Source organism: Trifolium pratense, linkage group LG6, assembly GCF_020283565.1.
Source record: "Trifolium pratense cultivar HEN17-A07 linkage group LG6, ARS_RC_1.1, whole genome shotgun sequence".
NCBI lineage: Eukaryota > Viridiplantae > Streptophyta > Magnoliopsida > Fabales > Fabaceae > Trifolium > Trifolium pratense.
Window position 1 is genome coordinate 15,365,711 of NC_060064.1, and position 72,089 is coordinate 15,437,799.

A 72,089-nucleotide genomic window follows, 5' to 3' on the forward strand; every position below is an offset into this window, starting at 1 on the left:
GGATGTTTCAACATCTTTCATGACAACCTCTTCAGTTACCTCATGGGTTGATTTTTCAGCCACCATCTCAGCAATAGTTGGTGATTTATCAGCAATATTAGGCTCAACCTCTGTAGGAGTGTCTTCCATCTCAGTATCAACAGGCATATCATTCAGATCTCTCTTTTCAGCATCAGATCCCAAATTTTCTTGACTAGGGTTACCAGCAATTGAAATAAGTGTTTCAACAACTTCAGACACAGATTTAGGGTTCTGAGATTCTATTTCAGTTGCTTTCTCAGATGTGTTAACATTTGGTTCAAAAACCAAATCAGACATATTCAGAGGAATCCTAGACTTGTAATCTCTTCTCTTCTTTTTAGAACTTCCTTTACTAGATTTAACAGTAGAAAGAGAGATATCATCACTTACTTTTGGAGTTTCCTTTTTCTCAACAGATTTTCCTTTCCCTTTCTTCTCAGCGACATTTGATTGAACTTTTGGTTTGGAAGCACGAACAGTTGTAACCGGTACAGCATCCTTGATGATTTTTGAGGGTTCGATCTTTGCTTTTGATCGAGTAGAACGACCGGACTTTGTAGTTTGGGAAGATTCAGACATGTTTGGATGATGATTTTTGAGGTTTAGGAAGTTGAATGGATGAAAGTTGAAGTTGGAAGTGGAAGAATAGGGTTCACGATAAAAAATTAGGATTTGAGTGGAAGTGTATTGATAGCGTGTACAGACACATTTAAGGGAAGTTTGTAATGATTTCCCTAAATTAGCGTGCATTGATTGATGGGAGAGAAAACGGTTTCCTTTTGCACGCCTCAACTGCTGTAACTGCTATGCTTCTTCATGCAGGCAAATTCCCAATTTGCCCCTTAAAAATTCAAACTGATTAGCATCAAGCGCCTTTGTAAAAATGTCAGCTAGCTGTTCACTTGTACCAATGTGCTTGAGTTCCACACAATTTTCTTCAACAAGGTCTCTGATGAAATGATGCCTGATGTCTATGTGTTTGGTTCTTGAGTGTTGAACTGGATTCTTTGATATATTGATTGCACTCAAGTTGTCACAATATAATGTCATGACATCTTGGTCGACATTATATTCTTACAGCATCTGTTTCATCCACATCAACTGTGAACAACTGCTACCTGCAGCAATGTATTCAGCCTCTGCAGTAGATAGAGACACACAATTCTGCTTCTTGCTGAACCATGAGATTAAATTATCACCCAAAAAGAAACAACCTCCTGAAGTGCTTTTTCTATCATCAGCACTTCCAGCCCAATCTGCATCACAATACCCTAACAAAGTTGAGTTCTTGGTCTGGGAATACAGAATCCCATAATCACTGGTGCCCTTTATATACTTCAGAATCCTTTTGACTTGCACAAGATGGCTCATCTTTGGCTTGGCTTGGTATCTTGCACAAACACCAACAGCAAAGGTGATGTCTGGTCTACTAGCTGTAAGATACAAGAGACTGCCAATCATGCTCCTGTATAGACTTTGGTCAACATCAATGCCATTCTCATCTTTGGTTAGCTTCAGATGAGTAGCAGCTGGAGTTCTCTTGTGTGCTGCAGTGTTCATTCCAAACTTTTTGACCATATTCTTCGCATACTTGCTTTGAGAAACAAATATGGTGTCTTCCATTTGTTTGACTTGCAGACCAAGAAAGTATGTTAGCTCACCTACCAAACTCATTTCAAACTCTGATTGCATTTGTTGTACAAAATGTTGCACCATCTTTTCAGACATACCTCCAAATACTATGTCATCAACATATATTTGGGCAATCATCAGCTTCTCTTCCTGTTCTTTAACAAACAAGGTTTTGTCATGGCCTCCTTTTCTGTATCCTTGACTAACAAGAAAATTTGTCAGCCTTTCATACCAAGCCCTTGGAGCTTGTTTCAGTCCATAAAGAGCTTTCTTTAACTTGTACACATGATCAGGATTGGTAGGATCTACAAAACCTTTTGGCTGCTCCACATAGACTTCTTCATGTAAGTACCCATTTAGAAAGGCACTCTTGACATCCATTTGGTACAGCTTAAATTTAAAGATACATGCTATACCAAGAAGTAGCCTAATAGATTCCAGTCTTGCAACTGGCGCAAATGTTTCATCAAAGTCAAGTCCTTCAACCTGAGTGTACCCTTGAGCCACTAGCCTTGCCTTGTTTCTTGTTACAACACCATTTTCATCTGACTTGTTCTTGAACACCCATTTTGTGCCTATGACATTAACACCATTGGGTCTAGGAACAAGATCCCACACATCACTTCTTCTAAACTGAGTTAATTCATCTTGCATGGCTTCTATCCAAAACTCATCAGTGAGAGCCTCTTTTACATTTTTAGGCTCAACTTTTGAAACAAAACATGAGTTAGTAACCACTTCATTTGTCCTTCTTGTAGCAATTCCCTGGTTAGGATTTCCTATGATGAGATCCTTGGGATGATTCTTCTGTATTCTTATTGAAGGAACTTTACTCACAGGACGAGGTGTAGGAATGGTTGATTCATCATCTGAATCTGATTCCTTTTCTGCTACAGCTTCATCAGATGTTGGCAAAGTTGTTGCAACATCATCATCAGTGTCAGATGTTTTAGCAGATGTCAAATCATCTATCACAACATTGATAGATTCTACTATTACCTTGGTTCTCTGATTGTAAACTCTATAGGCCCTGCTGTTTGTTGAATATCCAAGAAACAACCCTTCTTCACTTTTAGGATCCATTTTTCTTCTGTGCTCTCTATCAGATAGGATATAGCACTTACTTCCAAACACATGAAAGTGTTTGACAGTTGGTTTTCTGCCTTTCCACAATTCATATAGTGTAGTAGAAGTTCCAGTTCTGAGTGTGACACGATTGTGAATATAACAAGCAGTATGCATAGCCTCAGCCCAGAATTGATATGGAAGATGTTTTGCATGCAACATCACTCTGGCTGACTCTTGTATTGTCCTGTTCTTCCTCTCAACAACACCATTTTGTTGAGGTGTGATTGGAGCTGAGAATTCATGCTTGATTCCTTCAGAGATGCAGAATTCAAGAAAGCTTGCATTCTCAAACTCTTTACCATGATCACTTCGTATCCTAACAATAGCAGAGTTCTTTTCTCTTTGGAGTTGAAGACAAAGTTCTTTGAATGCATCAAAACTTTCAGATTTGTCTTTTAGAAATTCAATCCATGTGAACCTTGAAAAATCATCTACCATGACAAACGCGTACCTTTTTCCTCCAAGGCTCTCCACTTGCATTGGCCCCATCAGATCTATGTGCAGTAATTCTAGAACCCTTGTTGTGGTAAGATGTTGCAACTTTGGATGCGACATCTTTGTCTGCTTCCCTATTTGACATTCTCCACATATACTTCCTTCCTCAATTTTGAGTTTTGGAAGACCTCTGATTGCCTCTTTAGCTATTGCCTTCTTCATGCCTTTGAGGTGCAGGTGGCCAAGTTTTTGGTGCCACAACTTTACCTCATCTTCTTTACTAATAAGACATGTTGGTACCTCTTCTTCTTTAGGGATCCAGAGATAGCAGTTGTCTCTTGACCTTACTCCTTTCATCAACAGCTCTCCTTGCTCGTTTGTAACTAGGCATTCAGCTTTTGTGAAGTTAACTTTCATGCCTTGATCACAAAGTTGGCTTATGCTGATTAGATTAGCTTTAAGCCCTTTTACAAGCAGCACATTATCTAGCTTTGGTAATCCATGGTTTGCAAGTTTACCAACTCCCTTGATCTCTCCTTTGGCTCCATCTCCAAAGGTTACAAAACTGGTAGCATATGACTTCAAGTCTTCAAGATAGTGTTCAACACCTGTCATGTGTCTAGAACAGCCACTATCAAAGTACCAGGTTTCTCTTGAAGAAGCTCTCAAGGATGTATGAGCTATTAGACCTGTGATCTTCTTCTTTTCTCTCCATTCCTGTCTTGTTGTAACATTAGGAAAGACAGGAGTATAGAATTCTTGATGAACTCTCCTTGGATATCCGTGCAGCCTATAGCAAAAAGGCCTAATGTGTCCTTTCCTGCCACAATGATGACATGTCCAGTTATAGAACCTGGGCATAGGATGTCCCATCAGATGTTGCGACAATCCTCCTGACACAAACGTGCTGCTGATTGGAGTATGTATAGTAGCATTGTTGAACTTCATCTGCTGCTTTACTCTTTCATGTTCAAAACCAATGGGCTTAGGTTTCCCATAGTTTTGTCTCTGTAACATTTCCTCAAAGGCATCAGTACCTTTGGTCATCATTTTAGCCACTTTTGTGACTTGATCCAAATCAACATTTAATTTGGTTACTTCTTCATTTTGTTCAGCAACTTTACACAGGAGGTTAGATTTCTCCATTTTCAACTGTTGAATTTGACTACTCTGATCTTCAACCTTAATGTTGAGATTATCAATGTTCATGAGTAAGTCATTTTTCTCAGCTTGTAGTTTACCATTGATCTTCTTTTGTTTCTCTAATGCTTTGCAAACTTCTATACTTCTATTATGAAGATCTTTATAAGTAGCAGCTAGTTCTTCATAAGTTACCTCCTCATCACATGATTCTGAGTCAGATACACAAACCCCAGTTAAAGCATTAACAAATTTGGCAGATTCTTCCTCCTCTGAATCTATATCAGACCATGAAACCACAAGACTTTTCTTTTGCCTTTTTAGAAAGGTTGGACATTCAGGTCTGATATGGCCAAAACCTTCACATTCATGACATCTAACTCCTCTTTCATCTTCATTTGCCTTTTTCTGAGAACTGGACTGTTTGTTGTTGTTGAATCGACCATTTGGCTTGGACCTTTGATCTACTTTCTTCATCAACTTGTTGAATTGTCTCCCTAGCATAGCCATAGACTCAGCTAAGCTTTCTTCTCCTTCAGATTCAACTTGTAAGTCAGCAGCATTGCTTTTTGAGGAAAAAGCTAGATTCTTATCTTTCTTTTCATTCCTCCTGTTCAAGCCAATTTCATAGGTCTGAAGTGATCCTATGAGTTCATCTAGGTTTAGGCTGGAGAGATCATGGGCCTCCTCAATGGCTGTCACCTTCATATCAAATCTTTTAGGCAAAGATCTGAGTATTTTTCCAACTAACTCCTCATCTGAGATAGGTTTTCCAAGCGCATCAAATGAATTTGCGAAATCAAGCACATTCATTTGAAAGTCATGAATGGTTTCTTCCTCCTTCATTCTGAGATTCTCAAAATTCGTTTTGAGCATCTGAAGCTTAGATAGCTTTACTTTTGATGTTCCTTCATGAGCCTTTCTCAGAATTTCCCAGGCATGCTTAGCAGTAATACATCTCTTTACAAGCCTGAACATGTTAGCATCCACACCATTGAAAATAGCATACAAGGCTTTGGAGTTGCCAAGTGCCAGATCATCCTCATCTTTTGTCCATTCATCATGTGGCTTTTTAACATCAGTTTTATTGCCATCTTTGTCAAGAACCATTGGTGGTTCCCATCCTCGTAACACAGCCTTCCATGTCCTGCTGTCAATTGATTTTATGAAAGCCTCCATACGAGATTTCCAATAATCATAGTTCTCAGGACCTGTCAGTAAAGGGGGTTTAGACACTGACCCTCCTTCTTTATCCATTGTACCAGAAAGTACTCTCCCTGAAGCTCACCCAAAATAACAGAACAGGGTGCCTGCTCTGATACCAATTGAAATTCTGGTATCACTAGAATGATGTTGCCTAAGATGTCCCAACAACTACTTTATGATTAACGTTGTTTCTATTGTTGGCACATCTTGTATAACATATAAAACTGACAGAAAATAAATAAATGACACAAGTAATTGTTAACCCAGTTCAGCCAACTGCCTACTCTGGGGGATACCAATCCAGGAAGGAAATCCACTAATAGCTCTAGTTACTAAGACCTCCAGCAAACCCTAGGATTTACGCCTTACACTAAGACCTCCAGCAAACCCCTGGTTTACGCCTTATAACCTCGACACTACTCATGCAACTTCTGCCTAGGAACTCCTAGACATGAGATCCCATCTCACTTCCACTCACACAACACAACCTGTGTTGATTATACAATGTTAGGAATGATGTGGCGACAACTTGCCAAGACAACACTTCACTTTTGCTTAAAAGCTTCAAGTGAATCACACACAGTAAACTCCGTACTTCAAAGCTTAGGAGTCACCTTAAAATAATAAACTTACTTCTTAACTTGTGTTATAGAATCCACAAGCAAGAATTACAATCAAACAATAAAAGACTCAACAAAGACTCAATATGTGTAACTAATATTTTTTCAATGAGATGCTTAGTCTTGAGCTTGGTCTTCGTATATATAATGATTAGGCACGCTCCTCTTTCTTCACAAATGCTCAGACGCTCCTTGAGAATCATAAAGGATGATCTGATACTTTTTCAATCTTCATTAAGGATATATCAAGACTTTCCAAAAGTGTTTAAAGGACTTTATATGATAGGATAAGTCATCCAGCTATTCCATTAAGTTTGTCTTATCCTTAAAGCTCCTGATCAGATCAAATCTCCATTGAGCGTGCTCTTTAAGTGGATTTCCATAAATAGCAGATGCTCTCATAAATGCGCGAGATTTCCTTCAGCAAATATGATGTTGTAACATGTTTTCCAACATCTTGTTAGTATATTTGTTTTAGCAAAATTAAGCCAATTCAAATATCCAACAGATTCAAACTCAGACTCATGTAAAATGCGATGTTTCTATCAACTTAGTTAAACTCATGGGATAAATTATATTACTGCATGTATATTGTTTTTATTCGATGGTACTGGCTGCTTTCTCCTCCAAATTAGAAATGGAGAATAAGCCACGCATGCCAGCATGTGCATATAATGAATGAATGTGTCGGAAATATTTGTTGTAGGCAGCCAAAACTGCATAGTAGTAAAAGTTGTTTACACTTATATGGCATTGCTTATATAAAGATAAGAAAATAGTGAAAACGTAAATTTAGAGATTTTCACAATGTTTCCTCTAATTTGCACATGTCATGCCAATGATTCGTGCTGTTGACATCACACTCAGTACCAAAAAAGATTAAAAGCAAAAAATCTAACACCAACAAACTTTGCTTTAAGCAACAAGATAAATTATAATAGGCCATGGTTAGTACATTGAACTTGAAAGATTATAGAATAACTATGAATTAGAAAATAATTAACTATTAATTTAATAATAGTAAAAAAATTACAATGATTAGGATTTAAATCATATATCGTATAAGAAAAAGAAAAACACTAAATCCTTTAGAATCAGGTTTCAGAGAAGATCCTTGATACTCAAAGGTGGGTTAATATGGATAAGAAGCTCATCATTAGAAGAAGCGCTTAATTTAACCAAATAATCTGCACAATTGTTGTCTTTCCGAAGTGTATGAGAAAGATGGAATAACCAATCTTTGTTAATTAAATATATCATTTATCTCTTGAATCAACGTTTGCATACTTATAGAACTTAGAAGTTGGCTCATGAAGGATCTTAGCACAGAGAAGTGAATTTGAATAGCAAATCACATCACTAAAGTTTATAGAAACCGAGTCCATGAAACAAAGCAGTTAATTCAGCATAAAGAATTTTCGAAGAGTGGGGAATAAAGCCAGAGTAACCTCTAATCCAATTTCCCGCTGAAGATCGAAGAAGACCACCAAATCCAACTCTAATAGGAGAACCCATTCCATCAGTTTCACCATGATAACCATTAGTTTTTTTTATCGAGTAATCTAGTGATTAAAAATTTCACTTTAAAGCTGAATAAATAGAGCGTTTGAGGTTCGAATCTCAACTCTACATAATATATGTAATGTTGTTATACCAACTGAATTAAGCTCACAGCTACCGGCACTCGGCTTTATAATAACCATTAATTTATCCCATTTAGCAATTTGAAATGCATAAAAGGCAAATGGGTCCCATTGAAGAAAAAAAGGATGAGTAAATAAAGTCACAAAAATAAATTAATGACCTTGCACATTGAATCATGGGGTACAATACAAGTAGTTTTATTTTGATGCAACGTACATTTAAGTTGGTTGAACCAAGACATTTTTTTTATCTTATAGACAATGACTCCTTTGGCATTTACAATGATAAGACTATGTCCCTCAATATCCTTGTCATTGTCTATACAAAAAAAAAAAAAAAAAAACCTCTTTCATCCATCTTCTTAAATCCTTTTCTATATAATTCCCACAAAATTCTTCTTCTCTCCTTTCTCTCATCACTCATATAATAAAAACACACATTTTTGACATATTGATCTCATGGTTCTTAATTAATTATTCAATGTGGTTTCTTCAACAATGATGATGGTAAAAAACAAGGTGGCTACAAAAGAGAAGATTAGTAGTGGTGGATGTATGATTAAATACTCGGTTTTGATTTTGATTATTTTGGCTTTGTTCATTTTAATTCTACCTTTGGTGATGCCTCCTCTACCACCACCACCTTTGATGCTTCTCTTTGTTCCTGTTTTTATTATGTTGCTTCTTTTTTTTATTGCCTTTTCACCTTCTACTAAAGTTCCAAATATGTCTTCTAGATCTGTTGTTTCTTGATGTGTAATATTATTAAGCTATAGCTAGGTAGCTTTTTTAATTCTATATATGCATATGTAAGTTTTGAGGAAGAAGAATAAGTAGTACTATTGTGGAATAGTATGAGTTTTTTTTTTTTTTTTTGAATTACTAAGTACTAGTATTATGCACATATATATTACTATAATTATAAGAGTTTATAATATTCAATTTTGTTCATGTTATTGTTTTATATACTACTTGCTATTTGCAAATATATGTGCGTTAATTTCTATGATACTATGGTAATGACGGAAACAATGTGTGTTTTTTTATGCGAAAAAAGAATGGAGTCATTGAAATGATTTCATATATAAAATTGACAAATAGCTTGTATGTGAATATAAACAGAACAACATCATCCTCTGGAAATTTATTAAATAGTCTCTCCTAGAACATTAAGTTATAAATGAAAGGTAAGATTATAAGAGAGATTTTTATCTTTTATTTTTCTTATGTTGTTGTAATAAATTTGTCTTTTATTTTTTAAACTAGTTGTCATTTATCTTAATGAACGAGTACGAGTTAATTCTTTATCTTATTTTTTTTCACCCAGATCATTTATGTTTATAAACGTGCACGGATTAATCTTTTATCTTATTTATGGTTTAAAATATGGATACATGTAAAGGGTTTGAACTTTGAAACATTGCATAAAACTAGAAATAATGATGAACATTCATCTTGTTCATCTTCATCATGTTCAACATATTTTGCACTAATTTATAAAATACACTCAAATATTACTCAAAATTTTACGAATTTATATATTTTGTTTGCTTCAATATATATTCTTCTAAACTCCAAAATCAAAATTCTCAATTCTCATTAATTAACTTTAAATTTACAAAACATGAAAAAAAATTGAGGTTTAATATAATGTTTCAAACTCTTCACATTTGTCCATGTTTCAAAACCTTCATTATATTACAAATAAATAAGATAAAAGATTAACTCGTGCATATTTATAAAGATAAATAACCGAATTTGGGAGGGGAAAAAAGAAAAGAAAAGACAAATCCGTACAAATAAATAAGATAAAAGTCTTGGTGTAATTTTGTATAAATTAAATCAAGATGAAGACTGTTTGGTGGTTTCCAAATCTACTGAGATTTGCAGGTTTCTTTATATTTGGTTGGCCTCTTCCACGTCGGTGTTGACTGTTTGGTGGTGGACTGCGAGTTGTGACTTATCTGCCTAAGTTTTCATTCTATTGTTGCTCTATCAATTTTTGGCTTGCGGAGATGCTGTTTGGATTCTAATGGTCCGATCACTTTTGATTCGAGATCGGCAGTTAGAGTCTGATGGCATCTTTATGGGCTGGGTTGGTGGTCTTCTTCGGTGGTCTGGAGGCTGAGATGTGTCATTCTAAGAATGAGATTAGAAGCGAATATCTATTAGTTGGTGTTTGGTTTTGGCTTTATTCATTAGTGCTCCGCTTATATATGGTGCATTTGCTTTGTAGTTTCGCTTTTCCCAACCTTTATTCATCTTGTGCAGAGACCGGTTATTAATAATAATATATTTGCCGTTAAAAAAAAAATCAAGATGAAGACTATATACTACTATTTGATGGAATTTTTTTCATAAAGTAGTACGTACTTGGGGGAAAGAAATGTAGCTAGGATAGATTTTGTTGTGTGTGGGGGGATGTATTTTGACTATATATTTTATTTTGATCAAGTCTTTTGAATTTTGGTAGATTAGTTGAAGTCTTTGTAAATAAATCTGGGAACATGATTCTGAATTTTCGAGCATTTAGTCAAATATGAAAACATAATTATGCCCAAATGTCCGTTGTCTCCGTCAAAGCAATCAATTGTAGGCTTAGAGGTGACTCCAATTGTAAGCAATAAAATGTATGTTATGTTTGGAGTATGTTTTGGGTCTAGTACTCTAGTAGGTTATAAATTTATAAATGTAAATATTTTTATAAATATTTTTAAAATATTCTTTAAGAAATCTACGAAAAGAAATTTTGGTTCTTTAAGTAATATTCTAACGAGTCTCGGGCTCCTTAAGCAGACGATTAGAGGTACAATATTTTACTAGTCATGTGTCAAGAATACATGGGTAAGTTGTTGGTGGCAGCAACGACTTTAGCACATTTGTATAATTTGTTTAAAATCTACACTTGTTTGGTAAAAAAAATGAAAAACTACACTCTTTTGATAGTTTTATCCCGGAATGAGTGATCATGGTGCAGTTTAAATTGATTTTAAAGGAAAAAAGCATTTCATATAATGCTTAAAATCAAACGAGGTTTAATTTGAATGACTCTCAAAAAATCGCATTTAATTAAACTAACAAATATTCGTAAAATAAATAGATTAAGTTAAACTATTAAGTATTATTTTTAAAACAAAAACCGACATATATATTAACACAATATCTCATACTAATGAAAAAAATTAGGCAAATGCTAAATAGTGCCCCCGAGGCACTCTTTAAGCCCTTAAATAGTAAGCTTTTTATAGAATTTTTATCGAAATGCGTAAAGTCAACGCATTGGAAATTATAGTGTTTAACTTTTTGAATAAAAAATTTCTTTAAATGGAATGCTTAAATAGTTTAATTCATTTTTGAAAAAAATCCAGAAATTCAATCAAATCTGTGCGATTTTTATGAAAGGAAATCCAATAAGAGTTAATATAAGCATCTCGAGATTTTTTTTAATCAGCTGGCAATTTTGATTTGATTCGGTTAAGACATGAACATGTTAATAAATTACTATTTGACCTATCAAAAAAATTACTCGTTGTGTGTCCTATAATAATTGTCACATTTAAAGAAAAAAATTATAAATTGTTGTCACTTTTAGTTTTAAATGTAATTTTAATTATTATTTTTCAAATAGTACTATCTAGTTAGTAGTATAATATAATGTGCAACATTTTCAAGTTATTATTCTTTGCTGTTTATTGATGACAATAGGAATACATAAATGATTAATAAAATTAATTTGGTAAAATAATTATTGTATTTCTTTCATTTTTTTATCTTCTTAATTTATGTAAAATAATATAATATGACAATTTTTATCTTCTTAATGAATGAAATTCGAGATGCATCATCCATTGTGCACCAAAAATCACAAGAGTACGATAAATAAAAGAAAATCTTTCATTTGTACATATCTCTTGTAATGGAATCATGCATGTATCTTGTTTTGACTAAGACCATTATTTCCTCTCAAAATCAGAGAGCTAAGCATAGTGCATTGTATTTACATAATAAAACAATGATTGGTTGAAAGATCCATCTTACCATTCCATTCACAATTTTCATAAAGACACTCCATTAATTAATCCTATAGATAAAACGAAATGACCATTTTATTTTCAACATATAGTGTGTGTCCCATTGGTTGTCTTGGTAAGATACAAGCATAATCACACACCCACCACACCCTTAACCACTAAATATTTCTCCCAAACCATGCAGCATGAGGGGCTCCAACCAACATATTCATGGGCACCATCCCTATTCCACATCAACCACTTGCCTTGACTTCATCATTAAAAGTGGGAAACATAATTAAAGATATGCCCCTATCCCCACTTTTTTCATTCAATTACCATCCTTCATCTCATCTTCATCCTTAGTCAGCATATTCCTCATTCTTTTTCCAATCTCCTATGATGAATTTTGGTCGATGCATGATTGAAACGAATAAATTAATTTTTTGGTCATATATATATATATATATATATATATATATATATATATATATATATATATATATATATATATATATATATATCTGGGGGGATTCAGATCCATTGCTGTTATTTTTGACACAGTTTTCCACTGTTTTAGATCGCAGCCATTGATTTTAGATCGGACGATGCTGATCAATAGGGATGATAATTTGACACATATTCAGTGAGTACCCGCAAAAAATATTTACAATAGGTACGGTAAAAACCTGCACTTTGGGTACGGGCACGAGTATGAATAATTACTCACAAAAACAAGCGGGTGTGCGGAACCTTAGTACTCACCCTGCGCCATACCCACATAATATATATTTGGAGTTTAATTGTTGTACACAGTCAGTGTAAAGATTTTTTACACATACATCTAATGATGCGTTGTCATATCATTTAATGAATGTGACACATCATGTGTTTTTAAATATCATACATGATGTGTCGATATATTATTGGACGCATGTATAAAATAACTTTACACCGACGGTGCAATATATAAATTAAATTCATATAGTTATTATATTATTATATAATAATACATTGTGTATATCAATTTTACAAAATAAAATACTATTAAACTATTACACAATTTTAATAAATATATTTATTTATAACATAATGCAAACAAAATGGGAATATGTTAATAAAGATATGAACTTTAGCAAGAGATTATTAATAATTTTGTTTATAGTTTTCATGAGTTAACACTAAAATCGTTGAAAAAAATATAATTTTATTAAAATGATATATATAATATTGAATAACTGATCGATTTATTTTTAGCAAAATTGCGGGTACGGGAGTACTTAGGTACTCATATGGCATGAACACGGGTACAAAGCTTTTTTACCCACACGGGTATGGGTATAGGCACACATGTAATTTTTTTAATCGCAGGTATAGAAATGAGTATTGTATCATATCCTACTTATTGTCATCCCTAATGATCAATCTATTATCAATACATCTCATCCATTAATTTAAATCTGACGACTAATATCAATGAGTCAACGTATAGTTGCTGCACTCAATCCTTTCCCGTATGTTTGTATGAATGTGTCCTAGGATATGAGCCTCAATACAATGACACAAAACAACTTCGTAATGAGATGCGCAAAATAAATTATTCTTTGTTATTAAGATTAAATACACCGTTGAATTGTTCTCTAAACTATTCATGTGCATGAGACTTTTAGCTCTCAATACAATTGAAATATTCCTCAACAATAATGTTTGGATATTTTTTTCAAAAATATTGTTAAACGAAGAAAAAAAGAGTGGTACGTACCACTTTTGAAAGATAATAGGCCTTTACTTTAAATAAAGGTTAATCTCAAAATTAAATTTGGGGAATTTCAAATACCACAAAATTGTTACCGAGTATGCATATAGTTTGTTTTCATTGATTGATAGGTAAATACCTTCAAATTATCAAGAGGTAAATTAGAAAGAAAAAAAATCATCTCGAAATGGTCTTTATATGTTTAAAAAATTTACGCATTACTCCTTATTTATATTTTGCAAATTGGTCCTTAGGTAGCTATGTTTTTTAAATTTTGCAAATTATTGGTCCATATTAATTTTCAAAAATTGCAAAGCTACTCCCATAAATTTTTAAAATTTGCAAATTGGTCTTATTTTATTCAAAGGAATAGTTTAAATACTCTATCCAAACAAACATTTAAAATAAATTCAATTTAAGCATTTGAATTACAAGAATTCTAATTATCCAATCCAAAGACACTCTAAACTAATTAGTGTTATCTAATGAGTTCCTCTAGGACGAATCGTTCGAAAGAATTCGAATTTAACTTTTAGTAGAAACAATTTTTTATCAGATTTTACTTATCTCGTGACTAATTGAGGGCCCCTTCCCCTGAGAACTAGACAAAAAAATTGGTAGCTTGATGAATTTTATCAAATAGTTAATGTTCTGTCTGTACGTACTATCCATCTTTACATATATAGTTGTTGGTTTTCGTTTAATGTTATGTAAGAATATATAGCAATTCCTTCCTTTGGCCCATGGTTTTATGATTAAATACACTACATTTCATCAATCTATATATGGTTGTTAGTTATATTACATACATGCATGCATGTACTATTATTTTCACCTAAAACCAATTTGCTTCAATAATTATATTCACAAGTGGTCCAATTGAGGATTAATGTGATGTAAAACAACCATATTAGATCATGGTTGTTTGGTGTAATGTCAGAGCTTATTTGAAACTTAAGCAATTAATCACTATTCATCTTTGGAATATATTGCCACTGACCAGTGACCAGTGACCACACATCCATGCGCAAAGAAACACTAAAATTGGAATATCTATATGAATTCAATCTTTGCTAATTTTCATTTTTGATATGTCAAGTTGGATGAGAAAACAAGCTCATTCAATGGGAACCGTAATATATGGACAGAAATAAAGAGTGATCCATTGAATTGTGCTTGATATATATATGTAGTTATACAGCTAAGCTACCTTAGATAGGTATGATAGCTTTAGCAAGTTGCTCTCTGGAAAATGTACGGCCAATTTACCTTTAACTAAGCAACTTGTCTAACCATTCAATTGCTCAGTCTAATGTGCATAGAATAAGCCTAATTGTATATTATATATAGTTAAAGCAATTAGTGTAATGTGTTTATAAATGAGGTGCGATTTTCACATTTGATTTTGTAACGATATCAAAGTTCATACAACATTCATTTGGTCTCATGTGTTATGGGACCATTTGAAAGTCAAGTTTCAGATGTTCAGGATACGAATTCTGTGTTTGAAAAAATTATATATCATTTTATATGTATAGATCGATGCTTTAAAATTAATGAAATTAGAAAAGAATTTTAAAATTTAAGTGTTAAACAGAACAAATTTGATAACCATATATATATAGAACAATTAGTACAACATATCACCATTTTGAGTGGACTGCATTGATAACAACTAACAAGAGCTGCCACAACAAACTCTGATATTTGTGTAAATACTTCCCAATTTGGCATTATAGCTTCAGAGACATGCATGCATGTATTAGGTACGTTGTAGATACAAATGTATTTGTTCTAGTTAGATAGATACAAATGTATTTGTTCATGTGATCAGTTGCCATTAGGGGTGGACAACGTGCCGGTTTGGGTCGGTTTGGGCCCAAAACCTCAAACCGGCCCAATCCACGGGTGGTGATTACTAGCCCATATCAAACTGAATCTGGAAATCGGGTTAGACGGGTTCGGGTTTGACGGGTACCGGGTAAGGCGGATGGATTTTTGCGGGTTGAGCTAATTGTAGCCCAATTGATCTTTTTTTTTGTTTTTTGTTTTACTGGCCATTTTTTGTTTTTTTCTTCTTCTTATAACAGTCCAATTATTTTTTTTGCTCTTTTTTGGCCAGATGAGTCAAAATCGAGCCTTTTTATATCTTGGATAGATTTTTATTTATGATCTTTTTTGCTGTCATTTTTTCATTTGACACTTTTGGCCAATATTAATTATAAGTAAAATACAATATAAATAACAAGTAACATAAAATACTCAACAAACCACTTGTTGAGATAATAAACATATAACCCTGTTAAGTTTTGGTTACAACTAATTAGATAATAAACACCTACTAATAATTGTTTAATTTGACTCTACAACTAACTATATTATATAATATATTACAATAAATGGCTGCATGGTTTATGACTTCAGATCGGAGTCATTTTTAATAACACCTACTAATAGATATTACAAAGTCACAGATTCAAGAAGCAACATGCCAAGGGATTCATCTTCATCTTGCATTCAATCAACAAACTATGACATTAAATATTGCATTCAATCAGCAAATATAAAATAACATTCTCAATGAATAATTTAAGCATTTTAATCAAGGAATCAATAGTTATAATTTAGTCCCTAAACTATCTTAAAATTTCCTTCGTCTAAAATTAGATCATGGTCCATGCAGTTCACATCAGAGAAGAAACATGCCAAATAGCATACCATGCTTTGTAATCATTAAGAAATGATGCATTCTATTTTTAGGGGATACATATTTCTAAATAGCATACCATGCTAAGATGCTTTGTGCATGAACAAGGTTTGGGTTTCCTAAGTAGTCAAGTCCACCTTCTGAGAATATTTGTGATCCTGCTTTGAACGAAACTGGTTCTTTGAAGTCAACTCTCACCCATTTTTCAAGTACTTCTGGTGTGATGCATCCTAGTGCTCCTAGCATAGCCCATCTTCCATGAATCACCTTCAGTATTCAACATAGTTTAGTATCATTATTTATTGGTCTTATTAAACCTCATCATGAAGGAAAAACATTATTTTTTTAAAAGAGAAAATTGAAGTTTAAGCCTTAATTTTTTTTGTATTTGAGCATTTTTAAGTATGAAAATTAACCTCAAGAGCCCTGTTCTTGGCAAATGCCTCTGGGTCAGCAGATAATCCAGCAGTGTCCCATCCATAATCATTGATCTTTCTAAGCCAAATAAAAAAAATAAGGAACAAATAGAAAACAAATAGTAGTAAATTGCAATTAAAAAAGCAACAAACTCTAACTCTAAAACTCTAAAAACCGAGTGAAGAATGAGAATGGTGAAATAGAGAACATAACTCACCACTGTGTGGAAACATATTGAGTATATGGAGGCATTGGTGATAATTATCTACCCATTTCAAAAAGAGCAACTTTAATAACAACAAGACCTAAGAAATTGAATCCTTGGCAGCAACATGTTCTTCATTCATTCAATATTTTACAAAACATTTCATAGAGTCAAATAATAGTAGGTATTTCAAAAAGTTCCAAACAGATTGGAACGAGTCATGTATGACCCCAAAAAATTCAAAAAAGATGCACCTGAAAATGCAAAGCACAACACAGCCAATGGAAAAGAAGTCAGAACAGATCAAAATACAAGTATAAATAAAATACTACAAGTAGAAAAATAAAACAGCATACCTCTAATGTCATCAAGCACAACCATCTCCAGATGGCTGTGCACCCCCTGCAGATGCATTTGTGGTTCCTTCCCCAACAATTAATCTTTCAAATTCTGTGGAATATCAAAATACACAATTCATGAGAAATAAGTAAAACAATCACATTGTTGCTACAATCAATTAATAAAAGAAATTAAAGAGTGATTATATACCTGTTATAATTTCTTCAGAAAGCTCAACTTCTTCCACAAGATTAAGATCTTTATATGAGGTCATGGTAGGCTTCAACCATTGCTGTGCACAGATTAATGCCTCAGCCATTTGCGGCTTCAAAGAGCTCCTAAATGTTTCAATAACTCTACCTCCCGTGCTGAATGCACTTTCAGAAGCCACTGTTGACACCGGTATAGCAAGAATGTCTCTGGCCAAAATAGATAAGACCGGGTATGTGGCGGCATTAAGTTTCCACCAACTCAAAAGATCAAAGGTATCACTCTTTTTTTCACAGGGACTAGTAAGATACACTTGTAGCTCGTTCTTTTGAATAACTGCATTCTCCTCTTCCAAATGTTCGTCAAAAGCTTTTTCTTTTGCCATTATGTCAATTTGTCAAGCAAAATTAACAACGTTCTCTTACAATATATATATACCACTACTTTCATCTCAAATTATAAATTACCTTAATAATTTTATACAAATTAAAAAATATAGTTAATTTTGTATCGGAAAATTAAAATATGACTAATTTTATAAAATCATTTTTCACAATAGCATGAAAAATGTTAAAAGAATACCGGTACCGGTACGTAATAAATAGTGAAATTTATGAAGAAAAAAAATTATGATTTAAAAAAAAAATTCCTTGCAAACTCCGGTCCAATACCTCTCTCACCTTGTGTTTAATACAAGTTTTTTTTTTTTGAAGAAGCTAAAATGAGATATATATTAACTAAAAACAGTCTCCTCAGCACAAGGTGTGTCGAGATAGACTACCAGAGTTTACAAAGAGACAGAAAAGAAAATATAAAGATCAAAATCATACAAGACCCAAATTGTTTAATACAAGTTTAAATTGAATTTTTTTTCCCTAACTTTCGTAAACTTGAGATTTTTGTCTACTAACTTTCATAATAGCACTTTTGACCTCTAAATTTTAGTCTATCAACACACACATGAAAGTGACTCACATACTACACCAGCATATCTTGCCACATGAACATTGACGCACTCCTCATGTTAGCATATGTGGATTCAAACATAAGCTTAGAAACCTTTGGCTGCCTCAGCCCTCATGTATGCCTCGTGTTGAATCGAACTATACGAAACAACCTAGTTACCCTAGAGCAAGAAAGTCAATTATCTTCCTTAGCCCCTTGTTTTGTTGAACATCCAAACACCTAATTTAATTCCTTCTTGTTTTCCAAAAATATGTCTGTTACATACTCTGCACACGCATATCAACATCCACATTCACATGGTTTTTTATGTTGAGCTATATAGTTCAAAAATTTCTCCCCAAGTAGGATCTAAATTTTGAATGGGCTTTAGCAGCCCATTATTATGTTAATTGGAAGGAGCTTCTTTTCCCACCTCTCCCATTATTCTTTGATGGTTTCTCTCTACTCCCAAGTTTTTCTTTTCGAGCAAAATTAAGAAGTACCCCACTTGGGGGTGGAAAGAGATCGAAGTTTTTTGCACGAAAAGAGAAATTTGGGGTTGGAAAGAGAAATCATCTTATCCTTTCGAAATACTAAGAAGTACCCACTTGTGGAAAGAGAAATCATCTTATTCTTTCGAAATACTAAGAAGTACCCACTTGTTAAGAATTTAAATTTAAAAATATTTTCTTGAAATTTGTATAGTTAACACTTTAGAAGTTTAAATTTTAGTTTATTCAATGCATACTTTTTCTATTATTTCCCTTTTAATTTTTAACAAGTGCTCCGAAGGAACTTGTTAGCAAGACCCTTCCTTTTTTTTTACTCACTGTTTACACCGATTTTTGGTAAACAACCGCTAGTTTAAATTAATTACTTGAGAGATCAACTAGTAAATCTCGGGACAATTGTTCATGCATTTCGTTGAAGGAAATTTGGAAGTTTATCTTTAAAGACATCCTTATTTTACAAAAGAACCATATGTTTAATTTCTGAAACATATGTTAAATATAATTAAAGCAAGTTCACTCGAACGAGGGAACTAATGAAAAGCAGAATTTGTAAATGCTTTAGAAAGTAAAGACTTATGGAAAGTAAATTTGCATTTAGAATGTAAAAGTTACAAAGAAAATGTAAAGGTTCACCGATTCATACATCTTTCTCGAGTAACTCGTTTCTCGCCTTAACATGGATACTTTGAGTGTTTGAGATTTTGTGTAAATGAATTGTGACCCCTATTTCGACTATACATACTTCTATTTATAGAAAACTAAGTAACGTCTACCCTAACGTTAAACTACTAAACTTCAGCCACGCGTCCTTTTGCATTTGAAATGAACCAAGGCCTGTAAATCGTTGTAACCGTCGAAGTCGAGTCACACTTAAATGATAAAAATTGCTCTAAGTCCACAATTTCTGACTACTTCGATTCGTTGGCTTCTATCGAAATAATCTTCAGTCTTGAAATATGAAGTTTTCCATTAGAATTCTCTTGTTCTTAAAGACATTAAAGACTAAGGCTATTTAAAGCCATTTTAACAGGTTTCTATAGCAATAAATGTCTTTGGAACTGGAATTATAACATATTTTACCTTGAGCTAAAATATGGGATAACAAATTGCCCCCAAAAATGGCTATTTCGATTTGAATGATTCGAATGAAATAAGAGACGGGCATTTTTCAAAGTACCTCTATTCCCAAACGCCATCCCTTTATTTCGATTTGATGATGTCATGGCATTTAAGAAGATAACCGTTTCACTTCTTACAAAACTGTCACGTTCTGCGCCATTTCTGAGTAGTGGGACACGCGTCAATCTGAGAAGTTGAATCGGAATAGACAAAAAGCACTTTTTCAGCATTTATTCCTTTTTTAATTAAATTTTGTCTTAATCCAAGAATGCCTATAAATAGAGCTTTGCCACTTCAGTTGAAACTCTTCCAACTTCTTCCATAGCTTCTCACGCTCCAGAAATCTCTCAAAATCTTTCTCCCAATCTTGAAACAACAAAGATTCAAAACGATTCTCAACTCACCGGATCTTTGATTACTTTCTTCAGTTCGTATCTTTTCAAGATCTCAGATCTACCTCTTTTCATCCTTTTTCCCAAGAACTTTCATGGCGTCTTCATCCAACAAGATTCAAGTCCCTTTCGCTGGAAAATGGAGTGACTTCTCCATTGCTGATGATGGAACGAAGTACGTTCCAGAACCCAAAGGTAGCAAAGAACATCGAGAAATCTGGGAAAGTCAGGTAATGATTCCCTTTGCTATTAATAAAAATGTTTATGCTTTTGGTGGTCCGATTCCAGATGATATGAACTTGACTAGGGAAGTAGATGAGATATTTCCATGTCTCGAAACCTGCGAACCTAGAATCTTTGACAGCAAACCCTATAATTTTGAATATATGCTAACAAATTATAAACCCTTTCGATCCCATCCTTATTACGGAAATAACCTTTACCTTACTTGGCTTGATCGAATAGAACAATCCTTTGGCAAATTCTGGAAAGATTATGGAATTTTTGAGTTAATACAATTTTCTAGGATAGGGCCCAAATACCAACCTGAAATGCTCATTGCTGCGATGCATTTCTTTGAAAAATCTACCAACACTTTTCACTTCAAAAGTGGTATGATGACACCTACCCTGTTCGATGTGTCAGCTATCACAGGGTTAAGACCCACTGGCAAAACTTACAGCCCCAATGATGTTAGTGATAACATCACTTTGAACTACAAAGAGAACGCCTTTTCTGCCTATATCCTCAAACATTCAGGACCTGAGAATGAAGAAGTCTCAGATGAAGAACATGTGGCTTTTCTCACTTTATGGCTATCCCATTATGTATTTTGCTCTCGATCTCTTCAAATTGCTAGGAAATTTATCCCTATGGCTGTGCAAATACATGAAGGATGCCATTTTGCCTTAGGACGCCTTCTGCTGGCAACCTTGTATGAGTCTATTGGAGAAGTTTGTGATAACCTGAAAGGTTTAGTCCCTGCTAAGTCAAAATCGAAGAAAGCCGCCACAGATGGATGCTTTCAAGCTGCTGGGCCAATGTGGCTATTACAATTGTGGTTAAATGCCACCTTTGAAAAAGAGCTTGGTTTGTTCATTCCCACTGAACATCATGCTTCGATAGCTAAAAGGAAAGTCGAAGGCACCCGCTTGATAAGGCTCCAACCTAATCCCCTCGAACAAAACTCTCAACAGCTTTTCATGAAGTACATGAAAATTTTCTTAGCCATCGACTAATTCAAGCCTGAACACGCTCCATTTGTGAAGAGAACTATTGGTCCCTCTTGGTTCGTTAAAGAGATACCAGTGCTGAATCCAAATGCTGAGGAGGAAATAAATGAAACCTGGACAGCATATTTAGATCCTACCATCCTGTCTATTCGAATTGGTACCTTATCTTCTGAATATGCATTAATAGGGTATCAACCGAATTTGGTCTCTAGACAGTTTGGTTTCTCACAACTTCGACCAAAGAGCATGTATATAAGAAAGAAGAACATCGTGCTTGGGACTACTGTGACTTCCACTTTGTATGAAAGGTATATGAAGATTAGTCGTGAGAATGTTTATGGCTTCGAGCCATTTGACTTCAACCTCTCTTACTACTGTACACAAGAGTTTGCCAACTGGTGGAGGCGATATTTCGACAGCAAACACCTAGGAGATGCAGTGCTTATCTCGAGGTTGGAGAGTGGTTTTACTCAACCTCAGATAAAAAGAATCGAACAACAAGTCAAGACTACAGGTAACTTGTCTTTATATATGCACTTTCCTTTTGCCAAATATTCTCATACTGTTTCGATTTAACTTTTTGCTTATGTTTCCTAGTTACCAAGAAACAAGCTGCAGAAACTGTTAAGACAGTTAAAGAAAAACCAACACCAAAGGCAGTTGAATCTGGAGAGCCTTCTAAGGTACGTACCGAATCGAAACTTGATTTTCCTTTGAAAATAAGTTAAAGTTTTATTTTTCTAACCTACTTCTTTTAGGCACGTAAAAGACCAACCAACAACCTTTCTACTGAGACTGGCCCATCGAAGAAGCCAAAACCTAACACGATAGTCGTCAGTGACGAAGAAGAGGTATAAGTTTTTTCCTTCTAGTTTACTTTCAAAGTTCCTCCCAAATCAATTCCATTAATTCAAATGTCTCTTGCCTTGACTTCTATTCGCAGGAAGAAGAAGAAGAGAGTTTCCAGAGAAAGAGGAGACAACCTCTTGCGAGTGTCGAAACAAATATTCCAGAAACTACTTCTGATAGTCTTTCTACTGAAGAGAAGGAGAGGAAGATGAAAGAGAAGAAAGACAAGAAGGAAAGGAAAGAAAAGAGAAAAGAAGAAAAGAAGAAAGAAGGAAAGAAAAGTTCAGATGATCGAACCCGGGAGAAAAAGAATAAAAAGTCCAAGTCCTCGAGCGATCCCTCTGCAACCAACCTTAAAACTCCTTCGATTTCGAGTGAACAACAAGAGTCTACCCCTGAAGCTGAAGTTCAAGAAGATGTTGCTATGCCTGATGCTACACTCAATGAATCGGATAACATGCCCCAGCAAAACATCAATCCAGAGGTACTTGTACTACTTCACTTGCATTCTCATTTAAAAATAAGTTATTTTCCCTCACATTCGATTCTGCTTTTTAGGACATCATATCGAACAAGTCTAGTGGTGATACTCTCAAAGATAGTGAGACCACTATTTCTGAAAAGATCATACCAGAGCCTAGTCAAGATCAACAAGAGCATCCTAAATCTGCAGAGACTGATAACAAGTCCTCTCCTTTCAAGGAATGGAACGAGACTGCAGCAGTCGAAGTCGATGCTAATGAGACTTCCTCAGAAGAAGATTTTGATTCTGAAGCCATGAAGGAAGCAGAAGCTGGTGGATCAGAATTGCTGCCTGAAACTTCGACATCGAAACTGTCAGCCAGTCTAGGGCTTGCTGAAGAAGAATTCATTTCCTTGCAAATTCATGATCCTGAGGCTGCTCTAAAACTTCTGATTTCTAAAACGACTACTGATCCTTTAAGTTCGAGTGGACCCAGTAATTCAACTGCTTCAGACTCAGAAATCAATTCTTCTGTTCGACAAGACTCTCTGATTTCAAAGTTGTATACTGATTTCATCAATGGAGACATCTTGGCATCAGTTGAGGAGCACCCTGCTAATGCTTTTAAGCATAAATCTTTTTTGAACAAGTTGCACAATCCTCAAACTGATCTCGAAACCTTGGGGAAAGTCATCCAGCTCGAATCGATCTTGGACCAGTTTGCTACTACGGTGCAAAACCTGAAACGCAACTCTCAGAAACTTGTTGGTCAGCAGGCTGCTTATGATGCATTATTCGAGAAGGCCATGGCTGCTCAATCGAAAGTTGACCAAATGAAGGCACAAGTTCAGCAACCAGGCCTTGGGATTCAAGAATGTACCAACAATATTTCTAAATGGGAGGCAGAGATAAATTCTCTTCGAGCCGAGATTGCTGATCGAGAGAAGAAGATCCTCGAAGAGAAAGCAAAGCGTTCGAAGATTGAAGAAGCTGTTGCTGCTACCACTCAGGAATCTATCCGCGAAGCTGCGAAGGAAGGTATTTCTCACTTCAGTGCTGCCACTGTGATCAAAGAAGAGATTAAATCTCTCGAAGATGCAATCAAGATCCAGACTGTCGAAGTTGGCCTTATTAAGGACCATTATGCTGATTTCAAATCCAAGTGTTTATCTTAGACTTTCTTTTGATGTTTTTTTTTATTCTCGAACAATTATCTGGTTTTATTTCTATTTGGTTTGTAACCTTGACAATTGCCTTTTATGGCACTTTTACTTTGTTTATGCCATTTCAATTTCGTTTCGAATATTTATTTTGTGCTAACATTAACTTCTAAAAGCGTTGGTTTATATTTTTTCAAATACTTACCATTTATATTCAATGTTCGCTTTTCTGAAGTCAATTCTTCTATTTCATATGCACCATTCGAAAATACTTGTATTATTTTAAAAGGTCCTTCCCAATTTGGAGACCATTTGCCTAAAACTCTATCTTTTTTGTCCATAGGCAAAATAACTTTCCAAGCTAAATTCCCCACTTCAAAGGTTTTTGATTTAACCTTCCTATTATAGGCCTTTGCTACTCTTTCTTTTTGTCTACTTAAAGTATCAAGCGCTCTTAGCCTTTCTTCGTCTAAATCAACCAATTCATCAAACATCATACTCCAATAGTGATCAGTTGGTATCTCCATTTGCCTTTGAATTCTGATAGATTGCAAATAAATTTCCACTTGTAACACGGCATCATGACCATATGTTAATCGAAATGGAGTAGAATTTGTTGATTCTTTAGGGGAATTTCTACATGCCCACAAGACCTGATTTAAAGTCTTGTTCCAATTTCTTGGCTTTTGAGCAATATGCTTTCTGATTAATCCAATAATAATTTTATTGGCAGCTTCTACTTGACCATTTGCTTGTGCATAATAAGGTGTCGAAGTCAAAAGTTTAAACCCTGTTTGCCTGGCGAATTCTTGCATCTTTCGACCAGTAAACACTGAACCTTGATCAGTTGTGATGGTTTCAGGAATTCCAAACCTATAAATAATGTGGTTTTGGATAAAGTTTATAACTTCTTCTTGATCAACATTGGGCAGGGGTATAGCTTCGATCCATTTGGTAAAATAATCAACACCAACTATTATGTATTTTTGATTTTTTGATGATGCTGGTTTTATTTCACCAATTAAATCCAATGCCCAACCTCTAAATGGCCAAGGTTTTATTATCGAATGTAATTCACTTGCAGGTACATGTTGGATTCCTGCATGTTTTTGACATTCTTGACAACCTTTAGCAAAGTCTATGCAATCTTTTAACATAGATGGCCAGTACATGCCTTGTCGAACTAAAAGCCATTTCATCTTATGGCCTGATTGGTGAGAACCGCAAGCCCCACTATGAACATCAGATATTGCTATGTAGGCCTCATTCTCACTAAGGCATTTCAACAGTACTCCTTCGAGGGTCTTTTTAAACAATTCATTACCAATGATCACATAATTTGATGCCCTGTATTTGATCTTTCGAGGAGCACTCCCTATTATGAATGAATTATTATTGAGTTTACAACAACAACAAAAAATGCAAAGAGATTGATATTTAAATAACTGAATGTTTTTTGAAAAAATATATAAATAACAAGGGACATATAACTTAATTAAAAGGGTGATCACATATAAAATAAACTGATATTTTAACTATTTGTAAATAAATACATATAGATCAAAAATAATGATGTTCTTACTAGCGGCTTTGTTGGATTACCAATCAATCTAGGAGTAATTTGGTGTCTAAGTCAATTATAGATTTTTGTTGCAAAATAAAAAGAGTCAATTAGAGATTTTTTTGAAGGAGTCTAAGTCAATTTTAGATGTCAAGTGTGTGGTGCCTTTGATACTGTTGTAGAGTTTTTTGTATTTTCTGCTAGTATATTTTGTTTTTGTTTTTGTTTTATGCTGATGTATTATTGCTTATATACTTTCTTGATCTATATTTTGAACACTTTGTGCTTGGTCTAGATATTTTAACTAAGGACAAGTTTTATATTTTTTAGGAGGTATATAAGATGATTGACTTGACAACCTTGGATTGACCTTTACTTAAAAGAGAAGGGAGTGGAAATGTGATTTGGTTTGTTTAGTTTGGGGAAGAACATAATTTATATTTTTTTTTACGGCAAAATATTATTAGTAATTTGAGATATATATGATTAACACTACTGCCCCTAAGTGTAGAGACAACTCATGACTAAATAATCGATAGATTTAAGTATTTATCACTTATATCACATGTTGTTGATTAACAATTATACTCTCTATATATGTCACTAAAGCCTCTATTAGAAATTTCACCTATATAAGAAAAATTGGTAGCATATATGTGTCCATTTTGTGTAATAATGTTAATGGACTGTTTGGACGTAGTGTGCGAGCTAAGATTTATCTATCTAGATTATTTTTCTACCGGTGTCCCACCAAATTTTGACTCAAGGAGTTGTTTTTTGGATTCTGGTAGGCCAGACACTTTTGATTCGAGATCGGGAGTTAGTGTCTAGTAGCATCTCTATGGGTCGGGTTGATGTCTTCTTTTGTAGTCTGAAAGTTGAGGAATGTCTTTCTAAGAATGAGATTAGAAGTGGACCATATTAGGTGGTGTCTGTTTTGGTATTTTCATTTGTGTTCCGCTTAAATATGGCGCTTCTATTTTGTAGCTCCATTATACGGGATTTTGTTCTTCTTGCACAGAAACCTGATTATTATTAATAATAATATATTTGACGTTAAAAATATATTGATTTTTTATTTATTTAAATACATGGATGACTGCTGAATTTGGTTGTACTAATTTACTTGTAAGTTGTGAATAATAATTACAATCCTTTGGGCCTTCTTGTTAAAGAATACTAGTTGTTGGGTCGTATTTGCCCATCCATATTCAATGGAGAAAGGTGGCCTACTTTGTATCAATTTCTCACTTTGAAACTTTGATAAATCTTCATTCTATCTTTTATTTTAAAAAATAAAACACAAACAGTCATCTATTATGACAGAAAAGAGGGTGTAAATTTCTTCATTATTCCAATTAGATTAGATAAACTAAACAAACATTAGCTAATGTTGCACAATACCTTTGTGTCAAAAAAATTGACAAGTAGGAATATTCTTGAGTTAAAGCAAAGATTTTATTTTACTACATATTTCCCAACACTTCACATCGTCACTTTTGTTTGACTAATTACATGTTAAATTACTTTAAGTAATAACATATCCTCATTCAAATTTGAACATTACAAATAAATTAACTAACCATCTTTGGAATAAAAGAAATACTCAAATTTAATATTTGGAGTCGTCCATTTCAAAGAACTCTAGACCTTAAATTTTATTATCAACTTAATAATTAGTTATATAACAAATCACTAGTTTTTTAAGGGTACCAAATATTTTATTTCTTTTTTTTTTACGGAAAGAGCACTGCTATTTGCAGCGAAAGAAAATTTCAGGGCTCTTCATTTAGAAAAACTAAGCCCAATTAGAATCGTTTATTTTGTGAAATTGTTTTCTATTTTTATGTATTAAAATTTGTGTTAATAAAGAGAAAATAACAAATAGTTTTTAATATTTGTTATACTTTTTCTGGTTTTTTTTACTCTATTTTTCTGTCTAGCTTCTAATGTTTTATCATATTCAACTTGTTAGTTCGTCTATTACCAAAAAAAAACTATTGAACTTGTTAGTCTCTAGCATACTGTCCATGTCTAACAAGGTCTTTGGAAAAAAGAAAATAATGTGAGATAATTTTTCTTTTTAATATTAGAAATAGAATGTGAGATAATTTCATCCAACTATTTTTATTTTATTTTTATACAGCATCCAACCATATTTAAGATCTTTTATTTTTTTTTCCTTATGCTCTGTTTGGTAAAAAAATAGCAGATAGCTGATAATCTAGTTTATAGCGGTTAGCCTATAAGCTAGCTTTTAGCTTATAACGAATAAACTAGTTAATTGAATTTGTAGTGTTTGGTAAAATTAGCGGTTGAACTAGCTTATTAGTATGAAATCACATAAAAAATATGTTTAATTAATATTTAATTTTTTTCAAGTAAGATGATAGGGGTAAATTTGGAATAAAATATGATAAGCTATAAGCTACTTGAAATAGCGTTTGAAAAATAAGCTATAAGCTCTTTTTTTAAAAATGTTACCAAACAGAGTTAAAAGCTATAAGCTATAAGCTAGTTTATTGACTTTCCCGAACAAAGCTTTAGTTTGCCCTCTCTATCACTATATTTTATAGAGTTTAGCTTTGTTTGAGAAGACACATAAGCTAGCTTATAGCTTATAAGCTCATTTGGTTAAAAAAAAGCTATGTTTGATAATAGTTTTTAAAAAAGAGCTTATAGTTTATATAACTAGCTTATAGCTTATTTTTCAAATCCTATTTCAAGTAGTTTATGAGCTTATAACTTATCAGTTTTTCTTTCAGTTTTACCCCTACATATTCCTTGAAAAAAAATTAATATTAATTAAACATATATTTTTTTATGTTATTTCATACTTATAAGTTCGTTTAACCGCTAATTTTATCAAATACTATAAATTCAATCAGATAGGTTATTCGAGGTTATTCGTTATAAGCTAAAAACTAACTTATAAGTTATTCGCTATAAGTTCATCCGCTATTTTTTATCAAATTTTTTTTTTATCAAACTGAACCTTAGGATATATATTAAATTTAAATCATTAAACCTATCAAATACCACATCATTGCATTTACTTTTTTAAAGTTTTAGTAATGGTCGACAAAAATGGAGAGTAAAAAATAGAGAGGATTTATTTTATTATTTTTTTTTTTAAAAAAAAGAGAATTTTGACAAAAGAAAAATGTAGAGGGTCTTGATTCCAACAATTGTCTTAAAGCTCAATATTGATAAATCTTCCAAACAAAAAAAAGCATATCTGTGAGGGTTTAGCTTGTGATCATGAGAGAAAGTTTGTGGGAAGTTTTTATTTTGATTTGCGAAAGAAATGCTCTGTTGAAGAGGTTTTTCAAGTGAAATATAGATTGGAAGTGATAATTATTTCAGATGGAGATGATGGTCAATGGTGAAATATGTACCTTACCTCCAAATATAAAATATTTCAACACTTAATTGGTATAAGATTGAAGTGAGTAAAAGTTAGAATAGTGCATACATTAATACTCTTTGATCCTTAATATAAGAAAAAATTTACTTTTTAAATACATTGAAATATTGATATATATATATATATATATATATATATATATATATATATATATATATATATATATATATATATATATAGACTATAATATAAACTAGATTTATCAATATTTCAATTTATCTAAAAAATGAATTTCCTCTTGTATTAAGAACCGAAGAGAGTATATCATAGTGTGCCTAATATTATCGCTATCAAGGATATTGAATATGGCACAACATCTAATCTAGTGAACAAGAGTTTAACTTCAGAATCAACATAAAATTCACCCTTAAGCTTAGCTTCACACTTCAACCTAATCAACTCCTTTTGCTGATCATCATATTCCTTAACATATTTTTATGATGGAGAATCACAAGAATGTGTGCAAAAAAAATAGAGTACACAAGTTTTAGCTAGGTTTCATATTTCACCATTGACCATCATCTCCATCTGAAATTATCACTTCCAATATATATTAATAACAAACATGGGTGGAGATAATATATATAATTTTCGTTATCTTTCACAATTTTTTCCGGTTTGGTCCCTGAATTCAATAACCACAGTTTTCACTTCCTCTACTGACCAATTGGTTGTGATGGTGAACCGCGGAGATATGGCACAACCTAAAGGGCTCTTTGTGTGTACTAGTATTTGGTTAGGACTAATATAGGGCCTGATTGTTTTAGATTTAAAAAAATGGATTTTTTTTCTTTCTATTTTTGAAAATAGATTTTCTAAAATCGTTTTTCAAAATACTAAAAGTTTTTTTATATTCGTTTTTTCTAAATTAAAATACTAATTTTGACATCATATAACATAAACACACGTTATTGAAGATCAAAACATAGTCAAAATTACAATTTTTTCAAAAAGTTGTATTTCAAAAATGATTTTTATGAAAATCTAATTGAAATAGCTTCAAAATTAAGTGATTTTTCGAAATTTTGATATTCAAAAAAAGTTTCCATAAAATGATCAAATACCTAAAATAACATTTTAAGAATAATTATTCAAACCAAATTTTCATTTGAAGCTTCTATAAAAAGTTTCTTTGTAAAAAAATTTTACACAAAATTATTTAACACTATAAGAATCTATTTTTAAATTTTTTTTTATAACAAACAGGTCCATAGTATACTCATTCCGTAAAACTTTATATACAAAAATATGTTTTTTAGGTTCATTATATATTTAATGTATCTTGTCTATGTTATGTGTCAAATACATTAAATATATAATGAACCTATAAAATGGATTTTTATTTATAAAGTGTTACGGATTGAGTAGTATGCTTAGAATTTGATCAAAATCACGTCCAACTCGGGTCCAAACACTTGCTTAGAAACTGGTCAAAGATAACTTTGAAACTAAAGGCAGGATCAAATTTGTATGGTACCTGTTGCTAATATGTCTCACTCATACTATAAACACGAAAGAAGCATTTGAGGGATTGGTCTATAATACAGTATATAGTAGTAAATGTAATGGTCAATATTAGCAAACTTAGGACAGTATTCAATTTTATCCCCGTCGTTGCCAGGGGATGTTATATGTATGACCCCTAAATAAATAAAATATTAATCTAATTAATCTAAATAAGCTAGTTGTACAAAGTTTATTCATTTTGTATTTTTTTAAGTAGTTTTCAGTAACAAAAAATTTCATCCGATGATCAGAGTTGAAACTCAGCCCTCATATATAATAAAATATCATGTCAATTAAGCTAAGTTTAATCGCAATGACTTTTTAGACTACTTTTTAATAATTTATGAATTTAATTTATAAGTATTAGTATTTATTCAACAATTAATACGCATATGAGGTAAAAATTGATTAAATTATTTTTTTTATTTTTTAATAGATAAATGAAAAGACAATTCATTAGAAATACACACAAAATAAAAAATTAGAGTTCGAACTCCAATTACCAATCATAATTGGACTGGGCAATGGGCCTAAAGGCAAAATCAAATTAGCCCAATTAATATAAGAAAGGAAACAGGCCCAAAACAATTGAATTCCAAACGCCCATTTGGCGATACAAGGCCTAGGCGAGGTGGGTAATGACGGACGACGCCCATAAGACGGATTTGCATACGACAATAAAATATCTTCATCCTTCCCTGTCTTAGCGATTAACTTGGGAACGAAGAAACCAACTCCTTGAAACCGCCATGGCTTGAAGATCAAGGTTTTATTCCTACTTTCACGCTGCATCACCGGAAAAGGCGCTGAAGACCGGATTTGTAGGAACCCTAGCTTGGAGAAGAAGGCTTTAATGGTCTATAAATAGTTTGATACTTTCATCTGTAAAGGAGGATCGAATTCTGACTTATTAAAATCCCAGGGTTGTTGGGATTGAACTGAGTGTATTCACACCATTTGATCAATAATACAAACCCCCTCGTTTTTTACCAGAACATTTTGGCGCCCACCGTGGGGCTGCGGTAAAATCATTTGATCCCAGCCTATCACAGCAACTAGACGAAAAATCAAACATCTTCACATGGCTGGAGAACACGAAAACCACGACAACTCTAACGTTAACACCCTGCAAGCCGCCGTCGTAGAGATTCGGCGCTTACAAACTCAGATTGCGGCCATAGAAGCCGAAAGAACTAATGAGAAAGAGAAAGCGAAGTTGATTTTGGAAGAGGAGGAGGGAGAGGGCGTCATGGACGTACAACCCTTAGCACAGCACCTGTGGGATGCCCAAGTGGTGGAAACAATCAAGGTTCCTCACCTTCCTACTTTCGACGGAAAGACGGATCCAAGGGAGCACCTGATGGCAATTGGGACACAAACTGCCATAATCAATGCTCCGGAACATCTAAAGTGTAAATTACTAGCCGGCACCTTCAAGGATGTCGCCCTGCGTTGGTACATGAACCTTCCAAAAAACTCAATTGAAAGTTATGCTGACTTTCATAAAAAATTTATTCACCAGTTCGCTGGATCGAAACACGTGAAAGTCACATCAACCAGTCTTTTCTCTATCCGCCAAAACCCTGGCGAGTCATTGCGTAATTTCCTCGCCAGATTTAGCGAAGCTACCATCAAAGTCTCAAATCCAAATCAGGAGATGTTTGTGGCAGCCTTCCACAATGGGCTAAGAGCGGGACATTTCAATGAGTCCTTAGCCCAAAAGCCAGCCTCGTCGATGCAAGAGGTAAACAAGAGGGCGGAGTGTTATATTAAGGGCGAAGAAAGTAACGCCGAGAAAAGGCAAAGAGACGTTAAGGAGAAGGAATACGTGGGCCGTGCCATTAGAGCGCCCGAACACCCACGACCAAAATCGGGGGGCCACCAAGGAGACCCATGGCAGAGGCACCATGGGAAGCCCTACCGCCAACCGCCCAGAAGAGAATTCAGGAATCATCCCGCCAATGAAGACTTCACGCCATTAAACGCCTCAAAGGTTTACGTCTTAAATGAGATTCTGGCCACTGGTTTGGCAAACCTTCCCCCAAGGAGAACCAGTAACATCCCCATGGGGCTGGACGACAACGCCTGGTGCGCATATCACAGGTGTAGAGGTCACTCCACGGAGAAATGCTTTCGCTTAAGAGATTTAATCGAAGAACTAATCAAAAGCGGACACCTTCGCAAATTTATTGACGACGCCGCCCAAGGGCGAGTTGTCGTGCCAAAAGTTCCCCGGCAGGAGCCACGAGACCCTCCTGGGCCAAACAGAGAGCCTCCCAAGGGGAGGATCTCCGTAAATACAATAGCGGGGGGATTCTCAGGCGGGGGCGAATCAAGCTCAGCAAGGAAAAGGTATGTACGCCGAGCCATCTCGGAGATATACCTCGTAAGTCAACCTCAGCCATTAGACGTACCGGATTTGGCATTCACGGCAAAGGATGGTTTGGAGGTAGCACCCCACGACGATGATCCCTTAGTGATACAAGTCCAAATTTTGAACTGTGATGTGAAAAGAGTACTGATAGATTCGGGGAGTTCAGCGGACATTATGTACTGGGAAGCTTTCAAGGCCATGCAATTAGCAGAAGAGCAATTGCAACCATACTCCGGAACCCTGGTTGGGTTCTCTGGCGAACAAGTGGATGTAATGGGTTACGCCTCCCTTCTTACCACGTTTGGAGAAGGCATCAACGCCAAAACTATCAAAGTGCGATATCTGGTAGTTAAAACTCCTTTTACCTCCTATAATATTATTATAGGAAGACCCGCCTTTAACGCATTAGGGGCGGCCATGTCCACTTTATACCTAGCAATAAAATACCCCCTCGAGAATGGGGGAGTAGGAACAGTAAGGGGCGATCAGATTCTCGCCAAGAAGTGCTACGAGTCTAGCTTAAAGATACGACACCGAACTCCCAGCGCAAGCGGGAAATTCGAAAGAAGACAAGCCGCAACTCCAGGCGGCATAAACATGATAGAGAGCGCAGATATGGATCCAAGGGAGGAATTCCAAGATCGAAGGGTAAGCCCTATAGAAGACCTGGAGCAGGTTCAAATTGGCGATTACCCTCACCAGACAACTAGCTTGGGAACAGCGTTGCCCAGCGAGGAGAGGAGACGAATCATCAAAATCCTGAGGGATAACGCTGACCTATTCGCATGGAAACCTTCAGATATGCCAGGGATTGACGAAGGGGTGATAACACATAAACTCTCAATATCACCCAGCACAAAACCAGTTTCCCAAAGAAAAAGGAAGGTGGGAGAAGAAAGACGAGTCGCTATTGCAGAAGAAGTAGAGAAACTAAAGGAAGCAGGATTCATCGAAGAAATAAAATACCCCTCATGGTTGGCAAATGTCGTCATGGTGAAAAAGGCCAACGGGAAGTGGAGAATGTGCGTGGACTTCACAGACTTAAACAAGGCGTGTCCCAAAGATCCATATCCCCTACCTAACATAGACAGGTTAATTGATGGCGCCTCGGGGTGTAAGATGCTGAGTTTTATGGACGCCTACTCCGGATACAATCAAATAAAGATGAACCCCTCCGACGCCCGCCATACAGCCTTTATGTCGAATACCTGCAACTACTTTTACAACGTCATGCCTTTTGGACTGAAGAATGCGGGAGCAACATACCAAAGGTTGATGGACAGGGTTTTTGCTGAGCAAATAGGGAAGAATTTAGAGGTATATATCGACGACATGGTAGTAAAAACTTCCGAGGGAAGTCGCCATGATGATGATCTGTTGGACATCATGGGATCAGTAAGAAAGTACAACATGAGACTAAACCCAGCAAAGTGTTCCTTTGGGGTACAAGCCGGAAAATTCTTAGGGTTTATGCTCACCAGCAGAGGAATAGAGGCTAACCCCGAAAAATGCCAAGCCATCATAGACATGAGGAGCCCTACATCCGTGAAAGAAGTACAGACCTTGACAGGCAGAATAGCCGCACTATCCAGATTCCTATCATGTGCGGGCGAAAAGGGTTTCCACTTCTTCGCATCTCTTAGGAAAAATGAGAGATTTTCCTGGACGCCAGAATGCGAAGAAGCCTTCAAACAACTAAAAGAGTTCCTGGCATCACCGCCCATCTTGACACGCCCATTACCAGGTAACACCCTCTACCTATATCTCGCAGTCTCGGATAGAGCTTTGAGTTCAGCTCTAGTTCAAGAAATAGAGGGCGAAGAAAAACCTATATATTTTGTAAGTAGAACCTTAAGGGGAGCAGAAACAAGGTATCAAAGAATAGAGAGATTATCTCTCGCGGTAGTTGTCACAGCAAGAAAGTTAAGGCAGTATTTTCAAAGCCACCAAATAGTTGTTAAAACAGATTACCCTATCAAGAACGTCCTCCGAAAGCCAGACTTGGCAGGAAGGATGGTGGCGTGGTCCGTGGAATTATCGGAATTTGACATCACCTTCTCACCTAGAGGGGCCATTAAGTCACAAAGACTAGCTGATTTTGTATTGGAGATGTCTACTCCGCCAACAACAGAGAAAACGGCGTTTTGGACACTCTCAGTTGACGGGGCCTCCAATGTGCGAGGAAGTGGAGCCGGAATAGTACTGGAAGGACCGGATGGCGTGATGATAGAACAATCACTACGTTTCGCCTTCAAAGCTAGCAACAACCAAGCGGAATACGAGGCTTTGATAGCAGGAATGAAGTTGGCAAGCGATATGGAGGTAAAAGAGCTAAAGGCCATGAGTGATTCCCAGCTGGTAACCAACCAAGTATCAGGGAAGTTTCAAACGAAAGAGCCGCAGTTAATCAAATACGTGGAGAAGGTGCAGAACCTAGCTAAGCATTTCGATTCGTTCGAATTAGTCTACGTTCCCCGCGAACAAAACATGAGAGCAGATCTATTGTCAAAGTTGGCGAGCACCAAAAAACCAGGAAGCCATAGAACCGTTATCCAAGAAACCATAAAAACTCCCAGCATCAACGGGGAAGAGGTAATGATGGTAATAGAAGAAGAAGACTGGAGATCGCCCATTATCCGGTACCTCCAAAAGGATGAGCTCCCGAAAGAAAGGGAAAAGGCTTTTAAATTAAGGAAAATGGCGGCATGGTATTCAATGGTAGGGGATAAGCTATATAAAAGAGGATTCGCGTCCCCCCTCCTTTTATGCGTCAGTACTGAAGAAGCCAAGCGCATCATGAATGAAGTACACGAAGGATCATGTGGTAGTCATATCGGTTCAAGAGCATTAGCAGGAAAGATATTGAGAGCAGGATTTTATTGGCCAGATATACATGATGATACCGCCATGTATGTAAGAAACTGTGACAAATGCCAAAGACACGCCAACCTGCATCACGTTCCGGGGGAGCCACTGAAGTCGGTGTTATCCCCTTGGCCCTTTTTCATGTGGGGTGTAGATATCGTTGGTCCATTTCCGGTTGGCTATAAACAAGCGCGATGGATCATCGTCGCCGTAGACTACTTTACAAAATGGATTGAAGCAGAGCCGGTATCCAGCATCTCGGCGGAACAGGTAAAAATCTTTTATTGGAAGAAAATCATCTGCAGATTTGGATTGCCCAAATACATCGTATCCGACAACGGTACACAGTTCGCCAGCGAAAAGGTCGTTGAATTCTGTCAAAGCAAAGGAATAAAAAACACCTTTATATCAGTGGAGCATCCACAAGCTAACGGACAAGCAGAGTCAGCAAATAAGGTGATACTAAGAGCCTTAAAAAGAAGGCTAGATAGTAAAGGCGAAGCTTGGGTAGCCCACATCTCACCCATCCTCTGGTCGTATCACACCACTCCCCAATCCTCGACAGGAGAAGCGCCATTTACAATGGTCTATGGTTCGGACGCGATGATCCCGGTGGAAATAAATCCTCCTAGTTGGCGCAGAGAAACCACGACGCAGGAAGAGAACGACAGAGCTCTGGAAGAGAACCTAGACATGATCGAGGAAAGAAGAGAAAGAGCGCATTTCAGGGAATTCGCCATAAAGCAAAGAGCCGCTAGGCGTTATAATACGAGAGTCAAACAAAGGAGTTTTCAAGAAGGCGACCTGGTGCTGAAAAGACCTATGGGAAAGGATAAAGGAGGAAAGTTCGCAGCAAACTGGGAAGGCCCCTTTCGGGTGCAAGAAGCTTTCGAAGGAGGAGCATATCGCCTAGAGACCATGGAAGGAAAAATCCTCCCAAGGACATGGAACGTAGCAAACCTAAAGTTCTACTATAGCTAATCACGGAGCATCACTTTATCGGCGGAAGAATAAGTAAAACCATTCTCTTCTTTTAGCAATATTTTTAAATGATGTATAAGAACCATTTCCATAAATGAATAAAAAACAATGAGACACTCTTTTCCCCTGTTTCAACAGGGGTTTTTATCGAGGCTCATTGAATTTCAAAATTCTAGTAGTTTATATCTTCCTGCATATCCCAAAATATTTGCGTCAATAAAGGTCAACCTGATTAAGTTACGGGCTCTGAACCAACAAAAATGGTTATCTCAAACTTGAGCTCTGAATCTTTATTTAAAGATCAACTCAGATTTGAGCGCTGAACCAAAAACAAGGGTTACAGTGCCTTGGCGTCACCTACGAGTTGGGTACGTCAGAAAAAAAAAAAAATTATTATTAAACAAGGGTTACAGTGCCTTGGCGTTACCTGTAAGTCTTACGAGTTGGGTACGTCAGAAAAAAAAAAAAAATTATTAAACAAGGGTTACAGTGCCTCGGCGTTACCTGTAAGTCTTACGAGTTGGGTACGTCGGAAAAAAAAAAATTTATTAAACAAAGGTTACAGTTCCTTGGCGTCACCTACGAGTTGGGTACGTCAGAAAAAAAAAATTATTAAACAAGGGTTACAGTGCCTCGGCGTTACCTGTAAGTCTTACGAGTTGGGTACGTCGGAAAAAAAAAATTATTAAACAAAGGTTACAGTTCCTTGGCGTCACCTACGAGTTGGGTACGTCAGAAAAAAAAAAATTATTAAACAAAGGTTACAGTTCCTTGGCGTCACCTACGAGTTGGGTACGTCAGAAAAAAAAAAAAATTATTAAACAAGGGTTACAGTGCCTCGGCGTTACCTGTAAGTCTTACGAGTTGGGTACGTCAGAAAAAAAAAAAAATTATTAAACAAGGGTTACAGTGCCTCGGCGTTACCTGTAAGTCTTACGAGTTGGGTACGTCGGAAAAAAAAAAAAAAAAATTTATTAAACAAGGGTTACAGTGCCTCGGCGTTACCTGTAAGTCTTACGAGTTGGGTACGTCGGAAAAAAAAAAATTTTATTAAACAAGGTTGAAAAGCCTTGGCGTTACCTGTAAGTCTTACGAGTTGGGTACGTCAGAAAAAGAAAAATAAAAAGGTTGCAAAGCCTTGGCGTTACCTGTAAGTTTTACGAGTTGGGTACGTCAGAAAAAGATACAGTGAAGAAAGGCGAGATTATTGACGCCGCCAGAAAAAGCTTATACATAACCAAAGTAAGGCGATTCATCGCAACGCCAAATCATTTGCAAAAAACAACAGGTATAAAGTTATTTGCATCAATTTACAATTATTATAGAAAGTAGAAGATGTCACAGGTGCAAGGACGAAGTTTCCTAGACAAAGACGACAGAAGGCGTTACCTCACAACGTAATGCAAAAATAATTCGTAAAGTTATGAAAAGAAGAAATCAGGCGAATAAAGAACTTTATAAAGGACCCAGCCAAGGGGCAAAATTGTTCAAAGCCACAAAAGGGCATACAAAATAATTACAAAAAGCCACAGAAGGGCAGAAACAAGATCATTACAAAGAGATCATTCATTGAGGAGGAACATAGGGAACGAGCTTGCCGTCAACAATTTGATTCATTGCATCAGCTTCGCCAAGGCGCTTAGCATCGAGATCCGGGAAAAGAAGCTTGACCTGTTCTATAGCAAAAGAAAAGCCCTCGTCATATTGGTTGGCGGCATAGAGCTGAAGCTCTGTGACATCACTCTCCAATCTAACTTTCTCATCAGCTAAGGTCCCAATAGACTGTACCGCTTCATCCTTCTCCTTGGATAGTTTAGAGAGTTTCTCAGCCTGGGCAGCAGCATTCTCCTTGAGCTTAGCCTCCGAAGCGGCATAGCTTTCTTTAACTTTAGACAGCTTTTCTTCATACTCTTTCTTCAGTCTCTCTGTCTCGCCCTCCCTTTCTTCCTTCAACTTTTTAATGTCATCCTCCAGCTTCGCCTTGGTTTCTGAATACCTCTTCTCAATATCAGCGAGGTTATCATCAACCATCTTCACCTTCTGCCTCGCCTCCACAACCTCTTGCTCCTGGCGGTTTGTCAACAGATAATTGAGAAGAGTACCCTTGACTTCATACTCTAAGGCTTTCTTCCTCAGGTCTTCCGTCGAAGTGTTGGTGAAGCGAGTCATGTCACCCACCATGGTTACTCCTCTCTCAATGAATTCCAGAGGATCGAAGGAGCTCCAGGAAAGGGGCGCAGCGGTTTCAGCATCTTGAGAAGGAGGCTGAGAAGAACTGGAAGCCGCACCTTTGCCCTTGTCGGCACCCCCAGCATTTTGAATAGTTTTCTCTATCTTTTGTTTTTTGGGAGGAGGAGGAGCAGCACCCTCGTTTCCCCCCGCTTCAGCAGCTGTCTTTCCAGGGATCTCAACACGGATCCGCCCTTCATGCTTCTTCTTGCTCCGCCCTTCCTTCATAGCAGCTTCCTCCACTTGCAGCTTTTTCAGGGGATCAGTCACGTCGACAACAGGATTGGCTCTTTGCTGGCGAGCTTTAGCCAAGAATGCCAGTCTCTCCTCATTAGAAATAGTCCTCATTCTCTCTGCAAAAGTAAAAAGAGGCAAAGAAATACAAGTTAGTAACGAGGCGAGATCAACATTAAACAAATAAAAGATACAAATTTATTACTTACGCAAATATTCTTCCAAGGCGCCACTATTACCCTCACACCTAAGAACGTCAGAGGTATCCATAAGGGCATAGGAATCAAGGAAGTTGACGGTATCTTGCTCAAAGTCGCTCAAAGCCTCAAAGATGGCTCCCTTGATAAGCCTAGGGTTTTTGGTCCAATAGAAAGGAAATAAAGGATCCTCAACCTCATCATACATCAGGTCAGGAAATTTCTCATCATGGCGAACCCGAAGGAAAGAATCTTTGAAGTTTTTGAAGTTGGAGGCATATAAGCTTAGGAGACGACGGTTGGGTTGACTACTAAGGGAAACTAGAGATTGAGGTTTTAGGTTCTTTATTTGGTAAAAAGAGAAGAAAACACCAACAGAAGGGTCTAGGTTAAAACCTGAACACATTACCTCGAAAGCTTTTATAAAGGCCCAACTATTAGGATGAAGTTGGGTGGGGGCGACATTAAGAACCCTCAACATCTCAGCCTCGAAAGAGGTGAAAGGCAACCAAATATTGAGGGGCTGGATCACGCCAGTATAAAGATAGAAATAATCTGGCGGGGTAACATTCTGGAGAAACACGAACTCGCCCTCCCTGACGGGTTCGGTTATAATCAGATCTTCACGAAGAAGGGAATCAGAGAGTTTGACAGCTTTCCTAAAGCTCCTCACCATCTCCACACTAGTATACTTTGAAGAAACTTCCATGGTGACTGGAGCGTAGTCGGCAACGACCAGGTCTCGGCAGGGGTTCTTCCGCTTTCCTGTGAAAGAGGAAGGGGAGATTATGACGCAATCACTGTCATTACTACTATCACTACTGTTATCACTATCACTACTACTACTCCCAACATCAAAACCCCATAATTCCGAATAAAACCCCCGGCTATTAAGAACGCCGTTAGCCCTAGTATAGTGGGCTTGAACTTGTTGCGCCCACTCGAAATAACTAGGAGAGGAAATAGGAACTCTCCCACCATCATCCTCATCTAACTCCCTCAAAATAACCATTTTTTCTAAACCTAATTAAAAAATTAGGGTCCCTACTCAAGACAGACCAAATCGGCAAAAAGGAGTAAGGTATGAAAGAAAGAATACCTCAAAGGAATTGACAAAGCTTGGAGAAATAAACTGGAAGCGTCCTAATCGTTGAACAAAGGCTTGCTGGATCGAAGAAGGATATGCGAAAGAGAATGCTGATTCGCGAGAAGAAATAAGTAAAGGGAAAGAAGAAACGGAGATACTACTTATAAAGAGGGAAATCTTTTCGTTTTGGTTGAAGTCCAGAAGTCGAAGTAAGAAGTACCAAGTGCGCCGTCGGATTAAATACGCGTCAAAAAGCGTGTATCCCGAGAGTAAGTTTTGGAAGATTTATCGTCAAATAGTTATCACCCTAAAAGGCGAACATGAAGTCGCCTCGAAACACAATGCGCCTCTGGAATGACCACGCCAAAAGTACAAACCTCGCCTTTTTTGAGCATAATATAAGTAAAGGAAAAACGCTCAAAAAGAGAAAAAATTCAAGATTAAGGAGAAAGCAAAGCACAAGAACAATAAATTCAGCCCTAGACCAAAAATCTTTATTAATTTTGAAAAATAAAGGTACAACGACAGAAAGCAAAATTACAAAGAAAAACTAATCTTAAAAGTCCTATCACTCGGACTCGGAATCTTTTGGCGCAGGCTCAGGGAAAGTCATCTTGGATTCCACGGTGACCCGAGACCCCTCTTCTTCACTAGACGAAGAAGCACGAAGCTCAGGAGGAACGTAGGTCTCCAGAAACGAAACGTAATCCTCATCGCCACTACCAGAATCGGAGGTGTCCGAGGAAAGGACGATAACCTCCACCTTTTTGACATCCTTAGACCTTCGGGAGCGAGTGAAGTTGGAGGTAGACACCTCTACCCTTTTCTTCCTTCGCTGAGGCGGGGTGCTTCTGGCAACAGGTTTTTTCGCATTGTTATTTTCCATCTTAAAGATTCAAAACAAGAGGATAAAAATTCGAGTTTTGAGCAGGTGATATTTATAGTCAATATTTAACCTTAACATCGTTATTAACGGTAGTAATAAATGCTTGAACGGTTGCAGCCACCGAGCTTTGACCATCTCGAAAAATGTCACTTTTACGTTTCCAAGGAGTCAAAATTTGACCCATTTTAGTTATTAAAGACTGCAAAGGAAGGCGGTACCAGAAAGGACAGAAGAGCAACACATAAGTAAAGGAAATTGCTTAAGCATTCAAATTCGTACAAAAGAAATACAACGGAAGCAAAGAAACGGAATAAAAATAACAAAGATCCCAAAATCCGGAAGCAAATTACAAATACTAGAAAGAAAAGCACAAAACGGAAAGATGAGCAAACAAAAGACTTCATGGCATGGTGGAATTCCCCAATTCACCAGCATCGGCAACGGCGATACGGTGCATTTCCTCCAATGCCCGTTTCACCCTCTTCGCCTTCACCATATTCTCGTCAATGGGCTTCAGATCCTCTCTCAGCTCGTTCTGCTTGTCTAAAAGGTCCATCAAAGAATGGCGCCTTGAAATCAGCTTAGCAACATCGTCCCTAATCTCGCCTTGGAGAGCCCTCTTCCTCTTCACAAGCGGCTTCATCTCCTTGTTCAGCAGCACCAAACGATCGTCCACTCTCCGCTCCTCGTTGAAGCATATCCCTAAGATTTCCTCCTGCACACCCATGGTCTCTTTCGTGATCTCTATCTGGCTGTCGACAGCTTCGGTAACTTCGGCATGGCATTCTTTGACATTCTCCACAGCAATCACGAAGGATGCACTATCCTTCAACTCTTTCTCTAGACGCAGCACACTGTCAAGAAAACGCTTCTCTTCCTTGGTCAGCCTCCAGCAATAATCGTTCAGCTCTTTGACGAACTCTGAGAATTCGCCAAAATCATCCATCAAGTCCTCCGTGCTTAAGGCCAACATACGCCGGAGCCGCTTAATGACAGGGGAAGCCGGGGATTGACCACATTCGAAAGAAGGATTTTTGGGAGACATAACTCTGAAAGGAAAGCTTAGAGTTCTGCAGGTAAGAAGGGATGAACTGATTATTTCATCAAAGTACCACTTTTATAGACGGAGAGTCTCATCGTGGCAGCAGCAGGAGGGGAAACGGTTAATGAGAGTTGCTCATGAATGTAAGAACGTGCACCAAAGAGTGGGAGAGAAACGCGGTATATCGCGCGCCAAGAATTTTGGAGGGAAATTCGAATTGTACTTAAGCATTTCATTCCTACGGATTTCATGCTTGGGGGGCTGTGGACTGGGCAATGGGCCTAAAGGCAAAATCAAATTAGCCCAATTAATATAAGAAAGGAAACAGGCCCAAAACAATTGAATTTCAAACGCCCATTTGGCGATACAAGGCCTAGGCGAGGTGGGTAATGACGGACGACGCCCATAAGACGGATTTGCATACGACAATAAAATATCTTCATCCTTCCCTGTCTTAGCGATTAACTTGGGAACGAAGAAACCAACTCCTTGAAACCGCCATGGCTTGAAGATCAAGGTTTTATTCCTACTTTCACGCTGCATCACCGGAAAAGGCGCTGAAGACCGGATTTGTAGGAACCCTAGCTTGGAGAAGAAGGCTTTAATGGTCTATAAATAGTTTGATACTTTCATCTGTAAAGGAGGATCGAATTCTGACTTATTAAAATCCCAGGGTTGTTGGGATTGAACTGAGTGTATTCACACCATTTGATCAATAATACAAACCCCCTCGTTTTTTACCAGAACAATAATATATGACCGAGCAATTTCAATATTTTTATAAACTGGGATAAGATTTGTAGACAAAATTGATTAAAAATTTACAGTACCTCTCGTTATACCTCACCCTATGTTGCACCGGTACTTCGTTTTAGACAGAGTACCGGTACCGGGTACGTACCGGGTACCGGTACGCGTATGGTACTTCCATGGTACGTATCCTCAAAGTACCGAGTTTTTTTTTTTGTTTTTTCATGCGGATACACATGTGGTACTTCCGGGGTACGGACGTGGTACTCTCAGGGTACATACGTGGTACATATTTCATCAAAAACTATTCTAATTTTTTTTTGCAACACTTTTCAATCCTATTCTTTATTCTTTTTTTTATTTGTTTATTTTTTTAATAAAGATTCACTTTAGTTTAAAATTAGAATCGATTCAGTCTCCTTCCCTTTTTTATTTATTTTTAAAAGTGTAGCAGCATAATTTTACTACTAATCATAATTTCCTAAACTTGTAAACCATAATATAATTATTTTTAAAAATCGCTACTTTTTATGTTTAATTATTTGTTTTAAAAATATAATTTTATTATTTTAAAAATATAACTATATTAAAAAAAATATACGAGTGTACCCGTACTGTAGTTTTTTTTAAAAATGTCATACCACATACCGGTACCAATACCAAATATTGGTACCGTACCCGCAACTATGCAACATAACCTCACCTTATTCTAATTTATCAAAGAGGTATTGTTAACCTCACCCTATTCTAAAGTTTCTATTTCTAATTTGTAGTCTTTGTCTGCGTTTTAAAGTTTTTTATACGTTTTGTTTCTTTCTTTAATTGGAAATAATAGAAAGAAAAACAACAATTCTGCAAATTTTAATTTCAATCATTATTATTATAGTCTAACACAGAACAGAATCTATCTATAAGACCAAAAGCAAATACGACCGTTCTCGTTCAGATCCAAAACAGGTAGCCACGTAAGACAGATATTTATGTATTTCCACCCATTTCCAGGAATCTTCACATCACAAACAAACCTACCAATTGAATTATTATTGTCCAAAACCCCTTTCACTTTCACAACGCACTTTTTTATTTATTTATTTATTTTAATTTAATTAATTTCCTTATTACTGAATCTCCTTAAGAACAATTATACACCCAATTCATTTTATTCAATTCAATATAATAACAAATAAATAAAAAAATCAAGAACAACAGAGAAGATAATACTAAAAATCATCAAAGAAGTTGCCTAATTTCTTCATATAATAATAATATTAAAATAATATTTATATTAAATTTTTTTAGTTATTATTATTATATGGTAATTTTTTATATCATGATGATGATGGTATCATCTTCATCAGATAACATCACAATCACAATCATCATCATCATCACCGTTGCAACTCCATCATAACAGAAAACTCTTCAAAACACACAAACCCATCCCCGTTTTTATCAACACCTGCTATCATACGCCTACACTCTTCTAACGTGCACCGTTCATCCCCAATCGCTCTAAAAACCCTCAACAATTCATCCGCCGAGATTCTCCCATCTCGATCCGTATCAAATACCTCAAACGCTTCTCTAAGTTCTTCCTCCGGATCCGAACCCGAACCGGATCCCGATCCGGATCCGTTACCCGATCCAGAACCGGAGCTAATCCGGTTCATGATCGTTTCCACGCTAATGAAGCCTCTACCATCGCTATCCACTTCGCTAAGCATCATCTCGATTTCTTCGGAACTAGGAGGACGCGCACCGAGGCGCGTGAGAACTGCTTGGAGTTCTTGACGCGAAACGACGCCGTCGTTATCTCGGTCGATTAAACGAAAAGCTTGAGCAAGCTCCCACTGAACGTCGACGTTGACATCAGACCAGTCTTCCGGAAGGACGCTGGTAGGTGTTTGTGAGCCACCAGCAACGGTTTTGTGAGTGGATTCATCGGATGAAGATGCTGACCCGAATGAAGGTGGGTCGGATCTTGAGACTGAGGATTTTTCCTTTTTGGAACGGAAGAGACGTTTGGGAGAGAGGTTTTTAGGGTTAATGAACTTCATTGAGTTTGTTAGAAAATTGAGAGAATGAAAATGAGAAGAAGGAGAAGAAGAGAATAAGAAGAGGGTTTGTTGAGGGGAAAGAGAGAGGAAGGTGAAGGGGGTTAAATGGATGCAGTGAAGGCATGAATAGCAGGTCCATTGCTCTTGAGAGTGTAGCTTCCACGAAGTTTCCTAACATTAATAGATTGATTGAAAATGAATGTGTATACCATATTTATATTCATTACTATTTATTTTTATTTTAAAGAGTAGTTAATGTTTTTTTAAGTGATGTTTTAGATTATTGTCCGTTTCGCCCAGTTTTTTTTTTTTAAGTTTATGGAATTTATGAAATATAAATTAGTTTTATGTTATTTTATAAGTTTATACTAGTGAAAATTGTAATTTTATAAGTTGTTTTATCATAAATTACCTTGACAAACTTATAATAATATATAAAAATAGCATAAGTTCTAAAAAAAAATGGACCAAACGAGCACCGAATGTGAGTCAATGCACAACTTTGATTATTAATATTTTTAATTATTTACTATTATGAAAAATTTATATTTCGAAAATACTTGTCGAGACAAACTGAACAACATATTATATATTAGAACAAAACTTACATGCATTTCCATACATGCATTTCTTACTTTTCCTCTCACAAAGAGGTAGTTTTTTTTATTAAAAAATAATTTTCTTTTATTTTTTCAAAATGAAAAAACACAAATAACCACCTCTTTGTGAGTGAAAAAGTAAGAAATGCATGTATGGAAATGCATGTAAGTTTTGTCCTATATATTAATATAAAAAATTACGATCAAAGTAAATTATATGAATAGTGTGCATGATTCTCAAACGACACTTTAAAATAAACGGATGGAGTAATTTATTAAAACATTTTTTTTGTTTTGAGTTAACTCTTTTGTATTTTAAAATAACCAAAAATTCTAATAATTTTGAATTCGATTTAGATAAAAATATAGTTTCATTTAATTATTAAGTTGAGATTCTTTTGAATAATTCGTTTTTCATGAGTGTGTTTGAGCTAAAAAAAAAGAAAAAGGACACAATATAAAAACAATTCATAAAATAAATTAAAGAATAAAGTTTTTTTCTTGGTAGTATGATTTTTCAAGCTGTGAGTAAACATTAAACTAGATAAGGTTGGGGTGGGGTGGGGTGGGGTGGGGTGGGGTGGGATAACTTTCTATTTTGGATTGGGATTAAGTCCAATTTGACGTTAAACTTAGGCCATTTAAGTGTAGAGATCGATCTATTTAGGCGTCAAAGTTGGTTTTCTTAGGCGTCGAGCTCGGCCTACTTAATCGTCTAGTTTGTTTGGTTGTCAAGCTCGGCTCACTTAGACGTCGAGCTCAACCCACTTAGGCGTTGAGATTGGCCTACTTAATCGTCGAGCCTATTTAGTCATCGAGTTCAATCTACTTAAGCGTCGAGCTCGGCCTACTTAATTGTCAAGTCTGTTTGGTCACCGAGCTTGTTTGGTTGTGGCGGTACCAATTGCACACTGGCACAAAACCACATGTTCCTGCTCAACGGTCACAGACAGAGAAAATGCAAAAGCTCTAAAAAAAAGTATAAGCTCTTAAAAAAATTGGGTCAAACAAGCACTGAATGTATGTCAATGCACAACTTTGATTATTAATATTTTTAATTTATTTACTATTATGAAAAATTTATATTTCGAAAATACTTGTCGAGATAAATTGAACAGTATCTTATATATTAATATTTATTTTTATATATTAATAGAAAAATTGAGATTAGAGTAGATTATATGAATTGTGCGCATGATTCTCAAATGACATTTAAAAATGAACGGATGGAGTAATTTATTAAAACTGGCCCAAAGCCACGTGTTCCTGCTCCACGATCAGAGGTCAACGCTTTTGTAACGGTCGACATCAAAATGATTGACAGTTATTGTGAATCATAACTTGATTAAGTGGTGCATGGTGTACAAGTTTTCGATATTTTTATAACGAATATGAATTGCACAAGTTTTTGAAGTTTTAAATTTTTTTGAAAATCATGTGATATGTTATTGAGACTCATCAAGATTAACGGTATTGAATAAAAATCCATAAACCGTTAATTTTAACGGGTCTCAATAACATATCAAATGATTCTCAATTTTTTTAAAAAAATTTATAGATAATCTATACGATATAAACTTTCTATCCAACGGTGGATTTTATAAAATTCGTATTCGTTATAGTGTTTTCGGTGACTTGTGCATGATGCACAACTTAAGACACTTATGCACCGTAGACTTTGCCATCATTTGAATAGCAGTATGTTATTTTAGGTTATCTAAATATATTTTTTTGTTACATGTTATCTAAATTATTTTACTGCATAACATAAGTGCTGTGTATTTTTTTTTTCCAACACAAGCATCTCCATATATAGACTGTTTTTTAACTTGTCATTTTGTCTTTTTGCTATGTCGTTACTCTAATTTTTATTCATAGTCTTATACTAACTCTGTTAAATATAGTCCTCCTACAAAAATTTGTCCTTTTTATAAGACAACATTTAAATTTTCAAGTTCATATTTTTTTCTTTTTACCAATATACAGTACATGGAAGAAAAAAATTGTGTAGACCTCACACACACCTACCATCATTTTATATTTTCACTCAAGACCAGTGATTCCTTTAGTAGATGGAACGGGTGGGTTGTATTTAAATAAGATTAGTAAGGTTCGGTCAGGTTAGCTTTAGATTGATGGAATTAGATGAAATTAAATGAAAATGGATAAAATAAAATAATGTTTCATTGTTTGAATTTAAAAAATAATGATGAAATTGAATGGATTTTATCTCATACAACCACTTATCTCCCATTGTACACGTTAATTTTTAGACTTGTTTTAAATTCCATGGAAATTACCCCATTTCCCATTGAAACACATCCATTTTCTTTCTTATTTATTTCCATGGCATGCAATATTTCCTTTCTTGATTAAATTTATTATTATATAGTTCTAAACAATTTCCATACAATTGGCATTGATATGGTGAGCACTAAGTTCTCAACTCTGTTTGACGTCGTGCTTACCACTCCTTTAATTTCGTCTTCAAACCCACACCCAATGGTCATGAACAAAAGAACAAAGTTAGGGCAACTCTACTTTTGTGAAATTATAACGTTACATTAAAAAAAAAAAAACGTGTATACTATTTTCCGAGAAACAAGCTTTTTTCTTTTTCTTTTCTTTTTTGTTTCAATGAGAAAGGTTGAATAAATAATTTTTTTTTGGTCAGGTGAATAAATAAATTTCTAATGAGCTATAAGCTTAGGTTAAGTTGTTAATTTACAATCGAATCTTTTATTTTTTTATGAATTGAATATTTTAGTGTAATAATGTAGAGTCTCTGATTAATTAATCTACCACAAACGGTTATTCTAATTTATTTATTTTTACACAAAACGGTCCATCTAACATAAGCTCAATGACATAATATGGAATGACAATGCTAGAATGCCAAGTCAAGTTAGACGGGCTGCATATGCTCAGTGGATTGCAGTTCATATAAGTTGCGAAGTGATAATGATCATTATGTCTTGCCTTCAAGCACAAACCGGTGTAAAAATCCTCGTATAGAATGGTTAAAATATAATGTAGATGCATCGATTTTTGTCGACTTGGGAAGGACAGTGATGGGTGCCTATTTCCGTACGTAATAACTCCGGTGAGTTTACTGTCGGATTCACACAGTGGCAGCAGCTAGTTTTATCAACAGAGGAGGGTGAAACATGGACATATTATTGCAAGTGATGACTTAAGCTAAGCGCAGAGGTTTTGAGCGAGTCCAATTCGAAAGTGATTCTCAAGTATTAGTTGGAGCAATTCGTACAAAGTAGCATGGTAATTCAGAGTTTCTTTCAAGCGTTAATGATATCATTCTTGTTATGTTATCTGGTGTAAACTAAGTCAAGTTTGTTAGGAGACAAGTGAATTTGGTTGCTCATACGTTAGCTAGGGCGGCCAATTCTTGAACTAGTTTCCATAGATTTGAAAATATTTCTTCATGTACTGAACTTTTGGTGATTAATTAATGAAATGCATTAAGCTTGTTTGGTTAAAAAAAAAAAGTTAAGCTCAATGAAAACTGTCAATATTAATTAAATTCCACATTGTTATGAAGATTTGTACTATGATCTAATTTGTCGATGCAACTTGTTGGGTCATGAGGGTTTATGGATCATCGCATCAGGGTCTATTCTCACTATTTGGAAGTCCGACACTTTGAAAGTTAAAAATGAACTTAATAAAAAAAACACAAATAATCTTGACCAAAAAATAAAAAACACAAATAATTTATAAATAACAACAAAATATCTTTTAGCTACTTAAAAAAGTCGTCATTCTAGTAGTTTTTGAAGCAAATTTATCGATCAAGTCAAGTCTTCATATTATAGATTTTTCTAATGATCATTGCCCATTGCTATCAATACCAAGCCATTAACTCTTTTTGTAATATAGTAGAGCACAAGTAAGACTTCAAATTAAAATCTACTACTATTTTTATTTTTTTAAATCAACCTCTTTATTTTTTTTAGATACATACTATGTATTTTTTTTTAGCCTCCAAAAAATGGAGATTCGACTATGTAGCGCACCCTACACTTGTGCAGGGCTGACCTTGCATCACATTGAACCTTGAACTAAGTGAGTTTGACACCACATCTTAACTCAACATTAAAGTGTTAGGTTGATGAGTTCTTTCACTTATAAAGTATTCAACATCTACTTTTTCATTTAATGTGAGATTCAACACACACTTAAAATATCAGCAATCTTCCCCTCAAGTTTGAGTCCATCCATTTTTTACGGGTATGCTCCCCCTCAAACGGAAGCTTTTTCACTTGTGCCGCCGTTGAGATCCATCAATGGGACACGCCGCCTGAATACATTGGTCAGGAAGACTTTCGACCTAAGAAGCTTATTCAACCATCGGTTCTGATACCACTGCTGGATCATGAGGGGTCTATGATCATCACATTGAACTTTGAACAACCATATAAGTGAGTTTAACATCATATCTTAACTTAAAACCGTAAGACATTAGGTTGATAGATCTCACTTATAAAATATTCAACATCTACTTTTTCATTTAATGTGAGTTATTTAATGTGGGTCTCAACCCACATTTAAAATATCAAGACAACTAATTTTCTTTGACTTCTTTAGTATTCAAGCAATAAAAAATTGCCGTAAATTATTTAAGCAATGTTTGTCATCTATATCTATATCATTGTAATTATATAATATTGCATGGTTCTTTTAGTGTAATTTTTTGTGTTGGACCATTTTATAGAGAATAAAAGATCTTACTTCAATTGGGTCTCTATGCTAATGAAGGGTGAAATTGCATGAATACTTTTATTTTTATGAAGGATATATGAATAAATTGTGAAGTTAGATAACCTTCTAATAGAAACATGTCATCTAAATATTTTGAGTACTATCCTTATTTTTTTAATCATTAATTTAGTCAAATAATTTAGTAATTAGAATTTCACTTTTTAAAATAAAATATAAATGACGCTTCAGGATTCAAATTTTAATTTCTATATATTTTAAAAAAAACATGTGAAATCGTATAAATAAATTGTGAAGTTAGAGATAACATTCTCACAGAAACACAGCCTCTAAATATTTCGATTACTGTCCTTGATTTTTGTAATCATTAAATCTAATCATAGTAAAATATTAGAAAGAAAAAAACCATGAACTACTAGTTAGACTAGAGTTCAATATGTCCACATATTCGGCAAGTTGGATTACATTACAATAATCACCGACTGGAAACAGCACGCGAAAATAGTTGAGCACACGGAAAATCCACCAAATAAAATATTCCAATATATTAAATTGAATAAAAAAATGGTAAATATTCTAATATACATATCTTATTTGAATATGAATATGTATCTGTATATTGAAATACTATTTATAAACATATTAAAATTATCCACTCAGCGTATTGATATATGTCTAAATAAAATACTTTATCCGATTTTAAATATAAGAGAAAATTTACTTTTTAAATTCATTGAGAATGTAATATATTTGAACCATATTATAAATTAGATATATTAGATTTTTAATAAATGTAAAAAATAATAGATAAAAAATATTCAACTAAAAAATAGTGTAAAAGCAAGTGCATGTAACATGTTCCAAAAAATTTCACCAGTCACTAGAAACACTTTTTGTTTTCATCGTGGGTTGTGGTATGTCCATAGGCTAATATGTCCACGCCCATAGCACACGCACAATGAAAGGGATACAAAGGTTCTTGACCCATTCATAACAGTGTGCTGTCTTTTATTGGAGGACTGGACCACCCCACTATCTTGTGTAAGTTGTGTGCTTAACGAGAAATGTCATAATCTATAATGCATCTGGATATGCTTGAGTAATAAATGCATGCGGTTACACGCTGTAATCGATTTCGGCCATTGATTTATTATCGGACGGTTTATATTACATATATATTAAAATAATCTTGACTATTGATTGACCACTACTAGAAAAAGTTCAAATACCGACGGAATTTAGAGACGGAATTTATTTCTTCTCTATTAGAGACGAAATTAGAGACCGAAAAAAATAATCAGAGACGAAAAATAAAATATATGTACTAGTTACCGATGTTAGAGACGGAATATTCTGTCTCTAAATCATTCTGTCTCTAAATTCGTCTCTACTTGATTATTTATTTAATTATAAATAGAAAACAATAGTTGGAGACGGATTTTAGAGACAAACTTTAGCCGTGTCTAATGTTTTCCGTCTCTGTATCTGTCTCTAATTGGTCAGCTTGTTATTAAAATAGTCAAAATTTTGTTAGAGACGGAAAAGATCCGTCTCCGTATATTGTTGTCTATATTAAATTAACACAATACTATTTCATTTTGCGCCAATTTTTTGCCGCCTAGACATTTATTTAGAATTTTAAGAGATTTTTTCTTCATTGTCCAGCCAAACTAATTATATTATTTCATTAGACAAAATTATCATTTTTTTTTTAACCCTAAGTCACTTTTTGCCCACTTCACACCAGTCCACCGCTTCCTCTCGTTTTCACCCTTCACACCATTGCTCCGTCATGGCCATTATGTCAAGTTATCGCTCACTAATCCTCACTCTGTCAAGGTGTTTGTCTTGCAAAAATAAAAAAATACAACTTAGCGTCTGTCTTGTTAAATTCAAATATTTTCTTTTTCCTTTGTCCTAAATTATAAACGAAAAAATAAAAATCATACTTATTAAGAAAAATTAAAGCATGATAATTTGGAGTATATTTTTGTATTTTTTTTAAAAATAATTTTATAGGAAGATATAAAAATAATTTTAATTGATTTTTCCATTATCCTTTGTATTCCCTCTCAGACAAGTGAAATGTTGAAAACAAAGGGATAATTGAAAACAAAGAAACTTTTAATATAATAATAATAATAATTAATAATTAATAATTAATAATAATAATAATAATAACAGAGGAATAATTCTATAAAAAAAAAGAGAGAGAGATAATTGAAAACAAAGAAAGTCTTAAAGGAGGGAACCGAAATTTTCATTCCCTCTGTTATCTCCCTCAAATATTTTCCCCTTTTTATTTCAGTCAAAAACAAAAACTATCATACTTCTATCTCTCGCAGCCCCATGTCTATCATCGCCGCCGTAGATACTCTCATCGCCTCCCTGCTCTTCATCGTAGGTTTCACTGCTCTCTTTCGCTCTTTCTCTCCCTCTACATCTCTCTCTCTCTCTCTCTCTCTCTGTGTATGTGTGTTAGTCGCAATTTGGATGTGGATTCTTCAACTGTTAATTGATTTTTGTCTTCAATTTCTGGATTTATGTTAATTTTTTGATATTTTGATTACTATGATTTAGGATTTTGAGTTTATGTGTTCAATTTATGTATTCTTCATTTTAGGGTTTGATTCATGGGTTCTTTCTGGTTAATCTTTTTAGTTAGGTTTTTGAGTTCAATTGAATTTAGTACCACCATACATAACACATGAACCTCAACTCTCCCATTATATATTAAACATCACTTGTGCTGTGAGATGTTGTCTTCAATTTCTCTTAAATTGTTTTATTTTAAGAGTTAAGACTAAGATATTTGCTAATCTAAAAATGCAGAATGTAAAATTTTTATACTTGAACTGTTGAGTATAATTTACGTCTTACTTTCAGAATGAAATTTTGACTAAGATATACAAGACCTGTATTAGATGGTATACAATAAGAAAGATTATGACAAAAATGCAGAATGTGAAAACAAAGTCCATGTAGACCCTTGAAACCTCCAATTTAAAAATGACATACAACTATAAAGAAAAGGGTTGGAGCATATATGTTCACTTAAAGCCAAGGGACTTTCATGAACATAACTTAGGTTCAGCCACCACATATCAGTCCTAGTGTTTCCTTGTTTAATTGCTGATTTTTTTTTTATAGCAAATCCATGACCTGGAATGCCATATCAGTCATTTTTTAGATTGATCTGTCATGTATGTCACTTTTTAGTTTATGAGTATTTTATTTGATTGGTTTTGATTCTATTTTTGAGCAGTTTATCCAAGGTTAAGTTAATGTCCGAGCCTCAAAAGCTACCAATAGAAGAAAAAAGAGTTCACATATCCCTTGCTTAGCTACAAGTAATTGGTAACTTATTGCAAGAGTGATTGTTTATACTTCGGTTACCATGTCATTCAAAATAGTTTTACAATTTTAATTTCGGCTTTGGCTCAACAATCAACATGTATATGATTTTGTTGTTGTGCTTGATATTCCACTTGATTTTAGAAGAGCAAATGTAATTGAGTCATAGTAACTTATCAATGATGTGTTATTATGGTTGTGTTCACTTGAATTTTAATGGATTACATTTAGCCTTTTTTTTTTTGGGGTATATGTTGTCTACAAGAAATTATGTTTAGTATGTGTATCTAATGCTATATTATGGTTATATTTCTTTTATTAGTTTCTTGGTTCTGTTCTAAGTTAGTTTCTATTGATTATTAAATAAAAATGTGTATGAAACGAGGCTTGTGAACTTGAATTAGTTTACATGATTTATGTTTGAAATTACATAGAATTATATCCATATATGTTTGAAATTGCATCTTATTGTAATTTTTCTGATACTTTCAGCTTCGAACCCGAATCTACAGTGAGGGGTGCTATTACGAAAATCTTCAAAGAAAATTTTCAAGGTGCATGGTCATGTTGGAGTGCTGTTGATTCAACCACACGAGATTTTTGGTTTGAAGACTTTAAGGTCATTTTATTAAGTAATTGAGGTGTGTTGGTTGTGTTTCATTATGGGATCCAATTGATAATCTTGTTTATTTTTTCATTGAGGATTTCTTATATATATATATATATAGGCTATGCTTGTCATATTACAGATTGTGTTTATATGCTATTAAATTTATCGTTGTTTCTATTGGAGTGTAGATTTGTATATATGCTATTAAAATTGTATACAGGCTATGCTTATCATATTACAGATTGTGTTTGCAACTTTTACACTACTATTTGTATTGTTTGTTTGTAGGCCAAATACAAATGGCTTGAAAAGGATGAAGCTAGCATTGAAAAAGCTTTAATAGTAGGGGAACATTGGCCCTGAAAATTGCTTTGTTCAAGGTTTGTAGTGGTAAAGATAAAGGTGAATGGATTGATGAAGATAAGTTAAAAGAATTAAGGGATCAATGGAACGGTGAAACTTGGCAAATGGATTGATGGATTGATGGATGATGAAGATGATGTGTTGGATGATGAAGCTTAGCTTTAGTTACTTTCTTTTATGTATTTTTGTTAAATCAATTATATGAATTTTTGTGTCTTTGACAATTTTAGGTTTGATATTATATTTAGTGCAGTAGTGGTGCACTTGATACTTTGTAAGAATGACATACATTTGGTGTCAATCGAAATTTGATTTTCTCACATTCTAGAATTATATAAATTATATATAGTAGATAAAAATTAATATTTGAAAAATTGTATAAGCATTTAATTGCTAAATAAGAAAATAAAAAAAAAAACTTTATAGAGACGGAAAATGTGTTTTGTCAATATGGAGACGGAATTTTTGAGACAGAATTATTTGAATTTAGAGATGGACAATTCTGTCTCCTTTAGAGACGGATTTATTATGTTTTGAATTCAATGTTTAGAGACGGATGTTTATTTGATAGTGACAGATAAATTCTGTCTCCAATCAGAGACAGAATATAAAATCCGTCTCTGATAGTTTAGAGACGAGGAAATTAAAGACAGAATCAAATCGGTCTCTAATTCTGTCTCTAACATGCTTAGTGACGGAATATTGGCATTTTAGAGACAGATTTTGCCCGTCGGTATTTAAGATTTTTCTAGTAGTGGACATCCAACGGCTGCTGCTGTAACTGCGTACGAAATCTGCTTCCATCTATAATCTATGCAATACAACATGAATTAGTACTATTGGATTGGATTAAAAGGAAAAAAAAAGAATTAGCTAGCATTGTTATAAAAAAGGATGAATTAACACTTGCCCTAAAAAAGAATTGTTGTGCGCGTTTTAAAATTTTATTGTAAGTTACAAATTAAGTTTGACTTTTGTGAAAAATGTCAGTAGTGTTAAGCAAAATACAAGACACTTTAAAATTATATTTCGGAGTGATTTCGCCACCTCCAAGATATTAGGCGCTTGGACATAACAAGTACATAAAATGCAGGGCATTTTGGCAACACCATGGGGCGCTAGGGGCCTGGTTTAGGGCCGCATTTTGCTCATTTTATGTGCCATATTTAATTTATTTTGTGTCGTTTGACAGGTAAGAGCTGATTCTTAAAAGAGGAAATTAGAGAGACAAAGAAAGAAAATTCTTATGGGATCAAATTTAATCATTGAGTATCCTTTAGGGTTTTAAAGTACACACAACAAATCGCTTGGAGGAGGTTCATGTTGAGTTTCTTACTTAAAAATAATAGTTTATTTTAACTAACTCGCATGCCTGCTACTAGTCCCTTCTCGTTCTTGTTGTATTTTTCAGCAAATTAAACAGCACGAACCAATTTAAAAGATAAAATTTAAAACACCAATTCAATCCGATTAAAATAGCGGATTGATGGCCCGTCCCAACAAACTCAACTTATTTTGCCACCCTAGCTGAAAGGAGTACTAAAGAAATAATGGTTATGACATTGTGATTTATATAAAGGAGTGGTTACTAACAAGTCATATATCAATTCTATCTACCTGTCTCAGTTCATAGTGCCCACACAATGCACCTGTGCTTAATATAAAGAGGCTCAATTATTGCAGCCGAAACCTAAACAGTATATTCACATTTTGACAATCTTATAAGTGGCTCTTTATTAATTCTCCTTTTTTCATTTTTTTTATAAAATCAAGACTTGAGCATGTTTGTTTTAGATTTTAAAAAAGTATTTTTCTTTGTACTTTTAAATAATATTTTTATAATATATTTTTATGAATTAATTTTTATAATATTATTTTAAATTTATCTTTTTATAAATTAAAAAAGTGATTTTAATATTCAGTAATTTAAATATTCATATTAGAGATTTTAACTTCACAAAAAATTACAAATTTTTAAAAAGTATATCTCTCAAAATAAATAATACACTTTAAAAAATTGAAAAAAGAAAAACAAAGGACCCCATATTAACTGACTTTTTAATATGTGTGAATTTGTATAATTTTAGTTATTTTGTAGTACTAAATAATCAAGTTGCAATTAACTAGTCTACTTGTAACACAAACACAAAGTCTTGATTCTTTATGATTAGTTAATGCCCTGAAAATATTAGAAAACACCATTGAATGCATGCACAATGGCAAAAGCAAGGTGTGTGTCCCCATTGTCCTTACGTAGTAGTCCACCACATGGATTTGTCCACTCCACTGCCCTCAAATAAGGCAAGTAACTTGACAAACCAAAGCATATATATATGCCTTTCAAAGTGGGTTGTATATCTCTCTCTCACATTCGATATGGATTAAAAAAAAAAGTGACCGGAGGTGAATCATAACTATTAGATAAATCTTTTAATTATTACATAATATGTATAAGTGAAGCAAATTATTCATCATTCACAAACTTGTTTTTACAATTAAATTAATAAGTTTCATTATTTTGATCTAATAGTAAAATTTCTTGATCTAATAGTAAAAATAAATTTATGTATAATGAAAGACGTATCACGCATATGCATCATAGACTTTATCTTAAATATTGGTATTTGGTGATTTTTTTGGGTACAATACTTGTGATTTTTATTGGTGGGTCTTATGATAAAAGATGGTAAGAGTGTATATATTAATTAAAGATCGCACACTTAATTTATAAGAAAAATGACATAAATATTTTGTTGAAGCAAAAAAAAAAAATGAAATAAATATAACCGATGGTTAAATGCAGAAAGCAGCGTATAGTTGGAGAACGTGAAGATATGAACAGAAATGTTGATAAGCAAACCAGAAAATGTTGCTACAAATATCAGAAAATTTTAAACTGAGAAAATGTTGCAAAAATAACAAATTTGCGGTGAGCGTGGATCGAACACGCGACCTTCAGATCTTCAGTCTGACGCTCTCCCAACTGAGCTATCCCCACATGTTGTATAATTTTTCATGTTTATAATTATACTCATTTGCATTTTAGGCTAAATAACTACTCCTACATATGTGCATAAATACATACTATGCTAGAGCATTTAATCGAGCTATTTACAGGTAAATTATGATAAAGAACAGTAATATTTTACTTTAGACTTTAGAAAAATGAATTTTAAAATTATTACTGAATTAAAAAATTACATATATAGTTTCTCTTTTATAAATATAGACAATTTTTTATTTTTTTATTTTCACCACCGGTATCCGGCTTACTGGACCACCTAATTTGGTTCGGAGGTTAGTTCTGGCATCAATTTGTTCCAATCCCCTCCCGATCACAGTTATGGGGATCGAACTGTGGTCCTCCCTACCAAGTTCAGCGTCAATCACTCCTAGATCAACTAAATGACAATTTTATTAATGCTATTTGTCACTTGTTAGACTACATGGGGAAAAAGATACACCCAAATCACCAATAATATTAAAAATACACCCAACCAAATCACCAATAATACAAGATTTGTCCAAGATATCATGATAATATGCATGTTCCTAAACACCCAGCAAAGCCAACACTTGACCATAGAAAAAGCATACCATATACCCAAGAATATATTGTAAATCATAATATAGTAGTCTTAACCTATCTATGGATCCTAGCCACATCCATTGTATGACTTTTCCATGTGTTATCATAATTTCTATATGGTTTTAATCAAATAAGTCTCCAAATTGTGTTTTGTTAAATTACTACTTGTTAAGTTTCGAGGGAAGCCTAAAAACTCAGGAGATCGTCACATTTGACTAAGAGCTACACAATTGATTTGGACACTTAGAGAGTTATTGCGCATACCAAATTGGTTCATGGTATTTGCTTCAAATTATTTCCCTTGGAATAGTTACATGTTTACAGTTAAGATTATGATTTGAGCATAAGATTCCTTTGCAACACATTATAGTGATTTGATTTTTTTTGTTGACAAAATCATAGTGATTTGATAATAAACTCATATGAGTCACATCCACAACAGCTTCAAAGAGTTTGTGTGGCTTGCTTTTAAGACTTTAAGCTGATTTTTGTTGGTTCTAGTGCATGCCACAAGACAAATAAAATTCAATCTAATCTATTAGTAATTTCTTTGTTTCATCTTTTGACTTTAACGTTAATACTAAGCATTAGGTAGGTATGAGACAAAATTAGTCAAGACATGGTTCCGTTATAGTAATTGTGTCACACATTTCCTGCTTTCTAGACTCCAATCTCAGAGGTCTAGATGTTTAAAACTAATTTTATGAATATGTTATTTAAACTGACAGATCTTATATTAACAGTTTTTTTTTTTTTTTTGAAGAAACTAAATTAGCCCACCCAAATTGGCGCCAGAGAATCGAACCTCAGACCTCAAGAGGAGCACACTCTCAAGTCTCAAGCCAATACCAATGCACCAACCCAAGTGGGTTGTATCTCATATTAACAGTTGAGATCATCGACCGCGTGTATATCAGGGTCTAGAGTTTCTTACTCGTAAGAAACTTTGTAGACATATATACACAACAGTTGCAGAAACTATTATGCAGATCATTAATCAAAATATGTTTACTAGCTAGCATTTGTACAAAATATCCTTTTCATCTTTGTTAATTTATGAGTAAACCAAATAGTGTGCTATTCCCATAAAAATCATGAATAGAAACCCTCCAAGACTAGAATTTGTATTTATTTACAATTGGGAAAGCAATAGAACCAAAATACTAAAAACAAAAATCACCACAAATAATTGATCTTTGGAACTAACTAACTACTATCAACAGTGTTTTGATCCAAGCTCAAAGAAGGTGTGGATTCAGCATTTTCGTTGTCAGAATCGGAGCTAGCAGTATCCATCTCCTTCCCTGGACTGTCAATTTGGTCGCATTCAACAACTTCATTGTTGTAATTTCCAAAATCATGACACCTATCCGAAGGTGTTAAGGCTTCTTTCTTGACAACATTAAACACAATCCCGTTATGAATCTTTTCCGTCTGCAAAAGATCACCTTCGTTTATCACAATGCTAGATCCACTCGCAACCCTGTTGTCGATTTCCTTCTGCTCAGATTCTGAGTTCCTATTTGGTCCTGTGTGTCTGAAACTATGATACTGAAAATCACGAGGGCTAGCATGCGCCACCACGCCTCTATTTATTTCGGTATCAACGACCTCTAAGTTTTGGAGAAAGTCGACGAACATATTTGCTGAAGCGGTTCTCATCAAAGGGCCACCAGATCTTGTCCAAGATATTGATTCAACATTTTCAGAGTCACTGCCAATGGCTTGATGCAATGAAGAAGCAGCATCCGTAAGGTCTTCAAGAGAACTTGCCGAATTCTCTCGTGCCATGCAATTCCAAGAAGGAATTCTTCTTGAAGCGCTGAATCTGACAGTACTTGACAAACCATGAGAGGCAGAAGCAGTTCTCTCAGAAATTCGTTTTAGTCTTCTCATATTATTGACATGTGCTACAGATTCGTCAAGAGCAAGCTCAATTTCACAATTTGCTTTTATGGCTGAAAGCTTCTCCCAGCTACATCTTCTGCCTTGGTTGGCTGCTTTTTGAAGCTCTCCTAAAGAAGGGTTTTGTATAATCTTTAAGTACTGAAACAAAGACATGTCAAAATTTCACAAGTTAATCACTTATGCAATGAATTATTCATAGTAAATAAAACATAAATAAATTCCTAAACCCTATAAAGCACCGACACATGACGCGACACCGATACGTCGACACTCGACACTGGTAAAATAATTTGAGAAAATGCATAATTGAATGTAAACATAATGTCGGCGTCAGACACTGGACACATGTTTGATCATAAGTGTCTGTGCTACATACCGTAAACCTTTTGCAAATATTTATGATTATGTAGAACATTGTTATTTCAACAAAGTTTTGTGTTCAAAAGCTTGATGTTAACAATTTAAACTTCTTCACATTAATATCTAGCTGATTTTTTTTATTAATTAAAAATAAATATGCAGCTGATATTTAAATAAGGCACATACCTGAGCAACGGTAGCAGGCATAACAATAGTGACATCACCTTCCCATTCTTGAGCAAACAGTTTGGCAAGTCCACCTAAGGGAAAGCCAAGTTCCAGTACTTGATTGCACCTATGTTTCACCTCCAACACCACAAGGTGAGCAAGCTGCACAAGCAAAAACCATATTGGATACAGGCCTTGTTCGGATAAGCAACTTAATTAAGTTCTTGTGATATAAGTGCTCATGTATAAGTTATTTCTATAATAGAAGATAAAATAAAGTCAAATTGTTTTCATATGAGTTATAAGCTTTTTTCATAAGCTATCCTTGAGAGCTTATAGAAAGAAGCTGAAAACAACTTATGAGCATGTCATAAGCTGTTTTCATAAGCGAAACAGACTCACAAGTGCTTATAGCAAAGCAATAGATAAACTCAAATAAGTCAATCAAATAGACCAAAAATTGATCAGGAATAGAAATATTACGGGATACTAACATAATGAATATCCAATTGTTAACATGTGTGATGCCTTACAAATGATTATTTACAACTATCAGTGGATGCAACCATTTTTCCAATCATACAAGGGCCAGGGGGATAAATAAACACTTAAATCACATGGCATAATTTGAATTTAGTAATCATCTATATGCAGTTATTATTCTGAATGAAAAGAATACTTGTCAATGTTGTCATTGTAATAAATGGTCACCAATGCCATATAAAGCATAAATGAGCATATGAATGTACTATGCATTTTCTTTGAACAAAGGTTTAAGAAGATAAATATATGTATGTTACCTTGGCAGCAAAATTGCCTCCATAAGTTCTTACAAACTCCTTCAATCTCAACAATGGTGCAATGTGAGGGTTGGCCTGACTGACGATGAAATGATTGACATTGAATAGCTCTTTCAACTGCATCATAGGTAAATCAATCTCTAAGCTACCGTCCCTCCACCGGCGTGACGGTGTGGAGCCTTCTTCAGGACCTAGATTAAAAGGAGGATGGTAAGGAACAATATCTCCGCTTCTATTCTTTGCCATCAATTCTTGAGCTTCAAAAAGGCCAGGGAATGCACAAGAAGCGGTTACAGCACTCCATATAACCACGTGAGGTGACGTCAAGTAGTTAAGACATCTAGGAGGTTCATGTTTCCTTGGGGAGCAAACCGTAATTCCAAGAACTCTACCTGTCATATCATAAGCTTCTTGAAATGTAAGATTATTTGTTAAATGCCTCAACAACATTTGCAACTGCCTGATCTCATGAACAGCTCCGCGCATTGCGACCCTCTTGACAACCGCGAAAATTCCACCCATTTGATCGAAAAATTGCAATGAATGCAACGAATCCTCGAAGAAACTCTGAAGTTCTCGCCATGGCCTAGTGGCAACAATAGCACACATAATGGATCCAACGCTTGAACCAGCAACTATCCTAGGCAAGAGTCTATGTTTTACCAGTGTTTTAACTACACCAACATGAAAAGCTCCAAGAGAAGCACCACCACTTAAAAGCAAAGCTGTTCTCCCAAAAGCATGTCTAGTTTCATGCATGAAAGCATGCTTTTCTTCCAACGATAGCTCCTCAGAATCCGAATCGCAAACCATCTTCAACTGTGTTGATACCTCATCAAGGTACTCCTTGATTAATTTAGGCACTTGAAGCCTACCCTTATGTAGTTCAGGGTTACACATATTGCCTAAATTTCGAACAAGATCAGCACGCATACAAAACATAATATCTCTAAGAGATCCCTCTTGTCGACGGTGACGAAGCTCTTGAAGTTTGTTCCTCACCAATTCAACATCATAAAGATCCGATTCATTCATCTTTGGTGTCAATTTATCAAGCATCATAGCACCATGAGCCCATTCATCATAAGTCAAAGCACTTCTCATCATATTTCTCCAAAATTTTCTCCTATATGCCATTTCAGCCCTAACTTTCACATTCGTGTAACGTTTCAACAATATAGCAACTATTGTCATCATTGCTAATATCCCTTGTGGGTTTCTTGGATGAAACCATGATAAAAAGGGTTTCAATTTCAACACCCCTTTAAACTTATACAAGAACCCTAACAACAATTGAAATATTTGATACCTCAAATGTGACATTGATTTGCAGAATAGAACCCTAAAAGCAATTGTCTTACCAAGAATGTCTGAAGGACCAATCGGAAAATGATCTACACTAGCTTCATTACTAATATGATCCATTTTTTCTACCTTGATCAAAAGTCTAAATTGAACAATAATATTAATACCCTTCTAAAACCTAAGAACTTCAAAGGGTTAAATTAATCTAACTAAATTTACAGTTGAATTGAACAAGATGATAATCTAACCTTTCTAACTCCTAAGCTAATACGATTACCAAATTAAACTAAATTTAAATCAACTAATTAGAAAGATTAAGCATACATCCAAACGGTAAAATAAAATCAATTATTGGTTTTGAAGCTAAAAAGTTGTTATTTTTCTTCTAATTTCAAGAAACCCAATTAGAAAAATTAAGCATAAATCAAAACAGTACAATACAATGATTGGTTTTGATTCTTGAAGCTGAAAAAGATGGTTTTTTGTTTCTTCTTCTAACTTCAAGAAACCTAATTAGAGGTAGAAAAAGGTTAGCTACAAATAAGAAAGAACGAATTTTGAAACAAACCCAGAAGTGTAAACGTGGGTTTTGAAGAAACGAAGTTGTTGTTGGAAGAAGAAGCAACGAGATTTTGTTGTGAAAGGAAGAATGAATCGGGAATTGGGAAATGAAGATAAAGATTAAAGATAGATTTTATTATATTGTGATGATGATTTTATTATATTGTGATGATGATGAAGATGATGACTCGGATCCTAGTCAAAAAAACATGCTGACGAGGATGGAATAAAAACATGTTAAATACTACCAAAATTAACTTTTGGTTCGTTAGAGGATTGTCTTGGAAGATAAGGTACAACGTGGCAACCAAAAAGTGACAAATATGGTTTTGATCTACGATTATAATTCGGATAATGGTTAGGAGAAGGTTAACATGTGCACCAAAGGTACATGTTAAGAAGATAAATATGGTAAACATTAAATGATACAAAATATTTAATGTTTAAAAAGTTGAATTCACAAACTTGACATTTAATGTTTACCATATTTATTTTCTTAACATGTGCGCTTGGTGCACATGTTCCCTTGGTGTACATGTTAACATAACCCTTATGTTTATTGTGGGATGAACTGTATTACTGATATTAATCTCAAAAAATAAATGGTGGGTATAGTTAGTCCATAAACAACCAACATTGTATCACGAGTACTTCATTTGAGGGAGAGTTATGTTCATATACGTATATTAGTTTTTCTAAATATACCGTACTCCATACTGCTATCTATCGGTAATGTACCCGCACCTAGACAACGTAGGTTTTGATTTGTTTCTTTATGCAACTTGCTATTTATTTTCTTTTCATATATAATACTCCTTCCGTTTCTTTTTAAGTGTCCATTTAGAATAGTAACATCAAATTAAGAAAGTGTATTTTTGCATATTATCTTTTTATTATACCTTAATTTTAATCATCAATAAAAAGTTTTCACACACTTACTCTTTCCAATAAATTTAATATATTATGTAAAAAAAATTAATATGTTATGTACCAAAAAAAAAAATTTAAAAAAAAAACTTTAGTTTTCCTAATATATAGTATTAATTAGTTTCATCGAAAAAATAAAAGTGATTGACAAACCAGCAAACAAAGCTTCTTGCTTTGTCAGATAGTAATATCAATTACAAAATCAGTCAAACATGCTCTCATACTCATCGCTTGGATAAAATGAATTGTTTTGCACTATTTTGTAATTTTGTATGTCCAATGGCATCTGTTAGTACACAAACAAGAAACGTGATTCACCACCTAGAATTGATGTTCTGAATTCTTAAATTATTCAGAATTGTTGTTCTGATCAAGATCACCATCACCATGTCGCGATAAATTGGTGAATTGTTTTCTGTGACCTTGTATGGTCAGAGCAACACAAATCGGAACCGCCGACGTCTTCTGGAAACAACCCCATAAGGGGTGTAAGGATGGTGACATCGCGAATCCAAGGGAACTGATCGCGCCACTGCGAGACCGAGGCTACTTCGCGACTGAATCATTTGGAGTGAATAGGCGGTGATCGGTGGTGTGACAAGAATAGACATCGACAACGGTTAGTGAGGAAGATGAAGGAAAGGTGGCGGCGGCTGTGTAGTTTAAATTAGTATTAAGTTTATAAAAATTTACTATTTAAGATGTTTAAAGAATGTCCCGGAACACTCATTAGTATTTCCCTTGGAGATGCTTAATCATCATCATCATACTCGTCATCACCGTTATAATTGTCATCATTGTCGTTGTCATCATCAAATGTTAAACGACTTGTCGTATGTAATAAAGGCATGTCGTACGTAATAAAGTTGTCCTCATCAGGGGCATCGAATGTCAAGAAAGGTTCGTCATATGTAATAAAGTTGTCCTCATCAGACAAATCTTGACTAGAGATAAATGTTGAACGATCTTCTAAGTTGTTGTTGGAAGATTTTAATTCTAATGACTCATGTTGGATTTGGATTAAGTCAGGGATGAATGTGATTTCCTCCTCATCATCATAAGAGGATGATAGGAGGTCAATTGAATTCGAATTTAAATCAGGGATAAAAGTTGAATAGTCTTTTAAGCCGGAATTGCAAGATTTTGATTTCAATGACTTGTATTGAATTTGGACAAAGCCAGGGAAGAATGTGATTTCCTCCTCGTCATAAGGCGATGGTGGGAGTTCAATTGAGTTCGAATTTAGACCAAAAATAAATGTTGAATAGCTTTCTAAGCCAGTATTAAAAGATTCTATTTTCAACATTGAAAGATAAATTTTTTTTCGTTGACAATTTGATTGTTGTGAATATGAGCACCACCAACTTTGACTAATTTTACCTGTATCAGTCTTCAAAGTCAATAAAAGTTGAACCAAGTTTATATTTTATTAAAATTAGGAACAAACTTTGATAGTGTAGTATGTAAGCTAAAAAGAGATAATTAATAGAAATAGTAACAAACTCTAGCAAAAACAAAGATAACGAACTGAAAACAAAACACCTTAAATCTTGGTGTATATAATTTTTTTTTATTGATCAAGAAAATAATATTTTTTATTAAAATTATACAGTATATATAAAAAAACAAACAAAAAATTTGGTCAAAAATCAAGTAAAATACGAGCGGCTAATATACTATTTCAATTTAAAAATTAATCAAAAAATTTGGTCAAAAATCAATTTAAAAATTTCCTTTTTTGGTTTCCTTAACCAGTGCCCCGGGGGCACCGGTTAGCATAACCCTTTTTATAAATAGTTCTTCAAGCAAGTGATTTGTATTAAAGTAGAAAATGAATTTCATTCGATGACAAATTGTTCGAGAGTCCAAATTGAAATTTTGTATGAAATAATTATTAGTCTGACTTTACTTATTTTAATCGAACGCTAAATTATCAAAACTCTTTTCTTAAATAACGTCGGGACAACCAAAAAAGAATTTGCTCTTGATCCTTATTAGTACGTAGATCCACTATTGACCTACTTACTCTCAACTAAATAACATGGGAAATAAAATACGAGATTATATTACGTAAATTTGAAGGGTTTATGAATTACTAAAACAATATTTGCGAAATTTATTTATCTTTGGTATTGTGTATAACATATTTGTTTAGTACTTTTTGTTACCGAAAATCATTCACTTGAGATTTTCATAAGCTATTAGGTATTAAAATTGGTGTTAAACTCTAAAAATTGGTGTTAAACACTAAATAAATAAAGTAAACTTGTATAAATGCATGTGATCAGATAAATAAACAAAAGAAACATGGTGAAATTTTTCAGTAAAACAAAGAAGTCAAATACATATATAAGATGAGTAAAAAAGCTTACCAATTGTTCTTCAAAATGTAAAGTCCAATCCTCTTAAAATTCTGATGTATTTCTTTAACTAATCATGAATTCATATTTATAGATTATTTTTTATCTTAACTTTTTGTAACAACTCAAGAGATAATTAAGGTAACTATCTTATTTCGTATACTCATTTCGTTTTTATAGTTAAGATTAAAAGACAGACTATAATAGTTAAGATTAAAAGATAAACTATAATCTAACAAAAAAAAAAAAACAAACTATAATCTAGACCAAATGAAATAAGATAAGCAATAATCCGTTAGTTTTTTATTAAATAAAACTGTTAATTTAAATATCTAAGTTTATTTTTAATAATAATATTTAATTATATTTACGTTAATAGTGATCTAGTGGTAAAAAGATATATTTTAGATTTGCTCTTGGCACGCTGTAATTTTTCCTGTCTTGCACTGTGATATAATCTCTACCCAACTGTCGGCGCTTAAACATACTCCCTCCGTTTCTTTTTAAATGTCTTTTTAGAATAGTAACACCAAATTAACAAAGTGTATTTTTGCACTTTATCTTCCTATTATACTTTTATTTTAATCCACCAATAAATTCTTATTTTTTTGCATACATTTTATCTTTCCAATAAATTCAATATTTTATGTACTAAAAAAATAAAAATTTAATATGTTATGTACCAACTTTTTTTTAAAAAAAATCCTTTAGTTTTTCAAATATATAGCAATAATTAGTTTTATTGAAAAAGATAAGAGTAATTGACAATCAATATAATTGACAAATCATACCCTTAAAATACCAAAAGGACAGTTAAATATGAATGTTAAATCCGACGTCAAAATAGTTTTATTGAAAAAGATAAGAGTAATTAACAGTATAATTGGCAAATCATATCCTTAAAATACCAAAATGACAATTAAATATTAACGTTAAATCCGACGTTAAAATGAGGGATAAATAAAAATTGATGTCAAATGTTGGGAACTTATAACATTATTGAACTTATGAGTTTTAGTTTTAGCAATCAAATATTTAACTTGAACGACATAGCATCCATATGGATACGGACAGATCCATCAGATGGTACTCAACCTATATTTTTCAAGAGGTTTTAGAACCTAATTGCATTATCAGATTATGCTTTTCAATCAGGTACTATTGTTCCTAAACTGGCTGAAACTCTCATTGTTCTCATTCCTAAGGTTGACGTCCCTAATAGTCTGAAGAATTTTAGGTTAGGCCGATAAGTCTATGCAATGTCTTACTTAAAATTATTTCCAAAGTTATTGTGAGACGCATCCGACCTTACTTAAATAATCTTATTACTACTCCGTTTCAAAGTAGCTTTATTCTAGTAGAAGCACATCTGATAATGCAATTATTACTCAATTTCAAAAAAAAAAAAATGAAATTATTGCTCAAGATAAATGCAATTTTTGTCTTAATCATTCAATTCTAAAGATAAATGAATATTATTATCCGCTTAAATTCAATTGCTAATTAATATAATTTTAAGAAGATATTCTTATCTTAATGATTTCATAGGTGGATGGGAGATACAGGAAGAAAAATGATAAGCAAAAACAAAAGGGTCGACGGTGGTCGGTGGTGGGTGGTCGGTGGTGGACCATCACTCAGATAGTAATTAATTAAGGAATTAAAAGGTGTTAACGTTTGCCACCACACCTCACATGCTCACTGCCAACCAAATCTCAAGTATATCACTAATGAAGAAAGTATCATATAAAGCAATAGAGTAAATATGGACTCATGCTAAACGGCGCCATCAAAGCAATGATTAAGGATATAATACATTGAATATACTATTTTTACTTTATTAACATTGAGATTACATGGTATACAAAAAAAAAAAACATCGAGATTACTTGAACCAAACACAATTAATTGTTTCCACGTTTAGGAAATTGACCAACTACCATTCCAATTCCAATTTTCAACACAATAGTTTGATTCCTCTCATCTCATCCCTACTAAAAGTCAAGCACCTCTTGGTCCCATCCCATTTCATTTTTTTTATATCTTTTGACATGTTCAATTCTCCACATAAAGCCAAAACCAACGAAAGTCACAAACAACTTTTTTTTTTAATTATTTATGAATTATTTATGAGTATTATTATTATATACTTAAATCTTCTAGTTAAATAAAACTAAGAAAACAAAGACAACTTTACAAGTCTTGAAAATTCCACGCTGTGGAATCTATTCCTTGCAGTTTCCTTTAGAAAAAAAATAAATAAAAATGAACCAGTAATTCTCTTCATTTCCAGTACCACACTTTCATTTCCTCCACATCAAGTGAAGAATAAATAGGAAACAACAAACAAATTTCATAAAAAAAAATAATACAATTTCTCAAGCATCATCATAATTCATAATAATAAGGTGCAATTTTTTTTTCTTCTTCATTTATTTTATTTGAGTGTTATCAAATTACTTTACTAAATCCATAGTTTTTTTTTTATTCTATGAATTAAGCAGACACTGTAAAATGTTCGATCAAAAGGCTGAGATTGAATCTCAAGATATGATTGAAGCAGATGAATCTGTTTCTAGTCATCAAGAAAACAGAGGAAAATTTGAATCTAAGAAGAAAATGAAGAAAGTGAGGTCAATGAAGCTTCAAAGATTGTCAAGCAGAGGAAGAAAATCACAACATGATCACAAATTTTCCATCCTTTCATCTGTTGGTACAGTTGAAGTGGCAGATGCATCACCTAATTACATGAAGGGCACTAGTAGTAGTAGTTCACATGCAAAGGATAGTTTTCAGGTATTGTTTTCTGATTCTGAAAACCTAGAATTTTTTTTTATATATGTGATGTCATTTGATTGTGTTGTCAATTGCGAATCGCGGAAAATAACTGTTTGTTCAAATTGTGTTTATGACAATGCTAAAGCACCGCGATAGCGGCTACTAAATTGTGGTCTGTAAGAGTAGATCAGCTGGTAGCTACTAGGGACATTATTGGAGGGGTTAGGGTTCGAACTCTGGATTTCCTATTTCTCCACACTTATAGTGTGTGAGTCTAACCACTAGGCTGCTAGATCAAAAAATAAATATTGCGTATAGCAGAAACTAGCGGTTTGTTAAAATTCCATTATGTTAAACTGCTTGCTATAGTCACTATTTGACAACACTGTGTACTAAATTGTGTACCGCGGAACAATAGGTGTACAATAGATGTTTGTTAAAATTCTGTTATGCTATGGCCTATAGCGTTATAGCCTTTATATCACCGACACTTATACAATAGGTGTGTCCTGCTGTCCGTCAAGTGTCTGCACGACACTGACACATGTGATTACATTGAATTATGTCATTTTTCAAAATTTTATTGGTGTCAAAGTATTAGTGTCGTGTCTGGTGTCTATGTTTGTGTATGTGCTTCATTTTATAGCTATATAGCCTTTATTCAACAACATTGAGTTTGAGTAGTTTCAGTTGATGGGGAGGGGAAAAAAATAGATAAATAATAATGTTGCTGCTTCTGGCAGATTGCAGAAAACGTTATCACAAACAAGAAGTTAACAAGAGTGACTACTTTGAAGGTGAAGAGAAGTTTGACTAGAAAGTTATCTGGAAGGACTGAGCAAAACAGGAAACTGAAATCATCAAGATCAATCAAGCTTGCATCTGTCAAGGGACCTAAATCAACAACAATGTTATATTCTGATTCTGAATCCGTTCATGGCAGTGATGGAAAGAATAAGAGTAGTACAAGTGATGCTGGTAACAAGTCTCAGAGAGTTATTACTAGAAGATTAAGTTTGAAGCCTGTGAGGATCTCGTCAAAAAAACCAAGTTTGCATAAAGCCACATGTTCTTCCACTATCAAGGATTCACATTTTTCTGATCAGATTGACATTCCACAAGAGGGAAGTAGTTCTCTAGGCTTATCAGCAGTTAGGGTTTGTCCATATACTTACTGCTCTCTTCATGGCCATCGCCACGGTGATTTGCCTCCACTGAAGCGCTTTGTGTCGATGAGGAGACATCAGATTAAGACACAAAAGTCTGTGAAAAAGGATGGAAGATCAAAGCAAATTGGTAATGCAAGGAAAGCCACTCAGAAAACCAAAACTGTTCAAAGTGTAGATGGAAACTCTCACTTTCACAATGTGAAAAATCTGGCAACGGATTCGTCGCCTTTTAAATCCCGTGATACTCCACCGTCCACAGTTAATGAAGGTGACACTTCAACCAAAGGCAAAAATATGGAGCCAGATTTTGAAGTATTGCAGAAGAGTTTTGGACAAGAAGAGCCTAAAACTGGTAGTACTGCTAGTGCGTCATATGGAGTGCAGGAAAGAGATCAGAAATATATAAAAAAGTGGCATTTGATGTATAAGCATGCAGTGTTAAGTAACACGGGGAAATGTGAATATAAGGTTCCCTTTGTTGAGAAGGACAAAAATAGTTATAGTGAAACAGATTCGGATATGGATGATGAAAAGAAGAATGTAATTGAGCTGGTGCAGAAAGCATTTGACGAAATTCTTCTCCCTGAAGCTGAAAACCTTTCCTCTGATGATCATTCAAAATCAAGAGGCAATGAAACAGATGAGGTGCTCTTAGACAAGTGTGAAGGTAAGATTGAAGAAAGGAATGCCACAACTTTCGCGGAATCTCCTAAAGAATTGCAGAAGATGGAGAGCAAACCAAAAAGCTGGAGCCATCTGAAAAAGGTAATCCTCTTGAAAAGGTTTGTAAAGGCATTAGAGAAGGTCAGAAACATCAACCCAAGACCAAGACAATTTCCTTCTGATGCGAACTTCGAGGCAGAAACAGTTTTGCTTAACCGACAAACAGCCGAAGAGAGGAAAAAATCGGAGGAGTGGATGCTTGACTATGCAATTCAAAAGGTTATTTCTAAACTCGCACCTGTTCAAAGACAAAAAGTGACGCTTTTAATAGAAGCTTTTGAAACAATTCGACCATTTCACGATGCTGACAATGGACCTCGGTCTACTGTGACAGTGGAATCTCAAGAAAATCCAATTCAATCAGTTGATGCTTCCTCAAATCATAGCAAGGGAGAAATAAATGAAGGAAGAGATTGTGAGGAAACTGAGGGAGCAAGGAAT

At 34.5% G+C, this 72,089-nt stretch overlaps 7 protein-coding genes, 2 long non-coding RNA genes and 1 other non-coding gene across 15 annotated transcripts in view; 4 read left to right on the plus strand and 6 right to left on the minus strand.

Annotated features, from left to right (window-relative positions):
• Positions 1-16,105: 16,105 nt before the first annotated feature.
• On the minus strand, positions 16,106-16,951 carry LOC123890546. The gene is made up of 4 exons (XR_006802857.1): positions 16,933-16,951; positions 16,715-16,793; positions 16,378-16,565; positions 16,106-16,120 (listed from the first exon to the last, which is right to left on the minus strand). It is a non-coding gene; the product is annotated as an uncharacterized LOC123890546 (long non-coding RNA).
• Positions 16,952-21,915: 4,964 nt separating this feature from the next.
• On the plus strand, positions 21,916-24,156 carry LOC123891801 (uncharacterized protein YALI0A18139g-like). Its single transcript, XM_045941688.1, has 6 exons — positions 21,916-22,183; positions 22,267-22,352; positions 22,428-22,520; positions 22,613-22,697; positions 22,905-23,002; positions 23,077-24,156. Exons 1-6 carry the CDS (start codon positions 21,916-21,918, stop codon positions 24,154-24,156), a joined length of 1,710 nt encoding a protein of 569 aa, XP_045797644.1.
• Positions 24,157-24,287: 131 nt separating this feature from the next.
• Positions 24,288-24,956, minus strand: LOC123891803. Its single transcript, XM_045941690.1, has one exon. The coding sequence runs from the start codon at positions 24,954-24,956 to the stop codon at positions 24,288-24,290; it is 669 nt and encodes a 222-aa protein (XP_045797646.1).
• Positions 24,957-32,700: 7,744 nt separating this feature from the next.
• On the plus strand, positions 32,701-38,267 carry LOC123891804. The gene is made up of 2 exons (XM_045941691.1): positions 32,701-33,657; positions 38,181-38,267. The coding sequence occupies exons 1-2, from the start codon at positions 32,701-32,703 to the stop codon at positions 38,265-38,267; spliced, it is 1,044 nt and encodes a 347-aa protein (XP_045797647.1).
• A 6,243-nt stretch (positions 38,268-44,510) lies between these two features.
• On the minus strand, positions 44,511-45,507 carry LOC123892487 (probable calcium-binding protein CML35). The gene has a single exon (XM_045942276.1). The coding sequence runs from the start codon at positions 45,335-45,337 to the stop codon at positions 44,669-44,671; it is 669 nt and encodes a 222-aa protein (XP_045798232.1). The 5' UTR covers positions 45,338-45,507; the 3' UTR covers positions 44,511-44,668.
• Positions 45,508-52,916: 7,409 nt separating this feature from the next.
• LOC123889867 lies at positions 52,917-55,320 on the plus strand. Of its 6 annotated transcripts, none has more exons than XR_006802657.1 (4): positions 52,917-53,077; positions 53,939-54,030; positions 54,520-54,668; positions 54,926-55,320. It is a non-coding gene; the product is annotated as an uncharacterized LOC123889867 (long non-coding RNA). The 6 variants fall into 6 exon arrangements; XR_006802655.1 differs by having other exon boundaries at positions 52,917-53,073; positions 54,520-54,646; XR_006802656.1 differs by having other exon boundaries at positions 52,917-53,073; positions 53,939-54,023.
• A 2,605-nt stretch (positions 55,321-57,925) lies between these two features.
• Positions 57,926-57,998, minus strand: TRNAF-GAA. The gene has a single exon. It is a non-coding gene; the product is annotated as a tRNA-Phe (tRNA).
• Positions 57,999-59,669: 1,671 nt separating this feature from the next.
• Positions 59,670-63,946, minus strand: LOC123892281 (triacylglycerol lipase SDP1-like). Its single transcript, XM_045942082.1, has 3 exons — positions 61,826-63,946; positions 61,044-61,187; positions 59,670-60,635 (listed from the first exon to the last, which is right to left on the minus strand). The coding sequence occupies exons 1-3, from the start codon at positions 63,248-63,250 to the stop codon at positions 59,796-59,798; spliced, it is 2,409 nt and encodes an 802-aa protein (XP_045798038.1). The 5' UTR covers positions 63,251-63,946; the 3' UTR covers positions 59,670-59,795.
• A 1,423-nt stretch (positions 63,947-65,369) lies between these two features.
• On the minus strand, positions 65,370-65,924 carry LOC123891805. Its single transcript, XM_045941692.1, has one exon. It carries the CDS (start codon positions 65,922-65,924, stop codon positions 65,370-65,372), a length of 555 nt encoding a protein of 184 aa, XP_045797648.1.
• A 3,198-nt stretch (positions 65,925-69,122) lies between these two features.
• Positions 69,123-72,089, plus strand: part of LOC123892280 (calmodulin binding protein PICBP) — a 6,680-nt gene continuing 3,713 nt past the window's right edge. The window contains exons 1-3 of the mRNA XM_045942081.1: positions 69,123-69,386; positions 69,483-69,774; positions 70,500-72,089. The exon at positions 70,500-72,089 is cut by the window's right edge and continues 3,223 nt beyond it. Coding sequence (XP_045798037.1) covers positions 69,493-69,774; positions 70,500-72,089 — 1,872 coding nt within the window. The 5' untranslated portion in view covers positions 69,123-69,386; positions 69,483-69,492. The remainder of the gene's footprint in view (positions 69,387-69,482; positions 69,775-70,499) is intronic.

Bases quoted from the DNA above. Each gene is read 5' to 3' on its own strand.
- LOC123891803 (XM_045941690.1), bottom strand. From the start codon at position 24,956: ATGCAAGAATTCGCCAGGCAAACAGGGTTTAAACTTTTGACTTCGACA.
- LOC123891801 (XM_045941688.1), top strand. From the start codon at position 21,916: ATGTATATAAGAAAGAAGAACATCGTGCTTGGGACTACTGTGACTTCC. The intron at 22,521-22,612 runs GTATAAGTTTTT...TTCTATTCGCAG, and splicing joins TCGTCAGTGACGAAGAAGAG to GAAGAAGAAGAAGAGAGTTT. The intron at 23,003-23,076 runs GTACTTGTACTA...TCTGCTTTTTAG, and splicing joins AGCAAAACATCAATCCAGAG to GACATCATATCGAACAAGTC.
- LOC123891804 (XM_045941691.1), top strand. From the start codon at position 32,701: ATGGGGCTGGACGACAACGCCTGGTGCGCATATCACAGGTGTAGAGGT. The intron at 33,658-38,180 runs GTAAGCCCTATA...CAATTATTATAG, and splicing joins AGGAATTCCAAGATCGAAGG to AAAGTAGAAGATGTCACAGG.
- LOC123892487 (XM_045942276.1), bottom strand. From the start codon at position 45,337: ATGAAGTTCATTAACCCTAAAAACCTCTCTCCCAAACGTCTCTTCCGT.
- LOC123891805 (XM_045941692.1), bottom strand. From the start codon at position 65,924: ATGTTGAAAATAGAATCTTTTAATACTGGCTTAGAAAGCTATTCAACA.
- LOC123892281 (XM_045942082.1), bottom strand. From the start codon at position 63,250: ATGGATCATATTAGTAATGAAGCTAGTGTAGATCATTTTCCGATTGGT. The intron at 61,188-61,825 runs GTAACATACATA...TTGCTTGTGCAG, and splicing joins GAGGCAATTTTGCTGCCAAG to CTTGCTCACCTTGTGGTGTT. The intron at 60,636-61,043 runs GTATGTGCCTTA...TCTTTGTTTCAG, and splicing joins TGCCTGCTACCGTTGCTCAG to TACTTAAAGATTATACAAAA.